General features: G+C 41.3%; 1 protein-coding gene across 3 annotated transcripts; it reads left to right on the top strand.

Moving 5' to 3' along the window:
* The first annotated feature begins 28,861 nt into the window (after positions 1–28,861).
* Positions 28,862–45,454, top strand: LOC122555579 (uncharacterized). 3 transcript variants are annotated; one of them, XM_087988880.1, is made up of 2 exons: positions 28,862–28,904; positions 43,825–45,454. In XM_087988880.1, exons 1-2 carry the CDS (start codon positions 28,877–28,879, stop codon positions 44,430–44,432), a joined length of 636 nt encoding a protein of 211 aa, XP_087845006.1. In that variant the 5' UTR covers positions 28,862–28,876; the 3' UTR covers positions 44,433–45,454. The 3 variants fall into 3 exon arrangements, with proteins under 3 accessions (XP_087845006.1, XP_043557541.2, XP_087845008.1); XM_043701606.2 differs by lacking the exon at positions 28,862–28,904 and adding an exon at positions 32,666–32,799; XM_087988882.1 differs by lacking the exon at positions 28,862–28,904 and adding an exon at positions 34,103–34,196.
* Positions 45,455–72,089: the final 26,635 nt, after the last annotated feature.

Here is a 72,089-nt window from a genome sequence, read left to right as displayed (position 1 = left end):
CTCCGTTCAGCTTTCTTTTCTCCAAGAACAGCAGGGCCAACTTCCTGAATCTATCCTGGTCACTGTAGTTTATCATTCTTGAAATCATTCTTGTAAATCACTTCTCCACTCTCTCAAATGCATTCACATATTTCCCATAATGTGGCACTCACAACTGCAAACAAAACTCCAGCTGAAGTCGATTAAGTGTTTGGTACAAGTTCAACTTCACCTCCTTGTTCTTCTACTCAATGTTTCATAGAATTAATACTTTATTAACTGTTATCCCTACCTATAATATCACCTCAATTAGACTAGATGAGATTGAGGTTCACAAGGAGGCGGTGTTAGCAATTCTGGAGAGTGTGAAAATAGATAAGCCCCGGGCTGGATGGGATTTATCCTAGGAGACTCTGGGAAGCTAGGGAGGAGATTGCAGAATCTTTGGCTTTGATCTTTATGTCGTCATTGTCTCTAGAAATACTACCAGAAGACTGGAGGATAGCAAATGTTGTCCCCTTGTTCAAGAAGGGGAGTAGAGACAACCCTGGTAATTATAGACCAGTGATCTTTATTTTGGTTGTGGGTAAAGTGTTGGAAAGGATTATAATAGATAGGATTTATAATCATCTAGAAAGGAATAATTTGATTAGGGATAGTCAACACGGTATAATGAAGGGTAGGTCGTGCCTCACAAACCTTAAGCCCAGCGTTAAAGTCATTAGCACCATCTTAGGTACAAGGTACCTAGGTATAAAATCTTCAGAATAAACTAGAAAAGTAAAGAAATAAAAAGTTCAACATTCTACCAACTCAAAGTTCTTTTGGAGTTCCACACTGTCCTCTTCACAATTTACAATTCTTTCAAGCTTATCGCTGTGTTTATCCTCCTTTCCACTTGCAATAAACAGCAACTTTTCATTCCCCTTTCTAGTCACCTGCTGTACATGAATACTAGCTTTCTATGATCCATTCATCTGGACAGCCAAATCCTTCTGTACCACAAAGTTCTGCAATGTCTTCCCATCTAATTAATATGCTGCATTTCTATTCTTCCTGTCAAATAGACAAGTTCACAATTTCCAAAATTATTCTCCATCTGGCAACCATTTACCTACTCACCTAACTTTCCTATATCATTTTGTTCTCTTCACAACTTGCTATCCCTCTTTTAGAATTAGAATTAGGTTTATTGTCACATGAGTGCAGTGAAACGTTTACAAAGTTACAGCTTACAGCACCACCTTAGTTACAAAGGTACCTGGTTACAGGATTGTAGCAAGAAATTAGAAAAATAAAAAAATAAAAAGTTCAACATTACAGTCCTTTCTGCCATCTTAGGTACAAGGTACCTAGATACAAAATCTTCAGAATAAATTCGGAAAGTAAAGAAATAAACAGTTCAACATTCGAGTTCTTCAAGCAGACTACGTCAGGCCTCACCTCCAGACTGTACCGGGCCTTGCCTCTGGTCCATGCTGAACTCAGCATTGTACTGCACAAAGGATGCAGCACTGCCCCGGGCACCAGCTTCATCACAGCTGCCAACCCATCGACTTCCTGAGTTCATGTCTGCAATTCGGGCACAACCCTCCAATGGCCCTCTGACACCCCTCCAACTTTCCCATGATGTCAAAAGATGAAAGAAAAGAGAAAGAATAAGATGGAAAAGAAGAGAGAGAAAGAGAGAGAGAGAAAAGGACACGGCCAGCCTGAAGCACACAGGCTCAGGAGTCCTAATACTCCTTACCATGTCGGTTCTGCCATCTTGTTTCAAAATAAATCCTCTGTGTCACCAGGAAATATAGCAACCAAGCATTTGGCCCCTTCACCCAAATCATTGATCTAGATTGTAAATAGTTGAGACCCCAGCACTGGTCTCTCTGGCACTCACTTGTTACAATCTTCCAACCGAAAAATGATCTATTTCCTGTTATTAATCCTTTATCTGAGCTAAAATGTTATCCTCTACAGCATGACATCTTATTTTTTGGAAGGCAGAGTTCATATGATCTCTTCATTTGATTAATCAAATTCATTTTTGCAGCAGTTTCCATGGCCATTTACTGCCACTAGCTCACATACATCATATTTTTCTCGTGAGCAATTTCCAATTTTACTAATCAACCTGTTTAGGGATGTTATTACATACCTCTGGAGCAGTGGGGGGGACTTGAACCAAATCTCTTGGTCCAGATAGGGATACTACCACTGAACCACAACAGCCCTTTGAACAATTTCCTATTGTGTGATTTTTATTCACAATAGCTCGCTTGCTAATTGTATTACTTAGTTCCAGAATCCTCCCAGGTGACTTCATTTTCTCTACAAGAATCTGTTAGTTTGATCCTTATTTCTGTGCAGAGCAGAACATTATCTGAATTAGAAAACCAAAGAATCTTTCCTCAGACAGTTGTTCCCCACTCCTCATACAGATCCATCATTAAAGTTGTTCACCTTTTCAGCTGCTCTATTCACAAAATAACATTGGGTCTTTTAAATAGCTGCAGCATTTTAAATACTGTCACAGAACTCAGTTTCGTTTCTTGACAGCACAATAATCAATCCTTGAGGGGTTTTACCAAAAGTACAGAATGCAGCATAATTAATTAGGCAGTTCTAATTAAATGGATTAGCGATCATTTATTCATTGGAAATTTATGAAATGTTACAGGGATATTATGGATCAAGAGTGATAGATATTGGATCTCATAATGATGGGTGATGAACATCAAAACTGAAGAAAATGAAGAAACAATTACAAATATTATGGCATAAATACTTCCTTTGAGAGAAATACCCTTAATACTGACAGTTTTAGATAATGAAATAACCTTTCCTCGTTCCTGTTTTTAGCATCCTATACTTTGAGGGACTTGTTGTCAGTCTGTTTGTACTGTACTTTACACTGTATCTTCCATCCAGATAAACAGAAGATATATATTAAAAAAAATTATCATATGACTGTACAATGGACAATATATGTTCTCAAAGCATCCCAAAATCTTATAGCATTTGAATTATTTCAATTCAGTCACATGGGGGCACTGTGCACAAATTACAATGAATCTAATTATTCTTTGAAATAGACAGAAATAGTGGGCAGAATCTTGTAGGAGCCTGAACAACGTGGGCTTTCGTGTGTTTGAGTTAGAATTATGTGACAAGCCTTTCTTAATGCAAGGATCGATTCACTGAAGCTTTTATGCATTTGCCAAGCAGTGAGGCAAGTTTCTCACTAGGCAGCGGCGAGCTGCCAGTTGAGGGGGATTATAGCTAAGTTTAATGGCTCATTAAACTACAACTTGTCTCATTAATATGCAGCTTCCTGTTTGACCAAATGCACCGAGCAAGCTCGAAGCTAACAATTCTCAATGTGGAAACCAGCGTGGATACCTGGCGAATTACATCCACTACTCATTGTAAAGGAACTTATATTGGAAGCTGCCATCTCAGGGCACTGGCCCCACGCATGCCATACCAACAGGCACTGATATCCATAAGAAATAGGAGTAGGCCCTTCGAGCCAGCTCCACCATTCAAGTTGATCATGGCTGATCCGATGTTCCTCACATCCACTCTCCTGCCCTTTCCCCATAACCCTTGATCACCTTCTTGTTCAAGAATCCATCTATCTCAGCCTTAAGTATACATAAAGAATCTGACCCTGCAGCTTTCTGTGATGCCGAGTTCCAAAGACTCACAACCTCTGAGAGAAGAAATTCCTCCTCATCTCAGTTTTAAATTGGTGCCCCTTTATTCTGAGACTATGCCCTCTGGTCCTAGACTCTCACATGGGGGCAAACATCCTCTCAGCATTTACCCTGTCAAGCCCTTTAAGAAATGCATACTTTTCATCTTTAAGAAATGAGATCACCTCTCAATCTTCTAACCTCTAAGTCCCAACGTGTTGAGCTTTTGCTTTACATAGCAAAACTCCATTGCAAGATAGCAGCAAGGTGGGCAGTGTTCAGGCTCCTGAGCCTGTCCATTTTGGATCGGTCACCTCCTTCCTTCTTCCTTACCTTATTTGTCTTCTTACTTTCACTTGTTCTTCCTTTCTTCAGCTTCTTCCTGTCAGACAAGACAACATCCCATGGGAGGGCGGATGGAGTGGGATTCTTGGTGAGATGGCAGGTGGCAGTGGCCTGGCCAGGCAGCACTCTCCTGACTGCAGTGGGCCCAGAGCAGGTGCTCCTGGCATTGGCAAGGAGGTATTGGCAGCTTAGTATGCCCGGGACATGGACTCCTGGCATCATCAAGGCAACAGCAGAGTCAAGGACTCCTGGTTATGGTCATGGCTAGCTGAGGAACGGGGACTCCTGGTTATGGTCACAGCAGGCCCAGGGCCAGGACTCCTGGTTATGGTGACGGCTGGCCCATAGCCAGGGACTCCTGGCTATAGTCATGGCAGGTTCAGGACGGGGGCTCATGGTTATGGTCATGGCAGGCTTGTAGCCGGGGACTGCTGGCTATGGTCAGGGCAGGCTCATAGAACATAGAACAATACAGTGCAGAACAGGCCCTTCAGCCCTCGATGTTGCATTGACCTGTGAACTAATCTAAGCTCATCAGCCTAGACTATCCCATCATCATCAATATGCTTATCCAAGGACTGTTTAAATGTCCCTAATGTGACTGAGTTGCCTATATTGGCAGGCAAGACATTCCACGCCCTCACCACTCTCTGAGTAAAGAACCTGCCTCTGACATCTGTTTTAAATCAATCACCCCTCAATGCCCACTCATACGAGCAGATGTCATCATCCTAGGAAAAAGACTCTGAAAGTCCATTCTATTTAATCCTCCAATCATCTTGTATGTCTCTATTGAATCCCCTAGGTAAAAACAATGACTGCAGATGCTGGAAACCAGATTTTGGATTAGTGGTGCTGGAAGGGCACAGCAGTTCAGGCAGCATCTGAGGAGCAGCAAAATCGACATTTCGGGCAAAAGCCCTTCATCAGGAATATCCTGATGAAGGGCTTTTGCCTGAAACGTTGATTTTACTGCTCCCCAGATGCTGCCTGAACTGCTGTGCTCTTCCAGCACCACTAATCCAAAATCTATTAAATCCCTTCTTAGTCATCTTCTCTCAAATGAGAACAGATCCAAGTCCCTCAGCCTTTCCTCATAAGATCTTCGCTCCAAACCAGGCAACATCCTGGTAAAGAGCTGAAAAATGTGTTGCTGGAAAAGCGCAGCAGGTCAGGCAGCATCCAAGGAGCAGGAGAATCGATGTTTCTGGCATAAGCCCTTCTTCAGGAATGAGGAAGGTGTGCTAAGCGGGCTAAGATAAAAGATAGGGAGGAGGAACTTGGGGGAGGGGCGTTGGAAATGCAATAGGTGGAAGGAGGTTAAGGTGAGGGTGATAGGCTGGAGAGGGGGTGGGGGAGGAGAGGTCGGGAAGAAGATTGCAGGTCAAGAAGGTGGTGCTGAATCCAAGGGTTGGGACTGAGATAAGGTGGGGGTAGGGGAAAAGAGGAAGCTGGAGAAATCTGCATTCATCCCTTGTGGTTGGAGGGTTCCTAGGCGGAAGATGAGACGCTCTTCCTCCAGGCGTCGTGTTGCCATGGTCTGGCGATGGAGGAGGCCAAGGACCTGCATGTCCTTGGTGGAGTGGGAGGGGGAGTTAAAGTGTTCAGCCACAGGGCGCCGATACAGTCATCAATGTAGCAGAGGAAAAGGTGGGGTTGGTGCCAGTGTAGCTGCGGAAATCTCTGCATACTTTCCAGTGCTTCCACATCCTTCCTGTAATGGGGTGACCAGAATTGTGCACAATATTCCAAGTGCGGCTGCAATAACGTTTTGTACAGTTGTAGCATGACAACCGGAACTCAATCCCTCTACCAATAAAACCTAACACACCGTATGTCTTCTTAACAGCGCTATCAACCTGGGTGGCAACTTTCAGGGATCTATGCACATGGACACCAAGATCCCTCCGCATATCCACACTACCAAGAATCTTTCCTTTGACCCAGTGCTCTGCCTTCCGGGTTATTCTTTCCAAAGTGAATCACCTCACATTTATCTGCATTGAATTCCATTTGCCACTTTTCAGCCTAATTTTACACATTATCTAAGTCTCCCTGCAACCTGCAACATTATTCCACACTGTCCACCGACTTTAGTGTCATCTGCAAACTTACTAACCCATTCACCTATGCCTGCGTCCAAAAATGACAAACAGCAACAATCTCAACACCACTCCTAACTGGACTCCAGGCTGAATATTTTCCAACAAGCACCACTTGTTGCCTTCTCACTGAAAGCCAGTTTCTAATCCAAACTGCTAAATCACCTTCAATCCCATGCCTCCGCATTTTCTCCAAAAGCCTATCATGTGGAACCTTATCAAAGGCTTTATTGAAGTCCATGTATACCATGTCAACTGCCCTACCCTTATCCACATTCTTGGTCACCTTCTCAAAAATCTCAATGAGGTTTGTGTGACACGACCTGCCCTTGATGAATCCATGTTGACTATTTCCAATCAAATTGATGCTTGCTAGATGATTATAAATCCCTTATAATCCTTTCCAAAACTTTTCCTACAACAGACATAAGACTCACTGGTCTATTATTACCTGGGTCATCTCTACTGCCCTTCATGAACAATGGTACAACATTTGCAATCCTCCAGTCTTAGAGTCATAGAGATGTACAGCATGGAAACAGACCCTTTGGTCCAACCCGTCCATGCCGACCAGATATCCAAACCCAATCTAGTCCCACCACGCAGCACCCGGCCCATATCCCTCCAAACCCTTCCCATTCATATACCTATCCAAATGCCTCTTAAATGTTACAATTGTACCTGCCTCCACCACTTCCTCTGGCAGTTCATTCCATACATGTACCATCCTCTGTGTGAAAAAGCTGTCCCTTAGGTCTCTTTTATATGTTTCCCCTCTCACCCTAAACCTATGCCCTCTAGTTCTGGACTCCCCGACCCCAGGGAAAGGACTATATCTATTTATCCTATCCATGTCCCTCATAATTTTATAAACCTCTATAAGGTCTCCCCTCAGCCTCCAACACTCCATGGAAAACAGCCCCAGCCTGTTCAGCCTCTCCTTATAGTTCAAATCGTCCAACCCTGGCAACATCCTTGTAAATCTTTTCTGAACCCTCTAGTACTAAACCTGTCAACAATGATGATTCAAAGATCAAGGCCAAAAGCTGGGCCATCTCCTCCCGAGCATCCCAGAGAATTCTTGGAAAAATCCCATCAAGCTCAGGGGACTTATCTACTTTTACACCTTCTCAAATTGATAACATCTCCTCCTTACTAACCTCAGTCCTTTCAAGTCTAATTGCCCATATTTCATTCTTCTCTTCTGCAATATTCTACTTTTCCTGAGTGAAAACAGATGAGAAATATTCGTTTAGTACCTCTCCGATCTCCACAGGGTCCAAACTTCCCATTTCTGCCTTTGACAGGCCCTATTCCTACCCAAGTCATTTTTTATTCCTCACACGCCTATAGAAAGGGTTCTCCTTTATTCTACCTGCGAAAGACTGTTCATATCCCCTCCTTGCTCTTCTTAACTCTCTCTTTAAATGTTTCCTAGATAATCTGTAACTCTCCGCTGCCTCATCTGAAACATCTCATCTCAATGTCACAATGTTACGCTGAACAAGAGATACAATTTCTTTCGTAAACCACAGTTCCCTTACCTTATCACTTCCTCCCTGCCTGACAGGGACATACCTATCAAAGACACGCAATACCTGTTCCTAAAACCAGCTCCACATTTCGATTGCCGACATCCCCAGTATTTTGCTGCCCCATTCTATGTCTACTAAGTCTTGCCTAATCACATCATAATTGCCCTTCCCTCATCTATAACTCTTGCCCTGTGGCATGTACCTATCCCTTTCCATCACTAAACTAAACGTAATCGAACTCAGGACCAGGGACACCTGGTTATGATCACGACAGGCTTGGAGCCGGAGACTCTTGGTTATGGTCATGGCTGGCTCAGGGCTGGGGACTCCTGGTTATGGTCACAGCAGGCCAGGGCTGGGGACTCCTGGTTATGGTCATGGCTAACCCAGGGCTGGGGGTTCCTGGTTATGCGACGAGTGTGGGCTCATTATGTGACCTGTTGTTGGCAAGGTGGGCCGAGCGGTGAAGATATGGCATCAGAAGAGTGACAGCTCCTACATTGGCATGTCTGGCACAGGGGCAGAGGGTTAGCGGCACAGGTGTCATTAGTCAGTCAACTCAGAATTCATGGCGGAAGTAATGGAATGAAGATGGACATTCTTTCAGTTATATATTTTTATTTTTAAACTATTCAAAATGGTGCCGGATTGTGGCAACAGTTGAAGCTTTTCACTGTGCTTTACTGTATTATTCACTAGTACCAGAATCATCCTAGTGAGCCTTCTCTGAATTGTTGCCAATGACATAAATATATTTCTTAAATGAAGGGTCTACGTCTGCTCACACCACTTTGCAGTCTCACCAGCACCTTGTCGAGTTGCAGTAAGATTTCCCTTCTCTGTTACTCCAACCCCCTTGAAATAAGGGCCAGCATTCCAGGTGCTTCCTGATTATCTACTGTACCTGTGTACTAGCTTTCTCTGTTTCATGTACAATTCCCCCCAGTGTCTTTGAGTTGCAGTTTTTCTACAAGTATGCTCTTTTCCCCCCTTCCAAAATGAATAATTTTGTATTTTCCCACTTTACATTCCATTTACCAACTTTTTTGCTCCTTTTTTAAACTAACAATATTTCTCTATAAACTGTTTGCATTTACCTCACAACTTGTCTTTCCACCAATCCTTGTGTTACCTGCAAATTCGGATATAGTACATTCACTTCCTTCCTCCAAGTCATTAGCATATATTGTAAATAGTTGGAGTCTCAATGCTGATCCCTGTGGAACCTCACTGGTTACAGGTAAACAACCTGAAAAAGAACCCCTTGTCCCCACTCACTATATCCTGCCCATGAATCAATGCTCTATCCATGCCAATATACCACCTCCAACACCATGGTCTCTTATTATATGACATAGCCTTTTGTGAGGTAGCTTGTCAAATGCCTCTGAACAAATACTACACATCTACCGGTTCCCTCTATGCATTCCAGCTGAGATATGTGCCAGCTTTTAAGCATCCTCATGATATATTTCTGACCCATTCTGACCAATCTGCTTCATTCTGGATGGCATTGGCAGCTGTCACTTGTAATGATGCAGCAAGGACAATGTGTGTTCAGGCACACACACCCAGCTCATAGACTGGACCTAGCTTTATCTCAGGGCTGTTCGCTGGCTGTCATTGCACTCATTCACTATCAGCATTGCTGCATGCCCACGATCCTCCTGCTTTGACTCACCTTTTTGTGTTTTGTCCACTCAGCCAAGCTCACATTACTTCTGTTTTGACTTGCTGTTTTGAACAGACTAAGAGGAAGAAAGCATATTGTGGTTGGCAGCAGGCCTCAGTCAAGTTAAGGGAGGTAGACTTGGTCAGAATGTAAGGGCAGCCTATGACAGCAATCCAGGGCTTGGTTATGGCCAGTCAGCAGTTTGGAATGGTAAGAGTCAGGATGTGCTCTAGATAGAGGGTGGGGAGCTGAATGTCAGGAATCCAGCTTGATTCTTTCTGTTGTCAGATGTCTTCAACTGACTTGGTCTGCTGTTCCTTCATTGTCACTGGGTCAAAATTCTGGCACACCATCCTCAACAGCATTGTGGGAGTCCTACAGCAAGTACATTGTAGCAGTTCAAGAAAGCAACTGAATGCAACCTTCTCAAGGGAAACTAGGAATGGGCAATTAATGCAGGCTGAGTAGGAGATGCCCACATCTACTGAATGAATGAAAAAAAATGGTTTGACAAGGCTGTTTGTTTCCTTTGGGCGTTCTATGAGACACTCAACAGCTTCCAACTGTTTTAATAGGATGTGTGAATTTTGTTTATATGGTGGATAGCAGGTAAGGGTGTGATAAAGTGAGAGAGCTGAATGCAAGGTGGTGTTTAAAGTAGTTATCAAGTTTACAATATATAAGTAGATGAGCCAACAGTTGTACCAAGCTGATATTTGTAAGAACAGTATCTTTTACATTGCTCACTCTGGCCTCTCTTTCTATCTTGGAGCTAGTCAGAAGTCACATGACACAAGGATATAGTCCAATATGTTTATCTGAAATCACAAGCTTTCAGAGCATAACCTTTTCGCCAAGTAGTCAAAGGGCTACGCTCCAAAAGCTTGTGATTTTAAATAAACCTGTTGAATCATAACCTGGTGTCATGTAACTTCTAATTTTGTCTACCCAAATCCAACACATCATGTCTCGGAGCTGAAAGACCTGTCCACAGATCTCTCAGGATGTGAATGCCACGAAGGTCTCATGTCTTGGCAGTGTCAAACAAAAAGGCAGGATAGTTGATAATGAAATTATACTCTTTTCTCAATTCCCACAACATGAAAATCTGGCCCTCCAAGCGAAAAGCAAGACAGTAATGCTATACATTTATAGACATGAGCATCACTGGCAAGGCTTCTGGTGGAGTATGGTGTCCAATTCTGCACCCCACACTTTAGGAAGTGAAATCAAAACCTTGGAAATGAGGTGGAGCAGATTTGCTAGAATGATACCAGGAGTGAAGGACTTATGAAAAAAAAATAAAGAACTTGGGATTGTTCACTACAGAGCAGAGAAAATCAAATGGAGTTTGATGGAACCCTTAGACAGAATGTGTTTCTACTAAAAGGGGAATTGATAATTTGATGACAAAGATTCATGTAATTGACAAAAATAAACAGGATCAGTTGGGAGATTTTTCTAATGCAGCAAGTTGTTATGATCTGCATGCATTTCCTAAAAGGATGGTAGAAGTGGATTGGCAGCAAATGTTGGATAAATCTGAAACATTGACCAAGGGATAGCGTCATTATCCAAAAGCCAGCACAAGGCACAAAGCAGATGAGCCATTATCTTCTCTATTGGATGGTTCAAATCAGACAAACAGAAATATGCTTGCCATTGAAGTAACTTAAGCAGCACAGAAGAAATTAAGCTAATGAAGTGGGAACGAATACTGAAGACAAATTAAAGTGCAATGGAGATAGAATCAACATAGAAGCCACATGATCTGATTTCAAGCAGAACAAACAGATAGCAGCTGACTTGTATAACTAAATGAGGAACTACTGACAAAGCAAATAAAAAACATTCCATTTAAGGGTAAATTGAAAGGAACTAGAAATACTTTGAATAGATTCAAAGTGTTGAGTCTTTTGCCTATAAGATGGTTTGCAGGCACCATAACTGTCACACTAAAATTATTCAGCTCCAAAACAGTTCAGCAAAGTTGATCAAACAGTCGACAAGTTGGTGTCTGTACACGTGAATTTTATTTTAATTTTTTGGAGAACACAAAATGTTCTCCAGATATCTGAAAGGTAATAAACAGAGCAACACTGGGGGTAGGAGTTAAATTAAATAACCCCCTCAAAATAGGAGCAGGATTGCAATGTGAATTGAACTCTCACTGACTGAGAACGAGATACTGCTCCCCGAGCTTGTGCTGAGGCTCACTGGCATACTGCAGAAGGCCTGCCACAGAAATGTTGGCGTGGGAACACGGTGGTGGGTTGAAGTGGCAGGCAACTGGATGTTCGAGGTCAGTTTTGCAGACAGGACATAGGTGTTCTGTCTGCATTTCATTCCCCCCATTGTGAGCAGTGAATACAGTAGACCAGACTGAGTGAAGTGCAGGTAAATTGCGGCTTCACGTAGAAGTTGTATCTGGGGCTTTGGATGGTGAGGAGGTAAATGGGCAAAGTATACCTTCACAATTGCATGGGAAGGTGCTGTAGGGGTTGGGGAAATGTTGGGAGTGAAGGAAGAGTGGACCAGTGAGTGACCGGAGTGAGTGGTCCCTGCAGAGGTTTGACAAGGGAGGGCAGGGGTGGGGAATATGTATCTGGTGGTGGCATCCCACTGGAGATGGCAGAAATGGAGGCTAATGATCCTCTGGATATGGATGCTGGGGGGATGGTAGGTAAGGACAAAGGGGACCCTATTGCTGTTGTGGGAGGGTGGGGGGGGGGGGGGGTTGGTGGGGGGTGGTGGTGGCAAGGGCAGAAGTGCAGGTGATGGGTCAGACCTGGCTGAGAGGCTTGTCAACAATGATGCTGTGGAATCCTTGGATAAATTAGAAGGAGATGTTGGGAGTCAATGAGGAGTATACCAAAGTTTTTTTTCCAGCTACTAACATTTCTGATGAAGTATCACTGGATTCAAAACATTACCTCCAGTTTTATTCCCACTGATGCTGCCAGATCTACCGTGTTTGTCCAGCAATTTCTGTTTTTGTTTCAGATTCACAGCATCTGTAGCTTCCTGTTTTATTTGTGTTTAACTCACTGCTATACCTTTTCTTGGTATTCCCACCATGAAGAGGTTCTGCTCATCTCTCCAAGGATTTCTGTTCTAACTTTTCTTCTTGATCACTATTGTTACTTTTGTGTTTTGAATCCCCTCAGGATCAGAGGTATCTCTGTGATGTGCAATATTCCTTACAGAGTTGTTCTTGCTGCATCCTGGGATCCACACTCAGTGCCATGGGCTGTATTATGCACACTCTCAACTTCTTTCTCTATCAGCACTGCCTCACACTGGCTCACAGCTGCCTTGCACTTTCAATTCTACTTCATTCTCCAGCTTGTTCAATGTTGTAACATGAAAATGTACCTCTTCCTTTAGGAATGCAAGCTGGAATGACTCAGAGATATCCACACCCCTCTGGAACATTGCTGCACCCCCCTTCCCTCTGACTCTATCCTTTCTCCTGACCCCACCACCTATGAGGTATTCACCATCCATTCTGACCTTCCACTCTCTGATACTGAATCTTCTTGTATTCAGCAAAAGTCTTAGTTTTATTGCTCTGCACTCCCACCTCAATGGACTTTGGGCATAGCATGACAGTGAACTTTTCTTCCATCACCTTCCCCTCTGTGCCCAGTTGTTTGGACAAGTTTTGCTTCTGAATTTGGTGTTTATTTTTTAATATTGACAATGCAGAAACTCTTCCTTCGTCCTGCCTACATCAGTGGTACCTTCATGGACTGTGATACTTGGATCCTCCCTCTCTCCATAGCAAGCTCCCCTCCAGCCCTGATTGGATGTCTCAAACCCTGGCACCATGCAGGCATCATTGCCATCAGGCAGACTATGGTGCCAATACTTCTAACTGTAGGGTCTCAAATTAACACTGCATTCCCTCTTACTACCCCTCTTGAATGGTTTCTCGGCACCATGGTGCCATGGTCAATTAGTTAATCCACCCTGCAACCTTCCGAATCTTACCCAAACAAGCTGAAAGAACTCCAAAGCTGCCAGACAAATCCAAAGGCTGAGACTGCTGAACCTCTGCTGCCTGAATCCCTTTTCCTGCCTCACTGACACCATCCTGCCCTGACACTGACTAAATCAAAAATTCTTACCTTAAGAGGTGTGACTGCCTCCTTGTACAAAGAGTTCAGGGGCCCATCCCCCTCCCTGATAAATCACATTGTGTGCAGTTCAGACTCCAGTAATGAACTTTGATGTGAAGATACTCAGATTTCAGCACATACCTCAGATGTGTTTGGATCACACAAGCATCCAGCAGCTCCAACATGCTGCACCTGTAACACCACACTTGACTTGCCATTCTTTAAAGTGTTTGATGTAATTATTTAATTATGATATTGAATTATATAGTTAATCTTGTTTATTATGTATTTGATTAACCTTAATACCTGCTGCTGATGGTTTGCTTTGGTTTTAATGGGGTTTGCATGAAATTAATCAATTGAAAAACATGAATGATTTACTGGTGATGGTTAATAGAATGAAAATAAATACAACATGCTGAAAAATATCATTCAATAAGAGCACTTTTGGATATAAAGAAAACAGAAGCAAAACAGCTGTTATACAATTTTGAACTTCAGCAATAGAATAAAACTTCATCACTTAGTATGAGTGCCTAACACCACATAAAGTCCTGATGACGGGCTTATGCCCGAAACGTCGACTCCCCTGCTCCTCAGTTGCTGCCTGACCTGCTGTGCGTTTCCAGCACCACACCTTTTGACCACATAAAGTCCGCCAGCAAAGATTGAAGGGAAGGAGCATTGTGAATGCTGGCGGTTTGATTGATTTGGATATTGGGTTGAAAAAAAATGTGACCATGGCTGATCATAGGAGAGAGTCTGCACCAATATTTATGAACGCTGCACTGAATGTCTTAGTGGAAGATTTGGAAATCTTACTCTCGGCATGCCAACCAACCTTCAGACATACACTTCATGGGCAGTATCGAGAGATCGAGATGGAGATAAATGTCGAGTGTCTAGAGCCAAGAACCTGATGTTTAATGATCTCAAACAAAATGTCAGTGAGTGCATTTTCAAATGTCATGTTCCACAAACTTCACTACTAGCCTCATCACTTTTCAAATTATGACAAATGTATTACTTGCCCAAAACAATCTCCATCAATCAGGAATATTGGTTTTATCTCAACTTCACTTACTTAGTTCTGTAGCAAGGCTTTGGTTTGCATTTTAAGCCTGCACCCATTGCCAACTATTTAAAAATCACAGCTTAATTTTCCAAACATAAGAACACCACCACCTTATGGTTCCCCTCCCAGATATTCATCATCCTGATTTGGAAGTGTGACAATACCGTCCCTTTCACAAGGGTATTTTGTCCTTGACTTTTTTTCAAAAGGGGTCGTAAAGTCAGAGGTGCCGATATGTTTAGAAATGGCTACTTTAAACAATGGCCGTGGTGTGGCCAGTTCTCCCAGTTCAGTTTTTTTTTCTAGTTTGGTTTGTTTCAGCAGGCAGTCAGAAACTGTTCATAGCAGAGAAGCTGTTCCTGTGAATTAAAGTTCCATGCTTCAACAGATGTTTCTTGCCTGACTCTTCTCTCTGCAATCTCTCCTGCCTGTAAGAACCTGAGTTTGAATTTACCATATGCCAAGGGATGTGTTTATAGGATGTTGTGGATATTGGCATTGCTCTTTCATTAAGTTGTGATTTCAAGTTGGTTGGGTTTCCATAAAGTTAAAGTTTTCTACATCCTGTTTTCTTTTGTTTGTGTTTCAACCGTAGAATATAAATAAATGTTGTTTTGCTTAAAGCCGAGTGGTTTGACCAGCTGCATCACTCCTGGAATATCCACTTCACATCTGCCTTTAAAATAAGGAAAAGTTAGGGTCTGCACTACCTTCCTAAGGCGTTTTTGGGGGAGGTGGGGTGGGGGGGGGTCGGTGCTCTGGCCTGATCTATAACAGATGTATCATTTCCTTAATTGCTGGTGAATAAATACCTTGAACTCCCTCCATAAAATGCGGTGAGCATATATACACCTCGCAAATTACAGTGGTTCAAGAAGAGAGCTCAACATTACCTTCTCAAGTGCAATTAATGATGGCTTAAAAATGCTGGCCTAGTGACCAATGGACACATGCCAGGAACAAACAAATAAATGACCAGGAGCAGGAGGAGGCCATTCAGCAGAGGAGTTAAATGAGGACATGGTGTGGCAAGGGAAAAGAAAATTGGTAGATGTATACACCCAAATACGTAGTGCATTAGGAAACTTCCCAAAAAGCCTACATTCAATGTCAAGAAGCATGAAAGAGTCACAGGCATCAATTTATATAGAGTGCTGGATTTCATGCAAGGTCTGAAGCCTATGGTTTCCAGTGTATAAAATGAGCAGCTCCATCCGCTCACTGGTGGGATCTATTATGATGCAGCATTTGAAGGGTAATGCCTCCATTGCATCATAAACTGCATCAAAACTGCAACTAACCAACGTCTGAGCACTAAAGTGAAACCCCAGACTACCCTTTCAGCTTGTTGCCATAAAAGCTCAAACTGCTGCCTTCAGGCCTCTGGATACCAGCTTTCAGCATGATGGAACATTCCACCCCTCTGTCCAAGTGGATTACTAGATTAACTGAAGTGCTATCCCATTGAAGTGGCACGGCTCCATGGAGCTATACCCTCTCAGATGTTGTCACTCTCAGGGTTACCTGCTGTCACTCTGCCCTGTTGCTTGTCAGAGCCAGCTCATATGGTTGCAGACCAAGCTAAAATGCTGTCACCCATGACTATGTGCAGAACTGCTTGGGATCATCTTCCAAAGCCTTCTGTAGTCCCCTCCACTGAAGGTTAGCAACTTTCTAGCAGCCATTCCGTAGGACTGGAGAGGAACCTATCAGGAACATTAGGCATTGATATGTGGAGAGGTACTGAGGAATCGGTTGACTGTTGCATACAGTGGAAGATGAATTATATATTTGGTTAAGAATGTGTATTTGGCTTTGGTTTTTATCTTGCATTGTGAGAATGTGAACATTAACCCAAATATTCCAATGGTCAGATACTTACTTGAGCAGTGCAGGCTGGGATTGTGCATCAAGGCCATCTGAATTCGTCTATGGGAATTGTCTGGGAAATTGAAGATCCTGATGGATCTCAGATCCTCTTACATCTGAGACCGTCCAAAAAAACCCCCTTAACAACAGAAAACTAGGATGATTCTGTTTCCATTAAGTTGATAGTTATCCAGGAAATGTTACGCAACTAGAAATTATTAAGCTGGGCAATTATTAAGCTGGCCTCCCGACTTGCCACACCTCCCCACGAACTATACCTCCCTGACCTCTTACACTCCCTAAACCATCCGCCTACAGACACTTGACAATGACGCCCCATTAAATTACCTCCAAACCCAACACAGAGGTCACTACCCAGAGGTCCTGCATTCCCTCAACCTCCCACCACCACCCCGCCCGGAACTCCTTGGACCCTATAACAACTCTCTGTTTCCTTCCAACCTCCCTCTCCCACTCTCCTGCTGCTGGTCTGAATCCTTGGGAGCTGACCTCTGCCACCCCCCTCCAGGACTTGACACCGTTCCTATAGCCAAACCCAACATCTCTCCCACCATCACCATCACCCCTACACATCCACTCCTCGCCAGTTGCACAATCCTATCCATCATTTACCTGCCATTCCAACAATCTGGCACCCTGCCCATCTGGCACCTGGGTACCTTCTCCTTCTGGCAGCCCACTCATTGTCCAACTTCTCACTGACAGGTAGTGCCAAGGGCTGTTCCCTCATGATGCCAAGATTGAGTAGCATGCCATATATCATGAGATCTACTCATAAGTACTCCAAGCCATTCCAGTACAGTCCAAGTGGAGGATACCAATGGTCTGTTTTGAAAAATCACTAATAGCAGAAAATATCCCATTGCGTGCATCAAAGATGGGTGAGTCCAGCCTAAAAGTGAAAACGTTTGAAACATTTGCATCTATCTTCAGTCAAATGTGTTGAGTGGATGATCTATCTCAGCCTCCTCCAGTGATTCCTAGCATCACAGATACCAGTCTTCATCCAATTCGATTCCCTCCACATGATATCAAGAAACCGCACTGGATAATGTAGAGTCTGTGGGCCCTATCAACATTCTGGCTACAGTACAGAAGACCACATGCACGTTCCCCCTCCTAGCTGCTCACCATCCTAACTTAGAAACATATCGCTGTTCCTTCACTGTTGCTGGGTCAAAATCCTGGAATTCCCTCCCTAAGCGCATTGTGCATCTACCGACAGCTGACAGATTGCAGCTCACCACTACCTTCTTAAGGGGAAGTAGGGACAAGCAATAAATGCTAGCCAGCCAGCAATGCCCATGATCCCACTAATGAAAGAAAAATAATCAAATATTTTTGAAAGTTTTATTTCTCATCTGCATTGCTTTTTACTTTATGTTTCATGTTTCAAAAGTAAGATTTTTTAATTAACTCTTCTGTTGAAATCATTAAATAGCGAGAAGAAGTTGAAAGATGAAGGCTGCCAGATGGTAGCCAGATGAGGAAATGTAGATATCATCAGATTATTGAATTCCTTTTGTGGTTGAAAATTCAGTTGAGACATCAGTGTTTTCCGGTAGTTCCCCACTGCTAGAATGAGTTCATGTTTAAACATTCTGAAGCTGTCAGAGGTAGTAGAAGTAAATTTAGAATGGTTTTCTCTGACACTCCAACTCATCTAATGGTAAGTGGTTTGTTCAGTTAGACTTTGCTGTGGCTGTAGAACTATAGTGATCAAGTTCTGTACAAATAGCGAGAAAAATTACTTGTAAATTGACGGAAACAAAAAGACCCCAAAGAATTATATATTCTGCCAGACTTGTCCTTTATAATTTTGGAAACTATCCTTGTCATATCAATCTTGAAATTTTCAGAGATTATGAATCAAGCTAATATAAAACATTTGGGATTAAAATCATTGTTTTTTCTTGGTGATGGCATTTTTACCTCTATAATTCATTGGTGTGTTGAAAGCAGGGTCATTTTGTTTTCTCAACAATGAGCAGCTTATGGTTGACTGAGCTTGCTGTGGATATAAGAGTCCATTTGCAGAATGCTGCAGCTAGCACCGGACTTGGTTCAGCAGTAGTATATACCAAAATAAAATTGTGCTCCTGGATGTTCGAGCACATAATTTAATTGTGAACTCGTTGAATTGAACAAGCATTTCCCTATGCCTTTTCTCATTGCATCCCTTTTTAAAAAATTTTCCAAGTGTATATTCACCTTTGCTCTTCTCACTCTGGCCTTGTATGTATTCTTCCTCTTTCTACTCTGTCTTTCGTTTCCAATGGACTGAACCATCCTTTCTAAGGGTTTGCTCCATCACCCCACATTCAAGACATGCCAGAGATGTTTCTCTTCAGCATCTCCTTTTCTTACCACATCAAACATTCCCCAGTATGCCTCCGTCATTACATCTGGTCATAAATTGATCATTGGCTTCAACTCCACTTCCCCAGGCACTCCCCATTTCCCTTAATTCCCTGACAGACCATACAGTTGTCTATCTCAGCATTAAATATATGAAGTGATGACATATTCATAACTCCTCTGGGGTACAGAATTCCAAAGATTCACCCTCAAGTGAGAGAAGAAATTTCTCCTTAGTTCAGTCCTAAATGACTGAGCCTTTACACTGAAATTGTTGTCATGTGTTCTGTACCCCCCTATCAGAGGAAATAACCTTGCATTATCCACCCTGACAAGCTCCTTTATAGGTTGGAGTTTTATTCAGCTGATAGGTGACTTGTTCACTGATTGAAGAAATTATAGAAGACACCGTGGGACTAATGGAGAGCCATGATGGACAGTGCCTTCCCTGCAGTTGGGTTCCCTGTTACTGAAAATGCTCCTCTCTCAGAACTGTTCGCCATCAGAGGTCGACAAGCTGTCAGTGTCAGAAGGAAGCATTCAATTGCACTCATCAGTCACCCAGGATCATTGAGGGAGTGAAGACCAAAAGTGAGTGAAGGCAGGAGGGATGTTGAGGGGTAGGAGTTGGCCTGACACCAGGGTAGAGGCAAGGACAGCTTTCAGTAGCCACTCTCATGGCCAATGTCCAGTCTCTTGTTGGAAAAGACAGTTGTCGTTCATTTAATCCTGGAGCCATCATTAAATTGCAGTGGTGTTTTAAAAAATGTATTCATGGAACATGGACACTCCTGGCCAGACCAGTATTTATTGTCCACCCCTAATTTGCCCAAAGGTCAGTTGACCATATTGCTATGCAAAGACAATATATTTTCTTCCCTAGAGGGCATTAGTGAACTAGACGTGTTTTTACAACAATTGACAATTGTTTCATGGTCATCATTAGACTATTATTTTCAGTTTTTATTTTTTACTGAGTTAAAATTCCACCACCTACCATGGTGTGATTTGAATCTGTGTCCCCAGAATACTACCTGGATTCCTGGATTAATAGGTATAATGATAATACCACTGGGCCAACGCCTTCTACTGACCCACTGTCAAGTAAACCATTAATGAACCTAACAGAAATTGCCTCACCAATATCTTGGAATTCTATTCTGGATTAGTGGTGCTGGAAGAGCACAGCAGTTCAGGCAGAATCCAAGGAGCTTCGAAATCAATGTTTCGGGCCCGAAATGTCGATTTCGAAGCTCCTTGGATGTTGCCTGAACTGCTGTGCTCTTCCAGCACCACCAATCCAGAATCTGGTTTCCAGCATCTGCAGTCATTGTTTTTACCTCTTGGAATTCTATGTCAACCTTTTTCACCCGCTAGCTTAATTGAGTAGGGACATTGAACATAGAACATAGAACATAGAACATAGAAGAATACAGCGCAGTACAGGCCCTTCGGCCCTCGATGTTGCGCCGATCCAAGCCCACCTAACCTACACTAGCCCACTATCCTCCATATGCCTATCCAATGCCCATTTAAATGCCCATAATGAGGGAGAGTCCACCACTGCTACTGGCAGGGCATTTCATGAACTCACGACTCGCTGAGTAAAGAACCTACCCCTAACATCTGTCCTATACCTAACCCCCCCCTTAATTTAAAGCTATGCCCCCTTGTAATAGCTGACTCCAAACGTGGAAAAAGATTCTCACTGGCGACCCTATCTAAACCCCTAATCATCTTATACACCTCTACCAAGTCACCCCTAAACCTTCTTTTCTCCAATGAAAACAACCCCAAGTGCCTCAGCCTTTCCTCATACGATCTTTCTACCATACCAGGCAACATCCTGGTAAACCTCCTCTGCACCCGTTCCAGTGCCTCCACATCCTTCCTATAGTATGGCGACCAAAACTGCACACAATACTCCAGATGCGGCCGCACCAGAGTCTTATACAACTGCAACATGACCTCAGTACTCCGGATCTCAATTCCTCTACCAATAAAAGCCAGTACGCCATATGCCTTCTTCACCGCACTATTTACCTGGGTGGCAACTTTCAAAGGTTTGTGTACATGGACACCAAGATCCCTCTGCTCATCCACACTACCAAGTATCCGACTGTTAGCCCAGTACCCCATCTTTTTATTACTCTTACCAAAGTGAATCACCTCACACTTAGCTACATTGAACTCCATTTGCCACCTTTCTGCCCAGTTCTGCAGCTTATCTATATCCCGCTGTAACCTGCCACATCCTTCCTCACTGTCTACAACTCCTCCGACTTTCGTATCATCCGCAAACTTGCTCACCCAACCTTCTAACCCCTCCTCCAGGTCATTTATAAAAATGACAAACAGCAATGGTCCCAAAACAGATCCTTGCGGAACACCGCTAGTGACGGCACTCCAAGATGAACCTTTGCCATCAACTACTACCCTCTGTCTTCTTCCAGCCAGCCAACTCCTAATCCAAACCTCCAACTCACCCTCAATGCCATACCTCCGTATTTTTTGCAGTAGTCTACCATGGGGAACCTTATCAAACACCTTACTAAAATCCATATACACCACATCTACTGCTTTCCCCTCGTCCACCTCCTTAGTCACCTTCTCAAAGAATTCAATAAGGTTTGTGAGGCACGACCTGCCCTTCACAAAACCATGCTGACTATCCTTGATCACATTATTCCTATCCAGATGTTCATAAATCCTATCCCTTACAATTCTCTCTAAGATTTTGCCCACAACAGAAGTGAGACTCACTGGCCTATAGTTACTAGGGTTATCCCTACTCCCCTTCTTGAACAAGGGAACCACATTTGCTAGCCTCCAATCTTCTGGCACTACTCCTGTAGACAACGAGGACATAAAAATCAAGGCCAATGGCTCTGCAATCTCCTCCCTTGCTTCCCAGAGAATCCTAGGATAAATGCCATCAGGCCCAGGGGACTTATCTATTTTCACCCTTTCCAGAATTTCCAACACCTCTTCTCTACATACCTCAAAGCCATCCATTCTACTTAATTGTGACTCAGTACTCACATTGACAACAATGTCCTGTTCCTGATTGAATACTGACGAAAAGTATTCATTCAGTGTCTCCCCAATCTCTTCAGCCTCCACACGCAACTTCCCACTACTATCCTTGACTGGACCTATTCCTACCCTAGTCATTCTTTTATTCCTGACATACCTATAGAAAGCTTTAGGGTTTTCCCTAATCCTACCAACTAAGGACCTTTCATGTCCCCTCCTTGCTGCTCTTAGCTCTCTCTTCAGGTCCTTCCTGGCTACCTTATAACTCTTAATTGCCCCAATTGAACCTTCACGCCTCATCTTTACATAGGCCGCTCTCTTCCATTTAACAAGGGATTCCAATTCCTTATTAAACCACGGCTCCCTCACACGACCCTTTCCTCCCTGCCTGACGGGTACATACTTATCAAGGACACTCAATAGTTGCTCCTTGAACAAGCTCCACATATCAATTACACCCTTGCCTTGAAGCTTACTTTTCCAGGCCACACATCCTAAGTCATGCCTCACAGCATCATAATTTCCCTGCCCCCATCTATAACTCTTGCCCTGTAGTGCACACTTATCCCTCTCCATCACTAGAGTAAAAGTCACTGAATTGTGGTCACTGTCCCCAAAGTGCTCACCTACCTCTAATTCTAACACCTGGCCTGGTTCATTACCCAGAATCAAATCCAGTATGGCCTCACCTCTTGTTGGCCTATCTACATATTGTGTCAGGAAACCCTCCTGCACACATTGGACAAACACTGACCCATCTAACGAACTTGAGCTATAGCTTTCCCAATCAATATCAGGAAAGTTAAAGTCCCCCAGAACAACCACCCTATTACTTTCACTCTTCTCTTGAATCATCCTCGCAATCCTTTCTTCTACGTTTCTAGGACTATTAGAAGGCCTGTAAAAAACTCCTAACAGGGTGAGCTCACCTTTCCTATTCCTAACCTCAGCCCAAACTACCTCAGATGGCGAGTCTTCATCCATCGTCCTTTCCACAGCTGTAATACTATCTTTGACAAGCAATGCCACACCTCCCCCTCTTTTACCCCTACCTCTGTCCCTACTAAAACATTTAAACCCTGGAACCTGCAACAGCCAATCCTGTCCCTGTTCTACCCATGTCTCCGTAATAGCCACAACATCGAAGTCCCAGGTACCAACCCACGCTGCAAGTTCACCTACCTTATTTCGTATACTTCTTGCATTGAAGTATACACACTTAAAACCACTTTCCTGTTTACAGGCACCCTCCTTTGAAATTGATGCCATGTTCCTAACCTCCCTACACTCCAGGTCCTGTACCCTAAAGCTACAGTAGAGATCTATTGAAGTAGAGATCTCTCCCACAGTAAGGTCAGCCTGTGCACCATGTTTCCCACTAGAATAGTCTGTATTAAATTCAGTCCATCATCTTGAACATTGCATTGAGATCCTCTAGGAGAAAGTGAGATCCTCTCCTAAACCCCAGAGACTGGTGACCCAACTTATTCACCTTCTCACCAAAGGAGAACTCTCTGATCCTAGAGAGCAATCCAGTGATCCTTCATTGTACTTTATCCATAATTTACAAGAATCGCATTTCTTTAAAAATAATCAACGTTTCTATTCTTGCAACTAAAGTGAGTAACCTCAGACTTCCTTACATTATACTCAATTGTGTCAACTTGTCACCTAATCACTTAAACCTGTCTATATTTCTTTGCAACCTCTATGTGTACTCTTCATAGTTGGCATTCCCATTTAGCCTTGTATCAAGAGCAAATCTGGATACAACGGTCTCTTTCTCTTCATCTACGTTTTTATGTAGCTAATGCCCGAGCACTGATCACTATGGCATTTCATTATTTACTGCCTGCCAACTTGAAAATGCATCATTTCTATCCACTCATTTATTTTCTATAAACCAATCCCCAAGGCATTCTAATATATTACCCTCCCAACTCCTTGAGTTGTGGATTAACATTTTATGTGGCAACTTATCAAATGTTTTTTAGCCATCCAGTATACTACAACTACTGTAGATTCCCCGATAGCTATCTTATGATTTACATCCTCAAAAATTCAGTAAATGTGACAAATAGGAGCTTCCTTTCAGGGACTTGTTCTGATCATGCTATGTTTTTCTAAGTGCCTTGTTAAGATTTCCTTGCTAGTAGATTTCAAGGCTTTTCCAGTGATTGATGTCAAACCAGTTGGATAGTACTTCCCTATTTTCTTTCTCCCTCCTCTCTTGAAGAGCAATGTTACATTTGTTAACTTTCAATCCCCTGGAATTGTTTCAGAGTACAGTGAATTTTGGAAAATCATTGCCATATTCATTATGTTTGGAACTATCTCTTTTGGAAACATATGATGGAGGGCCTCTGATCCTGGGGATTTGTGGGATTTGTTAGTTCCTGGAGTTGTTTCAGTATATTTTCTCTTTAACTTTAATTACCTTAATTTTCTTTCTCTGGTTACCCTTGTTTGCAAGTTACCCTTTTTTTCTGAAGACAGAAACAACATATTTGTGCAATGTTCAACTTGCTCAAAGTCAATGAGCAAAAATTATACCGAATCCCAATGCAAAATAAATACTTAACTGAAACAAGGTTATTGTTTCTGAGAAATTTTAATAAACACATAATAAATTTCCAACTGGAGTGGGATTCTAATTATAAATAGTGGTTTCAATGATGAAAAAATTAATGAAACATAATGGTTATCATAGATAGAGAAAACTTTGCAACATTTTCTCTTAATGATGATATGAGTTGGGTATAGATCTGGTGAGGTCTGGGTAGCAATGATGATCTAGTTTGCTGACCAGTTACCTGCCTTCTCTTTCCTGATTTACAAGCTACCCAAGTTTACAATCGATTATTTAGGAATGAGAATTGAAATTTTGCTAAATTGTGAGAACACCCTTAGCATAAGTTTCACTTCTGAACTGAGGTTTTACTTGGAAATTTAAGTACACAAAAAGATCTTTAAAGGAAAGAACCTATGTTTTTACTTATGTTTCTATAAAGCCTTGATTCATTCTCACACTCTCGTCATTATTTTCAAATCCCTCCATGCCCTCATGTTTTTATTTCCTCCTCTGGCCTTACACCTCTCTGAGATGTCTTACAGTTCTGGCCTTCTGCACATTTTTTAAATTTGCTTGATCACAGTTGGTGACTGTCTAAGTTCAAATCTCTGGACTGTTTCCCTAAGTTTCTCCATCGCTCTCCTCAATGAAGAGACTTGCTAAAATATCCTCCATCCTAACATTTCCTTAATCATTCCTAAATGAAGACGTATTCTACCTTGCACTCATCAGGACAATTCACAAGAATACCAATCTAAGAGGCAACCAAAAGTATACTGTATGAGAGAAGAACACAGATTGGTTGGAAAATGGATTCTGGTTGGTAGAGATGGTGCCATGGAGAATGCCCCATTTAATAATAGTTGACACTTAATTGCCATCTTTGTTCAATAGGATCTGTTCCAGCTCACTGACACCTTCCAAGGGTGATTAGGGATGGGCAATAAATATTGGCCCCACCAGCAAATGCAAATATTCCTAAATGAATTTTTAAACATCAGCACAGGGTCTCAAGATAATACACTAAGAAATGAATCAGCACAGTCACCTATTTTGTCACGCAGTGTGTTTACATTTGTGTTTAGTCTGTAAAGAACAAGACTCTATGTTTTAATATTAATAGCTTCAGTTATATGCTACACTGCAAGCCCAAATAACAAATTGGTTGTCAATATAAGTCTTAGCACACTCAGGATAACAAAAGTTAACCAATTGCACAATCACATCCAATGTTGGACACTGCATTGTAACTTCTGCGAGTAAAGGCCGATAGTGTATACTTAATACCTTGGCTTTTTCAAACAGCCAATGGAATATGCTGATTGATATGATCAACCAGTCTTTGAGACATGCAGCTTACATTCTTGGTATCTGATCAAAGGTTTGAGCAAAGGGTTTTAAAAAATTCTCTTGGAGGATGTGGATGTCACTGGCTGGCCAGTACTTATTTCTCATACCTAGTTGCCATTGAGAAGGTGGTGATTAGCTGACTTCTTGAAAAGCTACCGTCTACTTGCTGTAGCAGCCCCACAATGCAGTTGGGAGTTCCAGTGGAAGCGAAGGAATGGCGATATATTTCCAAGTCAGGATGGTAAGTGGCTTGGGGGGGAACATGCAGGTGATGGTGTTCCCATGGACCTGCTTTCTTTGTTCTTCTAGATGGAAGTGGTTGTTAGTTTGGAAGGTGTTGTCTGAGGATCTTCATAGAATTTCTGCAGTGCATCTTGTAGATAGTACACATTGCTGTTACTGAGCGTCAGTGGTGGAGGGAGTGGATGCTTGTGGATGTGGTGCCGAGCAAGTGGGCTGTTTTGCTCTGGATTGTGTCAAACATCTTAAGTGTTTTTGGAGCTGCACTCGTCCACTTAGCTGTGAAGGTAGCTGTTTAATGCTGCTGCTCTTCAGTAGGAACTGAGGTGGTTATACTATCAAGCAAAAAAATGTCTGTCTATCATATTAGTTAGTAACATGATGCATGAATTTCATTGCTGGTGTGATGCCAGATATGTAGTTCTGTCTTACCAATTGAATGTTTGTTTAATTTCATAATATCAAATCTTGTTTGATAATTTTCATGTGAAATGCCTTGATAAGTTTTAGTTGTTTAAAAGTACGATATAAGTGTGAGCTATTGTTGGTGTTGTTGCAATGGAAAAGGTGAGTTTTCTTTGTTTTGCCAGTGGCAGTGGCACAGTCCAATGTGTACTGTAGGAAGTGGTGTGTGATCAAGATCTGCCATTACAAGAAGTTATAAATGGTATTTGTGAGGAGAAAATTGTGGCACAGCAAATACCTGCAAAAAAATCTTAATTTTATACAATTTGGCTTTGACAGCAGGGCTTCTCCAGTTCCTTGACTGTAACTTCGATGCAAGATTTCCAGAAATCTCAGAAGAAATACAGGGGTAAAGGGCTTATTTCTGATGCTTACAAAATCTTCTGTTAAACTTACAGCAGGAGATTACCAGAAACTTATGAAATTCATTGTATTCCCACAATACTAAGATCATTTGGCTATATCTTTTGGACGAAAGAACTGAACATAAAGAATGAAGATGAGAGTGCTTATACTTGACATCAAGATGGCACAAAGGAGCCCTAGGGATAGAAATCAAGAAGAAAACTTTCCATTGGTTGAAGTCAGACTGAGTATAAATGTCTGTGGTTGTTAAACGTCAATTATCTCTGCTCCACGACATCTCTACAGGAATTCCTCAGAGTAGTGTTGTAGGTCCAACTCTCTCCAACTGTGTCATTAATAACCTTCTCTCCTATCAAAAAAATGGGAATGTGTACTGATGGTTGCATAATATTCAGTTCCATTTACAGCTCTCCAGATAATGAAGCAGTCAATGTCCATATGCAGCAAGACCTGGACAACATTCAGGCTTGACTGGATATGTAACAAATAACAGTCACATCACATACAAGATGCAATGCAGCAATTTTCCAAAGCTCTTTTGACAGCGCCTTCCAAACCCATGGCCTCTACCATCAAGCCAAAAATATGTCTATCACATAAGTTAGTAATATAATTTATGAAGTATAAAGACAACAGACATGTTGAGTAGAATAGGTAGATTAATTAGTAAAGTTAGATCACATGGGATTCAGGGTGAGCTTGCTAATCGGATACAAAACTGGTTTGATGGTGGGAGACAGAGAATGATGTTGGAGGGTTGGTTTTCAGAGAGGAGGCCTGTGATCAGCAGTGTTCCACAAGGAATGGTACTGGGTCTAGTTTGTTTGTCGTTTTTATAAAAGATGTGGATGAGTATTTAAGCAGCGTAGTTAGCAAGTTTGTGGATGACAACAAAATTGGTGATATAGTGCAAAAGGTTATCTAAGATTACAAAGAGATTTTGATCAATTGGATCAATAGGCTTAGGAATGGCAAATGGAGTTTAATTTGGATAAATGCAAGATATTACATTTTGCTAAAATAAACAAAGGCAGAACTTATGCAATTAATGGAAGGGCCCTAGGTAATAGAACAGAAAGACCTAGGGGTTCAGGTACATACGTCTTTGAAGTTTGTGTCACAGGTAGACAGGGTGGTAAACAAGGCATTTAGCATGCGTGACTTCATTGCTTAATTCTTTAAGTATAGGAGTTAGAATGTCATGTTGAGATTGTACATGATGTTGATGAGATCTCTTCTGGAGTACTGTGTGCAGTTCCGGTCATGCTGTAATAGCAGTATATTATTAAAATTGAGACTGTTTGGAAAGGTTTATCAGGATGTTGCCAGGGATGGAGTGTTTGAGTTATAAAACTAGGTTGGATATGCCGAGACACTTTTCACCAGAGCGTAGGGTTTTGAAGGATGACCTGATAGAAGCTATGAAAATCATGAGAGGTTTTGGTAAGGTGAATACAAAAGGTTTTTTTCCTAAGGTTATCCAGGGTTACTGAGATTAATTGCTGCACTCTGACAACTTCCTCAGAACAACTGAGCTCATATCAGGAAAGGAGGTTGGGATTTCTCTGTCAGTATTAGTCAGCATTTCAGGCTGGAAGGTTATAACTGAGCCAGTGGATGGTTGGGTGCAGAGAGTGGGTGATGTGAAGAAGGAAGCACAAGAACCTGGGTTTCAGAGACATCTCCACGATTAGACAAAACAAATAATCTCTGGAGTGATGGAAGCAAACCAGGTTACATTGGAGGTTCAGTGTGTCTGCTGAACTAATTGGTTTTCAGACACTCGCATTTCCAGTTTGAGTGACTAAATTTGCTGGTTTATTCAAGCATACCATGCAAGCTTCTAATTCCCAAAGCAAGCTGGAACAGCACACAGCGATGCTACTGTTGCAATATTCAAATTGGGCAATTTAAGGGCCATGGGAAGCCAGCCGACCTGTCCCGCCCGTACTGGCTCTTTGAAAAAAAAAGTGTCTTACTCTTTCGGTAAAGCTCTCGAAGTTTTTTATTCTTTTCTAATAATTATTGTTTGGTTATCCATAATCTTACCCAGCGATAAGTAAGCTGCAACTTTCTTCATGTTGGAGGAGCATACAAGATTGAGAGGTGATCTTATAGGAGTTTATAGAATGGTGAGGGGCATTGGCACAGTTAATGGTAGATTTCATTTCCCTGGGGTGGGGGATTTCAAGTCGAGGGGGCACATTTTTAAGGTGAGGGGCAAATTCTTTACATAGTGGCTTGTTCACGTGTGGAATCAACTTCCTGAGGAAATGATAGATGTGAGTACAATAACAATGTTTAAAAGATATTTCAATAAGTACATCAATAGGAAAGGTTTGGAGGTATATGGGCCAAGAGCAGGCAGGTGGGACCAGTTTAGTTTGCAAACATAATTGGCATGCACTAGCTGGACGGAAGGGTCTGTTTCCATAATATATGACTGCATGACTCTCAGACAAATTTGAAGGAAGGGCACTGTTTAACTGGGCAGGTGGATGACATGTGGAAATCCACTAACTTCTCACTTCTGCCACAAATTGAGGCTCTTAAGTGTGAAACTTTTAAAAGTCATTTCCTGCCACTATTGATTGAATTCTAACTGGGAGATTTACTAAGAGGGAAGCCCAAAGCAAGAAACGTTACTGTCTCACTGATGGGGTATTCCCCCTTCTTGCCAGGTACTCAGTGTTTGATGAAGAACTAGGCACTCAGAAGGGCTTATGCCTACTGAGAAGCAAATTCAACCATGAAACAAGTATAATGGGGAAAAGGCAGGAGGTCAGTTTGAGGATTATCAGACCACCCATAATCACATTAAACAACAAAATCAAACTCAATGGGCTGAATGGCTATTTCTGCGCTTATGTCTTTTATGGTCTTATCTGGAGGGACAATGGCAGCAGAAATATGGGAACACCACGACCCACAGGCCCCCTCCAAGCCATTCACTATCCTGACTTGGTAATATATCACCATTCGCTCGGTGTTTTTTGGGCTAAAACTGGGTACCATTCTGGTCGCCTCACTATATAAAGGACGTGATTGCTCTAGAGGGAATACAGAGGAGATTCACCAGGATGTTGCCTGGGATGGAGCAGTTTAGCTATGAAGAGAAGCTGGATAATCTCCAGTTGTCTTTCCTAGAGCAGAGAAGGCTGTGAGATTAGTAGGATTATGAGGAGCATTGACAAAGTGGATAGGAAGCCCCTATTCCTCTTAGTTGAACGGTCAAAGCAAGAAGGAATAATTTTAAGGTGAAAAGCTAGAGGATTAGAGGGGATTTGAGGAAACATATTTTCACGCAAGGGTATTGGGAATCTAGAATGCACTGTCTGGGAGGGTAGTTGAAGTGGGAAGCCACATAACGTTTAGAAAGTACTTGGATGAGAACTTGAAATGTCATAACAATCGCAGCTATGAGCAGAGTGCTGGAGAGTGGAATTAGTGAAGAATTACAGTATACTTTCATCAGTCTAGACTCAATGAGCACAAGGTCCTCTTTTGTACTCTTAAGCTTCTAAATAATGATTCTAAACTACCCCCCCCCAATCCAGTGGCACTGTGGATTGACTTACAGCAAACAAATTGTGACTGTTCAGGAAGGCAGCTCACCTCCATCTTTGCAAAGGCACTAGGGAAGGACAATAAATATTGGCCCAGCCAGTACCATCCAATGAATGAATTTAAAACTAAAACAATATGTACTGCCAAACCCATGGCCCTTTTCTCTGACACCTGTCCTGTGACCTCCATCTTGCCCCCACTCACCTAGGTCTCGGTCCTTCACTGATTCCTGGTCACTATATGATGCACTATTGCCAGCCAGTCGTTACTGCCAGAGGTGCAGCCTGCAATGGACAACTGTCAGTTTCTGATTAGCTGATAAGGATTGGGATTTTAGCCCCTTCATTCCAGGGAAGGCCCACTACTGCCCACTTAAGGCATTAGGCCTTCCTCAAGTAAAAAGCTTTCTCGTTGCCCCCACCCCCCCAACCAGCCTATGAGCCAGCCCCTTGTTGCCTGAATGAATTTTCACCCCTTGGAATACCACCAGCTGCAGCTTCTCCCTACGGCACCCAGCATCCTGCCTAGGCATCAGTTGGCTATGTCTTCATTGCCACTTGGTTAAAAACGTGGCAATCTCAGACAAAGATGTGCTTTCATCTATATCAGATAGAATGCAGCAGTTCAAGAAAGAGATTTAGCAGAACCATCATGGGGTCTTAGGGATGAAAAATAGAATCAGGCCTTGCCATCCTATGAAAAGAAAACATTTAAGAAGTAACTGCCTGGATTTGGCTAAATTGGTCATCATCTCAAATGTTTTGAAGGTTAAAAGTTTATAGGACCTTTAAAAGGCATAAGGGATCTTTAAGCTATGTAAACAGAGCTAAGGAATGCAAAAGAAAAGATGTAATGGGGTTTGGATTTCACAGAACGGGTCAGACCACTCATTCCAGCCCTCCTGCAAGAAAGTCATTCCTGGACAGACTGACTTTGAAAAAGCCTGCCTGGCAGTGATGACCAGCTGAAGTGGACTGATTAGCCCAACAGTTAGACTTTGTCCTTCAGCAGACAGGATTCCTCACTCTTGGAAGTTGTTAGCTAATCTGATTTGCTGCCAGTTCTAGCAGTCCCTGGTTTGATATTCATTCACAGGATAAGAGTGTTGCTGGCTAGGCCACATGCCCATTCCTAATTGCCCAGAGGTCAGTTAAGGATCCCCCACATTGCTGTGGATTTGGAGTCATATGCAGGCTAGACCAGGTAAACTTGGCAGTTTCCTTCCCGGGAGGATACTAATGAACCAGATGGGGTTTTCCTGGCAATCAACAATTGGATTCACTCTTAGTTTCAGATTTTTATTAAATTCAAATTCCACCATCGACCATCACAGAATATAACAGAGGCCCCCAGGGTAGTGGGCACTGATTCACATCAGTGAACCTGGCGTCTCTGGATTAACAGTCCAGCGAGTAACAGTACAACCAGTAGCAGCACTGCTGGGACTGCACCGAGTTCCCAGGAAGAAGATCACGGTGACAAGAGGCGGATGGGGGTGTGAGTACAAAAAAACTTAGGGAGAAGGAAAATGGGTATTGGAGTTGGGATTTGGAGGGAGCAATCAGGGTTGTTTCTGGTTATTTTATAGACAAATAATTAAAGAATAACATGTATATAGAAGGTGGATTGCCGTCTGAGCCATCTTCTTGCTGACTCATTTAGCCATCATAAGACCGGAACTATGGAAACACAAACAAAGAAATTGTATTGCATTAAGGCAAATTCCAGCCCCGGTCTAGTGAACAGTCACACAACTGAGAATAGCTCAAATAATTTCTGCAAATCCACCTTTAGTGTGGAAAAACACTTCAGAGTAACAACAGTACTGGTTGTAATAAAACAAAACCTGTGGCAATCTAAGTGAGTGACTGAAGATAAGCCCAAAGGTATCTTTTGGGCAGCTTTTTGGAGAGATAATTATGTTATTTTTGAAGATGACCAATCCTGGTACCTTGTGGGATTTGTCATCTCTATCTCAATGTGGTACTGAAGAAAAGAATTGTTTGAGGTAGCTCACTACCACAAATCCCTTTTTGTTTTCATTTGTTTTAGGGCCTTTATGGTGATTAGTGATAAAGGGTAGTCTACAGTAACGTATCTCAGAAGGCGCACTGATTTTAGAAAACAGCAAGGTTTAAGTATGATAGCTATAAGTAACACTTTGTTTGGCCATGGCCACTGTAAGATTCCTCCCATTGTCTCCACCCACAGACTGTGGCTGACATCAGCAGAATGGGTGGAGACAATATTACAGGAACCTAAAACACTTCAGAAACCATTGCCGTATGCAATACAAGACAGAACAAGGGAAAATATTTCACAGTGCAAGGCTGAGGTAACTGAAGACTCCGTCACCAGTGATGGAGAGGAGGAAAGACCATCAGTCGTACCCAGAATAGCATGAAGTCTGAAATTGCACTTGGCAAGGTCAAAGGTAGGAAGAAGTGGAGTTATGAGAGTTTTGTAGATTAAATCATTTTGAAATGAATACTCTTGGATGAGGTTTGATATATAAGCAGGACTTAGCTGTAAACAAAATGGATTGTGACAAATTATACTGTTCTGACACATTTTTATAACAAGAGTAAAGACTTAACCTAAAAATGTGGCACTGCTGTGACGAAAAACGTCCCTTTATCCATCTCATACAAAATATGGACTTCTATTGTCACGTGCGTACAATTCTAATGAATAATTTTGTACATTCAGTCTTATGAAATGTAAGATAGTGATAGTTACAGATGGAAGAGCAAAATGCTATCCATCCCAGAAATCTCAAATAAAAGCAAAGTATATTGGCATGATTTAGCAAGGGTGGAAGCATCTTGGTGAAGAGTGAAACAGTTAACTTTAACATCCAGCAAGATGTTTCTCAAGCCAGCAGTTCCAGCATTTTCAGATTTTAATTACAAAAGGAGTTGTCGTAGACTCATAGAGTCATACAGCACGGTCCAATCATTCCATACTGAACATAATCCCAAACTAAGCTAGTTTCATCTGCCTGTTCCTGGCCCATATCTCTCCAAACCTTTCCTATTCATGTACTTACTCAAATATCTTTTAAACATTGTATCTGTACCCACATCCATCACTTCCTCAGGAAGTTCATTCCACACACGAATGAGCCTCTGTGTAAAAAATGTACCTTTCATGTCTTTCTTAAATCTCTCTCCTCTCACCTTAAAAATGTGCCCCCGTGTCCTGAAATCCCCCATCCTGGAGAAATGACACCTACCATTAAGCCTGTCTATGCCTCTCATGATTTTATAAACTTGCATAAGGTCACCTCTCAACCTCCTGTGTGAAATCCCCTATGTTCCTCCTATGTGAAAAGAAGTCCCAGCTTATTCAGCCTTTCTTTGTAATTCAAACCTTTCATATCTACCAACATTCTGCCAAATTTCCTCTGAACCCTCTCCAGCTTAATAATATCCTTCTTATAAATGGGCGACTAGAACTGCACACAGTATTCCAGAAGAGGCCTCACCAACGTCCTGTGCAACCACAACATGAATTCTCAATATTCAAAAGGCTGAGCAATGAAGGCAAGCATGCTAAATGCCTTTTTAACCACTCTGACTACATATGACACAAACTTCAAAGAATTATGTACCTGAATCCCTAGGTTTTCCTGTTCTACCACACTTTCCAATGCCCTACGATTAATTGTATAAGATCCTATTTGCTGTACCAACATGTCCTCTGTGTTGAACTCCAGACTCTTGCTCACAGCATGATCACGTATCTATAGGGTGTGGACTTCGGCCTTGGATTGCAGCTAACAGTTACCATCACTGAATCTGTCGGTCCTGTCATATAATATAGAAACAGGTACAGCTCTGCACCTCACCTTCTTACGGTTTTGATGATAATTCCCTGTAATTATCGCTGGGTAGGATTATGGATAACCAAACAATAATTATTAGAAAAGAATAAAAAAACTTCGAGAGCTTTACCGAAAGAGTAAGATACTGATTTTTTTTCAAAGAGCCAGTACGGGCGGGACAGGTCGGCTGGCTTCCCATGGCCCTTAAATTGCCCAATTTGAATATTGCAACAGTAGCATCGCTGTGTGCTGTTCCAGTTTGCTTTGGGAATTAGAAGCTTGCATGGTATGCTTGAATAAACCAGCAAATTTAGTCACTCAAACTGGAAATGCGAGTGTCTGAAAACCAATTAGTTCAGCAGACACACTGAACCTCCAATGTAACCTGGTTTGCTTCCATCACTCCAGAGATTATTTGTTTTGTCTAATCGTGGAGATGTCTCTGAAACCCAGGTTCTTGCGCTTCCTTCTTCACATCACCCACTCTCTGCACCCAACCATCCACTGGCTCAGTTATAACCTTCCAGCCTGAAATGCTGCCTAATACAGAGAAACCCCAACCTTCTTTCCTGATCTGAGCACAGTTGTTCTGAGGAAGTTGTCAGAGTGCAGCAATTAATCTCAGTAACCCTGGATCAGAGAGTAGGGAAATCAATCAAAAGCTTATCTTTCACAATCTTACAACTCCAGTTGAATGTCATGTGGGAAAGGCCATCGAGTGAGGATTGTGTTGACTTTGGTTGTAAAATCTGTAAATGTCCTGCTCATACTCATTCTCTCAGAATGATATGAGGCTGCAGTTTGTGTGACTGGCATTTGTGGAACTCATACCCCACTTAAGTTCTGTGTTTTTAGGAAAGGAAACGCAAGACAATAAGTAAAAGCAAAGTCTGTTTTGCATGATGACTAACTGCGGAAGTGTCTGGTCTAATTCTTTGAAAAGGATTGTGCAAGATCAAACTTAGATCAATATCAGCAGAATAACTTCAACTGGTCAGCACTCCAAAGAATTTTAATGTTACAATATCAATGACTTTTTACTATTGATGCATCATTTAAAACAGATTTAATAAACCTGCAAGACTGCTGAGAGGTAAAATGCAAAACCTCCAAATCAATGTGTAAATAAAGCATATACTTGCTTCAAGAGGATGCTTCTTGAATTGGTCTTGAAAATTGCTAATTGAAATGTACATGGAGTAGGCCATTTAGCCCAACCTACCTGCTTGCCTGATACATCATATCATATTTGATTCAAATTTGATTCCTAAATATTCTAGAAAAGGAAAGTTGCAGATTTCCACTACCTTTTGTGTGAAAATGTGCTTTCTGATTTCAGTCCTGAATGGCATTTTATTTTGTCACCCTCATCTGTATTTTTAACCAGAAAGAATTGTTTCTATACACCGACTATGTCAATCCCTTTATCATTTTAAACACATTATTAGATCACCCATCAACCTTCAAACTTAAATGGAATAAAAGCCAACATATATAACCTGCCCTCATAATTGAACCCTTTGAGATTTGCTATCACTCTGTTGAATCCATGTCATACCAATTCCAAGACCAATCGAATGCTTCATGATGTGCACTACCTGGGACTGAACCTAGTACTCCAGCTCTAATGTAATCAAAATTCAGGACAACTATTTTCTAACTTCAACCCCTATGTATTCCTTGAGAAAAAAAGGCGACATTCCAAGAGCCTTTCTCAACAACTGTTAATCAAATCTACCACATTGTAAGTGAACAGCAACAGCATTTGTTGTGTGTAATTATTTGCTGAATATGACAATAGAGGATAATCCAGTCTGGAGCTCTACTCACCCAGATTCCTTTCCATGTGATCTAATGTCACAATGACATCACTCGCTTTGCACATGTTCAGAGTAAAGTATAATTCTGCTAAATCTAAATTTTTACTGCAGTTTCTTTCACTATGCTTTTCTTTACCTTTCACATTTAATTATAAACATCTAACTCTTTTTTACTGCACTTGACCAACAAGACTCTTGCATCTGGAACTAATCGATACAGCATCCTTGGTTCTCTTCAAGGACTTGTCGAATCTATATACTGTCTTGTCATTTTCTTGGAGGGCTACTACAGTGCTGGAGTGGAATGGCAGCATCTGACAATGGCTCAGCTTTTGGCTGTCGCACTCACAAATGACCTGAATGTAGCTGCAATGAAGACTATTCAAGGATAAACAGGAGAAGTCTCCAAGGGCCAAAGGACCATGTCCTCTTTCAAAAGAAAGGCAGTAAATTGAAGTTTTCACTCTCGTTTTTGTCTACTTTGCTCTCTCAGGGATGTTTTTAATAGACAAAAAGGAAAATGAATGGGGCTTTGTGGACTGTGCTAGGGATGTGGAAATTAAGACTTCTCTACTGTTTTTAGGATAGGAATTTCTCTTTCTGTCAATAATGGTATCAATTTAACACTTGCTGGGATGCAAGGCTGCTGAGGTGCAGCTAATGACATAACTTTTATTTTCATGGAGTGGAGCTAGGTCCAGTTTTAATGCCTGGCCCTAAGTGCCCTTGAACTGAACAGCTTGCTTGGCCATTTCAGGTGGCAGTTAGGAGTCAATCCCATTGTTGTGAATCTGCAGTCACATGTCCTGAGATGAGGATGGCAGAGTTCTTTCTCCAAGAGGCATAAGTGAACCAGATTGTTTTTCATTTAAGGTTTCATGGTCCTTATTACTGAGAACAGGTTTGAATTCCAGATGTTATTATTTCAATTCTATCAGTTGTCATGGTGGGATTTGAACTATCTCCCCAGAACTTTAGCCTGCATCTGTGAATTACTAGAGTCATGAGATTCTTACAATGCCACCACCTATTAGATAGTTTGCTCATGGGACAGGTGTTAGAATCAGTCTTTACAGAAATTAAAGCTGAAAATCTCAATGAAAGCACAAAAAAACATCATGGCTTTGCAAAGAGCTTTAACTAACATACTGTGGATAAAGGGGGCCCGTAGATGCACTCACTACATTTGGACTTCCGGAAAGTATTTGACAAGATGCTATATCGTAGAATCCCTACAGTGGAAACAGGTCATTTGGCCCAACAGGTCCACACTGACCCTCCGAAGTGTATCCCACCCAGACCCATTCTCCTACATTTCTCCTGACTAATACACCTAACCTACACATCCCTGAACACTATGGACAATTTAGCATGATCAATTCACCTAACCTGCACATCTTTGGCTTGTGGGAGGAAACCAGAGCACCCAGAGGAAACCCACGCAGATACAGAGAGAGAATGTGCAAACTCCACACAGACAGTCGTTAGAGGCTGGTATTAAATGCAGGTCCCTGGTAGTGTGAGCCACGTGCCACCCTCTTATTGAACAAAGTAAAAGCTAATATATAGGGGTAAGATATCAACATGGATAGAAGATAAATTAGCTGACAGAGAACAGAAAGCATGTGTAATTGAGAGTTATTTCTGAGTGGTAGAATGTGATGAATGGAGTCTCAGCTTTTTACAATTTAAATCAATAGCATGGTCGCTACATTTTCAGATTGCACAAAGGTAGATCGGAAAGTATGGTCTGAAGAAAACATAACAAGGATGGAATAAAAACGAAAATTGCTGGAAAATCTCAGCAGGTCTGGCAGTACCTGTGAAGAGAAATCAGGATTAATGATTTGCGTCAAGTGACCCTTCCTCAGATCTGCTTAGCTTTTCAAGTAATTTCTGTTTTTGTTTCTGATTTACAGCATCTGCAGTGCTTTTGGTTTTTATAACAAGGAAGGAGACTAATATAGATAGGTTAAGTGAGTGGGCAAAAAGCTGGCAGTTTGGGACAATATGACGTTGTTCTCCGACAGGAAAATTAAAAGTGCATAATATTATTTAAACAGTGAATAACTGAATTAGATGCGCTCCTGTGAAAGCTTAGTATGTAGCTACGTAACTAAATTAAGAAGACTGATGAATGAGTATCCTTTATTATGAGAGGAATTGAACAAGAAATTAGGGATGGTACATTTCAGTTATATAGAGCATTAGTGAGACCATATCTCAAATACTGTGTGTAGATTTGGTCCCCATATTTAAGGATGAATGTAATTGCTTTGGCAATGTTTCCGAGGAGGTTTACTAGATTGATAATAAACAGGTTGTCTTGTATGGGAATTTTATATGGACAGACTGGACTTGTTTCCATTGGAGTCTAGAAGAGTGTGGGGTGATTTAATTGAAGCGTATAAGATCCTGAATGGTCTTGAGAAGCCACATGCCGAAAGGATGTTTCCTCTTGTAGGTGAATCCAGAACATGGGAACACTGTTTAAAAATTAGAGGCCACCCTTTGAGGAAAGAGATGAGGAGATTTTTTTTTCTCTCTGTCATAAGCTTGTGTGACTTTGGAACTGTCTATTTCAGAAGGCAGTGAATGCAGGGCCATTTAACATTTTTGAGACAGAGATACATAGGTTCTAATTAGGCAGGGAAACAAGGACTATTGCAGTTAGATGGGAATGTGGAATTCAAAACATAAACAGAACAGCCTAGACCTTATTGAATGTTAGAGCAAGTTTTCTAATGTGTATGTATGCCCCATCTCTTAGAACCCATGAGAAAGTATGTCTGCACCATGCTAAACAACAGAATAAACTGCTGGAGTAGAACCAATAGCATACAATTGTAAATAATCCCTTTAACATGAATTTATCTAAAGATCTGTCCAGAACAGGTGATCAGCTTGATCCAACTTAACTTTGAACTATTGACCAAATTACTTCTTCACTGATCAAGATAATTTTGCTGTGAGGCAGTGGGTAATTTTTTCAACAGGAAATTCCAATGTCGTGCCCTGATCTGGAGATCTATTTGAAAGATCAATCCCATTCTGCAGTTGATCTTGGTTATTAACAAGGGAATTTACATCTTTGTTCTATGCTGTCTCTATGTCTCTCACTTTCTAGATTTTATTTTTGAAAGACTCTGTTATTGCTTATTAGCTGTAACAGAAAGTTTTCTTCAGCTCATTATTTATCATGGTCTTGAGGTTTCAGAATATTTCTGCAACAGAGACTTTTTATCCCAGCAAAATAACATCATAAGATATGGAGCAGAATTAGGCTATTCAGCCCATCAGGTCTGCTCTGACATTCGATCATGGCTGATATGTTTCTCAACCATATTCTCCTGCTTTCTCCCTAGAACCTTAGATCCTCTTACTAATCAGAATCTATCTATTGCTGTCTTAAAAACACTCAATGACTTGGTTTCCATAGCCTTCTGCAGCAATGAGTTCCACAGATTCACCATCCTCTGAGACCAGGAGTACGACATTTAGCCCATCCAGTCTGCCCTGCCACTCAATTAAATCATGGCTGATCTAAAAATCCTCAATTCCACTTTCCTATCTTTTCTTCACAACCCTTGATTCCCTTACTGATTAAATATCTGTCTATCTCAGCCTTGAATATATTTAATGACCTAGCCTCAACAGCCTCTTGCAGTAAAGAATTCTGCAGCTTCACTAACCTCTAAGGAGAAATTCATTCTTTTCTCTGTCTTAAATGTGTGACTCCTTGTTCTGAGAATATATCCTCTGGTCCTAGACTCTACTATAAGGGGAAACAACATTTGTGCACCTATTATGTCAAGACCTCTAAGAATCCTCCTTGTTTCAAGAAGGTCACCTCTCGAATTCCAATAAGTGTAGGCTCAAACTATACAACCTCTCTTCATGAGACAGTCCCTCCATACCTGCGATCAGCCTCACGAACCTTCTCTGCACTGCTTCCAAAACTTGTATATCTTTCCTTCAATAAGGGACTCAAAATTGTTTACAATACTCTAGATGTGGTCTGACTAGCATGTCGTATAGTTTTAGAAAAACTTCCATACGTTCATACTCTTTTCCCTTTATAAAAAGACCACCTTTCCATTTGCCTGCTTGCTGAACTTGGATGTGTCGGCTTTTATTCCTACTTTCTCTGGTCCATCAGGTTTATTCTGGATATCAGTAACCCAAGGCACATTGAACAACAGAATGTACCCAATATTCTTTATTAAAGCAATGATCACTGCAAAATATGCAGCAACAATAGTACCCATAAATAAACATTCTTATATGGATTTGTCCAAAGGTCTGTCCAGAACAGGTGATCAGCCTGATCCAGCTATTGATCAAATTACTTCTTCACTGATCTAGATAGTTTTGCTGTGAGGCAGTGGTGTTTTTATTTTAATATACTCTTTCCATACAAAGAAACTATTTATTTTACACTTTGAAAAAACCCAGTCTCCAACAAATGATCAGTTTGACCACTGCCAAACATCACAAGTGTGTTACGTTTTCCACATTGGTTTGACCAATTAGCTCACAAAGATTTGCTTGTGTCTCATTAGAAAGAAGCTTATCTGATGCCTTTAATGGAAACAGCTTCACCTTTGTTGGCATTTGCTGTTAATCATGTTTATATTATCCACTCAACCATATGCTATTTGCACAACATAATTCCACAAATGTGGAGAGGCGGGGGAGAACAATGGCCTGGTGATATTATCACAGGACTGTTAATCCAGAGTCCCAGATAATGTTCTGGGGACCTGGGTTCAAATCTCACCACAGCAGATGATGGAATTTTGAGTTCAATAAATACCTGGATAAAAGAGTCTAATGATGACCATGAAATCATTGCTGATTGTCAGGAAAACTCATCTGGTTCACTAATGTCCTTTAGAGAAGGAAACTGCCATCCTTGCCTGGTCTACATGTGACTCCAGACCCACAGAAATATGGTTGACTCTTAATTGCAATTAGGAATGGACAATAAATGCTGTCTAGCCAGTAATGCTCTATTTCGTGAATGAGGGCTCTTGAGGCCCTTTATTCCATGATTTCTGTAGATTTCTTGATTTAAATAATATTCAGTTCCTTGAGTTACATTGTAAATTAGCATGGATAGAGGATTGGATAACTAATGAAACACAGAGTTGGGGTACAGGGAGCATTTTATGCAATCTTTAACTAATGAAGTGCCACTTCATTAGTTAAAGATTGCATAGAAATGTTCCCTGTACCCCAACTCTGTCTTTCATTAGTTATCCAATCCTCTATCCATGCTAATCTATACTTGGGCACTTATCTTACTAAGTGGCCGAATGCAAGTTCCTCTCCAAGCCACTCGCCACCCTGACTTGCAAACATATCATTCCTTCAGTGGGACCTAAGAATATGTGAGTCTACCCACACCAATGGACTGCAGCAATACAACAATGTAACTCACCACCACCTTCTTAAACACAGCTGGAGATAACCAATTATTGCTGGCCCATGAATGTACAAAGCACAAATTGTTGTAAAAACCCATTTACTTCACAAATGTTATTAGCGAAGCAAACCTGCCATCTTTACCTGGACTAATTTATATTTGACCAGACCCATAGCAATGTGGTGACTTTTAACTGTCCTCCAGAATCACAGATGGACAAGAAATGCTGGTGCCCAGATCCCATAAAATACAATATCTTTTCTGGATGTGAATTTGCTCACTGAGCTGGAGGGTTTGGTTTCAGATGTTTCCTCACCATACTAGTCATCCTCCAGTGAAGGTTGTTCACTGATGATGTTACCTAGTATGGTGACAAAATATCTGAAACCAAACCTTCCAGCTCAGCGAGCAAACCTGCATTCAGAACCTCAACCTGAACTACAAATCTTTTCAAAATTTGCAAATATCTCTTTCATGTTTGACTCTCCTCGGAACAATGTAGTGATGACATTAGCTTTTCAAGTGTGCAAGAAGATATTTGTAAGAGTCATAAAATATCTCTGAAACCGCAAGATGTCTGTACTCTTGCTTACCGCTCAGCATTTTTGGCCACTATGGTGTCTGTTTATATATCTTCTGAGTTATCACACAAACCTGATTAATCAAGTTCAATGAACATAGATCACATGCAGATTAAATAGATTTCACTTTAGATCCCCCTGAGAAGCTGATAGGGAGCAGCTACAGTCCATGCATTGAGCTCTGAAATGATACCGCTAAATTAGGAAGACAGGATTTTGACCTTGCAATGGAAGAAAGGCAATATATGGTATGTAAATCAGATGTGAGCTGAGGGTTGACCACATTATTACTGCAGCTTCACCCAGGCAAATGAAGACTATTCCTTCAAATGTGAACAGAGATCCAGTGAATTGATCTTCTCTCCCTTTTTCCACTAAAATCACCAACATGCAAAGGTGAAACAGTGCAGACCAAATGGAAGGAGTATCAGATATCGGGAGAATATATACTTAGTGATTGGGCAAGTGCACAAAGATGCTGACCTAAAGTTTATTAAAGTTCAGGCCCTGGTTTTCACCTGCACAAGACTGGAATTCTGCAAATTCCAAACCTAATGCTGTTTGCTAACCAAAGTCTAAGGGAATACAGCCAACTCCAGTTTGCAGGAGTGATGGAGGAAAGAGCCCAGCAGCCTACTGTTTCTGTCTTTTCTGGTTACACATGCATTTGAATAAACAAAAGACAACTCACCTTTACGTTGGGAGTTTCTGTACATGCTTCATCCATTTTATACTGAATATCAAATAGTGCTCAATTGTGGGCAACAAGCTGTTAAACTATACAGTTTGTGTCAACTTCAGTTAGCATGACGGATACCTTTAATTTCACAAATGATGCAGTCCTAATAAAGATAAAGTAATAATTATAGGCATGCCTAATAGAGCTACACTTTAATGTGACCCGGTGGCTCAGTGGTTAGTACTGCTGCCTCACAATGTGAGAGACCTGGGTTTGATTCCACACACACACACAATCAAAAGGAGTGCCAGTTAGGTGGATTGGCCAAGAGGAATAGAGTGGGATGTTCTTTGAAGGATTGGTATGGACTTGATGGACTGAATGGCCTGTTTCTACATTGTAGGGATTCTATGATTCTTTTTGAGACTCTGGTTTCACCTAACAAGAATATCACAATGGCTTCTCTACTTAAGGGATCATTAATGGTAGATGGAGCTGATATTTAGTGAAGGATCCCATTGGCTTCAGTCAAATATGCTTTTTGCCAGCTCCACTGAACATAGAACATAACACAAAACAACTGCTGATGCTGGAAATCCAGAACAAAAGCAGAAGTTGCTGGACAAACTCAGCAAGTCTGGTACATCTACAGAGAGAAAGCTATTAGCCAGGAGGTCCAGGTTTAAATTCCATCTGCTTGTAGTAGTGTCACATAATGTCCAAAAAGCATGATTAAAAATAACAGACATCAATATGCAAAATCAGTCGGCTTTTTCTGCTGATTTTTATTGTCTGCCTAGTTAAAGCCAAGCAGGAAGGATTAAGATTGCATTTATATGTGTCACTTATTCTGGTGTTCAAACTCTGAGCTTCAATTTTTGAACTGTGACATACCAGCATATTGTTTGGCTTATGCACCTGCTTATTATCAGAGTAAGTTTAGCGTAGCCATGTGACATAGAACAAATCAAAAAGCTGTATTACCCTCCTGTTCCATTGAACAATTAAACTTGTGATTGGCAGATGTCTGCAGGAGTTAATTATATGACAATTGATAAAAATTACAAAAATGTTGAAGTATCCAATCTGATCTTTACGTCACAATCTTTTTCTTTTCTATTTCAGATATTTATCTCAAGAAATCTGAGATAATACTTGTGATCTTTATTTTCCTCAAGGATTGTACTATGTCGACTTCTACACCAATTACACAGTCTCTTAACAATGGTAATGCAGTTAATGTTCCAGCGATTGTCATCCCTGTGCTGTTGATTCCTGCAATTATTGGACTTATAGTCTGGGGCTATATACATCTTAGATCCAAAGGTTTTTATATCCCAAATGTACTGATGAGATCCAGGAGGAGTGACAGTGGACTGGATGAGAGACAACTCGATAATCAGCAAGAGCACATCTACAATGCTAAGATAACTAATCATTCTGCTGAGCGAGTTTCCAGCTCTAACACCTCTCAAAATTATGAAGTCAATCATGCACTATATCACTCTCAACCTAATTATGAAAATGTTATGATTGATCCCAATAATCAGCCTGAAAATTCAAAATTCACATCAGCTGCAGACCATCAGCAAATTCAGATTTCTCAGACTGTGGAGTATAATGAGGCTATTTATGAAAACAGCCCATCAATAGATATTTCACCCGTGTATTGTAATTACACAGGCCCACCAAATGATGAAAATGATGACACTTACATCATTCCAAGCGAGTAGTCACCTGCATGATGAGGACGCCAGACTATTATCAAACTGGAAAGGAAGATCGTTTTTGTGATTTGAGACAGTGAACATTGGATGGGCAATGTCTCAATTTTATTTATTGAACAGAATATATATTTGAGACACAGTATGAAGAATAAATATCTCAGTGTGATGCAGAAAACTATAGAACAATGAAAAATCCTTTTTGATACTTCAAAGAAATGCGTGCTGGCAATTTGAGCTCAGAACATGACATACAATAGAGAAGAACTTTGAAAAACATTGCATTTTGTATGTCAGATATTTCATCATCCTTCCAAACTGAAATGTCGATAAAACTGGTTTGCAGAGAGTCAAATGTTTTCTCCTCAAAGATTGGCCATCTTAGGTCATACTTAGACAATTCCAGTCAAGAGTCCACAAAGCAATTAAGGTGAAAGAGATCAACAAGAAATCATCCAGGCTTCAGCTAGTCACTCATCTGATCAATTTTTCTGCGGCATTTTCATCCATTAAGGAGAATTTGCATTTATCATAGCGGCTCAGGTTTAACCGCTATAATAATGATGAAGCTGTCAACATTAGTTATCACCACTCTGTGAAACTGATAGGTACAGAGTTAAAAGTGGCAGTCCAGAAACTGATTCCCTACTCCTCCATAAGGTGCGCAGTTGAAGTCTTCATCAACAGAAATCAATTAGAAATCACTAAATTTTCCACCTTAACTTGCTCTTCTCACTGTTTAAACCACTTGATAAAGTGACACATTTTTGAATGAGCTGTAGCTGGGTTCTAAATTATATAATATGTCAAAATTACCATGAATGACTCCTCTGGTTCAGAAAGGCTAATTGAATATTTGTGAAATGTCGAATTTCTCCATTCCATATTAAAAATTCAAAGTTTGTTAAGTATTATTTCAAGTTTGTTGATGCTATTTCAGCTTCTATATTAATTGTGTATATCACACCTTTTTGTTTTAATTTCTGTAAAATTATAGAAAGTGTATGATAAAACATGGCGTTATTTCCTTGTTTGCTGTCTAAGAGAATTCTTCAATGTGATTAATTATTTAGTCAGCTTCATGACATCAGAGTTGCTGGAAGCTGGAGACCACCAATAGCTGGCACCAGCAATGATTTTACTATCAAGAAAGGACAAACTGATCCACTTGATTCACTAGATCAATGAGGGCAGGTTTCTTCACAGTCACATTGGGCACTACAACTTTGTAGCTCACTGCAAAGTCTGAATCATTAATCATTTTTTACTAACTATAAAGTAACTAGATTGCAGCTTTCTTTCTTGGCTTTCTTATAGCAATGTATCACCATTAGTACTAGCTCTGACCTGGACTTTTAGGCCCTGCAGGTGCCAGGATCAAAGGAGGGCTGGCACCAAATGTAACAATTCCAATTTACCTGCTGGTTCATGCATTGCATCCCACTCTCAAGCCTTTTTCCTCAAAGTTACTATGAAGTGTTGACATGGCTATCACCCATGCATGGTGGGTAGATGATTAAGATCATTAAGGCTTCCTAAGAACAATTAAAGGAAGCCACTGGGATTTTTCAGCCTCTAGTCTACCTGCTGGCAAATCTAGGGTCAGAACTCCAGGTAGGCCCAGACATTGTTCTCACTAATTCATATACAGTAATAACCACAGGTTGGCCTGTGACAGAGCCATGCCCTCCACTCCCGTCCATCTTGCTTTTTTCCTCTTCCTCCACAGAAGTGTCTAAGCTGCAAAAGCTATTTTTATATTTACATTGTGGTATTTTGGAGAGAGGGGAGCTCAATGAATTTCACATCTCCCTTCTTGAGATAAACACAGCCTGATTCAAATTGCATTTAAATTCACAAAGAGAATTCAGGGGACCTTTGGGAGTCATGTTTAAAAAGCTCGCCTGTGTCTATTCCTAAAATAGTCATTGTAGTTTACCACAAAATCTATATTAATATAATTACACATTCATGTCAAAGTTGTTCCTGCTTTTAAAGAGGGAACATTTCCAGATAAATGTGATTCATTTACTGTTCCCCCAGAGTTGTATAAAGATGTGCTCTGCTATCCATTACAGACTCATTTGATATTAATTCTTTGGAGCTTTTATGTGTTCATTTCCTAATTCCAAATTGGCGCTCCAGGAAATGCAAAGGCAAAGGAGAATGGGGGAAAAAAAGACAGTGACTACTTGCACTATCAATGTATGTCTTTCTTAGAATGTATGAACATTATTATTGACAGGGGGATGAAAGCATGACTGTTAAAATCAGCCCTCTATTCAGAGGTGCAAAGTACTCATTATCCATATTTTAAATTTTGACTGTTGTTTCTTACCATCATAATGTTACCTAATTTAGCTGAAATAGAGTGAATGCTTTTCAGATGTTGCTATATACATGGTTTCAGAAGAATCAATAGTTGCAATCATTATTACTGTGAATATAAGTTTTCCAGATTTTTTGAAACTGCAGTTCAGACCTAAAAAAGCTACAACTGTGCACTATGCTAATAACTATAGATTACCGTTTGCTTAATGGCATCCTGTTAGGTGGTTCTTTGATTTTTGAATGTACAAAATAAAAATTGTGTCTTTTACCAATTTTGTCCAAATGTCCCTTGGTTTTGACTTTAATTTTTTTAATCTTGATTTACGCAATACAATAGTTGTTAAACAAATATCTAAAAAAAAGATTTTAAATTAATATTATAAACTCATATTAATCAGTTTTGTAGTTCAAAACAGAAAATGCCTTTGACATATGGCACCTGCAAGAATGGAAAAGGTTAGATTTTAATTTGTTAAATTGCCAGTTTTTTGGCAGTCTCGATTTGTGAAACATTACTGCAGATTAATAGGTTGGGGTTGAATTTACGTAAATGTGCCACATTGCATTTTGGTAACACAAATAAGGTCAGGACTTATGCAATTAATGATTAGGTCCTGGGTAGGGTTATAAAACAAATAGTCCTCGGGGTTCATGTACATAATTCATTGAAATTTGCTTCACAGGTAAACAGGGTGCTTAAGAAGGCATTTAGCACCTTACCTTCATTACTCAAACTTTTCACTATAGGATTTGGGACGTCATACTGAGGTTGTACAAGATATTGGTGAGGCCTGTTCTGGAATACTGTGTGCAGTTCTAGTTGCCCAGTTATCAAAATCCTGTTATTAAATTGGAGAGGGTTCAGAAAATAATTACCAGGATGTTGCTGGGAATAGAGGGTTTAAGATATAAAAATAGACTGGAAAGACTGGGATTTTTTTCATTGGAGGGTAGAAGGTTGAGGGTGACCTTATTGAGGTTTATAAAATCAAAAGGGGCATAGATAAGGTGAATGGAGTGGTGGAGTTCAAAAGTAGGGGGCACATTTTTAAGGTGAGAGGAGAAAGATTTAAAAAGGAGATGATTGGCAACATTTTTACACAGAGACTGGTTCAAGTGTGGAATGAAATGCCAGAGAAAGTGGTGGATGCATGTACAGTTACAACATTTAAAAATTTGTTGGGATAAGTTCATGAATAGGAAAGGTTTGGAGGGATGCACAGGCAGGTGGGACTAGTTATGCTTGAGAGCATGGTTGGTGTGGACTGGTTGGATCAATGGGTCTGTTTCCATGCTGTGTGATGCTATACATGATCTGAAGGATACTGCTGCAATTCCTCAACAGGATCTAAGGGCACATTTAGTTTATTGTTGTAGAGGAACAATCACCGGTGAATCTCAACAAGAAGAGACTCTTATCTTAACAAAACACAATTTATTGCTTAATAGCAATGAGTTACACCTTTCAGTACCTAGTTAGACAGTGAGAGGAATTTTATTCTCATGTGAACAGTGAGGGCAAAGATGGGAATGTTGGAAAAGTATGATGAGGATGAAAAAAATCAAAATCTGGACATAATGAAAAATGCTGGCAATTTTTCTTTTGAAGTCTTAAACAGCATATTCAGAATCTCACTACTTAAAAGCAACCACCTTACTTCCACGCATTTGCATCTCATTAACAGTCCAGCATGTTTAATTTATAAACCATTGCCAACTTTCCTTCCTTCTCTAAAAAAAACTGGAGATAGCAAATTCCTAACATGAAAGTCCCAGGATGTACTTGGGCATTGCTGCTCACAGATTGCTTGGCATGGCCACCAGCTAAAGTATGTACAGCGCAACAACTTCATAAGCTCCCATCCTCCCTGACACACATCATGCAAGTTGGCATTGGCAAGTCACCAACCTCACCATATCATCTTGTCTGCTTTCAGGCCAACTCTAACAGTACTTCAGTCATTTACCACTTGAGGTTGGAGCTAAGCAAGCCTGCCAAAATACTCAGCTATCAATTTGATTTCACATTCTGCTGGTACAGCTTTCATATACATCAACATACAGCATCTTGACTCACTCTCAACAATGTAAACTCTAAATAGCAGGTGCCATTAGCACCTGGAGCCTGCCAAGAATAGTTGACTGACTCCAACTATGTAAAAGGAACTATGGTTGGAATGAATGCCATTTCCTAGAACAACTCTGGAGTTGAAGCTCTCCTGCTGATCGGCAGGACCTCTGTTAGCGACATCAAATAATGCCCAGTGTCGCAGCCTGCTCATCCTGTCTGATCCACAGGCACAAATGCCACACACTGAGAAGTCGTCATCTTAATTTATCAGTTTGGACTAAGAATGCAGAGGCAGTGTTGACTGCCTTAGGAAGAATGTTGAAAATGTGGCAGCGCCTCTCCTGCAAGTGCAATGCTTCTTCCTGTTTTGCTTTTGCAATCTGACAGCCCACTGTTCAGCTCGTCACCAATGAAACCAAGTGGTTCAGATGGACAATCCAAGAATCAAGCAAGAACCTCACACTGATTAAACTTAACATCTACTTCTTCTTGCCTATTGAACTATTTCGCAATGCAGACTATGTTATCATCAGTTCTCTTTCTCCATGCCTTGTTTCTCCTTTTGATACTACTTAAGTCACTGCCTCATTTAAAAATCTACCTTAACTCCTTCAGTCCTCCCAAACTACCATTCGATTTCCAATATTCTTTTCTTTCCAAGCTCATCGAAAGCAAAATTTCCATCTATTTCTCCCATTACCAACTGCTTGAATTCCTTTATTCTGGTCTGTTTCTTTGAATAGCATCAGGTCAGGTTTCTTTTTGAAAATTACCAATAATAATCTCTAACTGATAGCAACACATTGGTCCACTTCAAATTGCCTCAATCTTTGATGCAATTGATAAATCCAACCTTCATTCCCCTATTCTTTTTCACTACCATGCAGCTGTGGAGTCGTACAGTGATACAGCACAGAAACAGATCCTTCAGTCCAACGCATCCACACTGACCAAACATTCTAATCTGACCTAGTCCCATTTGCCAGCACTTGGCCCATATCCATCTAAATGCTTCCTATTCATATACCCATCCAGATGCCTTTTAAATATTATAATTGTACCAAACTCTACCACTTCCTCTGTCATTCCACACCCTTTGTGTGAAAAAGTTACCCCTCAGGTAAATCTTTATAAATCTTTCCCTTCTCACCTTAAACCTATGCCCTCTAGTTTTAGCCTCGCTTACCCTGGGAAAAAGACCTTGGCTATTAAGCCTATCCATGTCCTTCATGATTTTATAAAAATCTATAAGGTCACCCCCCTGCCTCTGACGCTCCAGGGGAAGAAAAGTCCCAGTCTATTCACCTCTCCCCAAAATTCAAACCTTCCAACCTTGGCAACATCTTTGTAAATTTTTTTTGTGCCCTTTCAAGTTTAACAACAGCCTCCCATTGAAGGGCACCAGGAATTGTACGCAGTATTCTAGAAATGGCCTCACCAATATCTGGATGGGTATATGAATAGGGAGGGTTCAGAGGGATATGGGCCGAATGTTGACAAATTAGTTTAAATTAGGTTGGGATGTTTGGTCAGCATGGTCAAGTCGGAACGCAGGGTCTGCTTCTGTGCTGTAAAGACACAACATGACATCACAACTCTTATACTCAATGTTCTGACCAATAAAAATGATGATATCTTTTCAGTGCCTTCACCTCATCGATTTATATGGGCACCTTTGATGGTTCCTAAACTTTTTGCTTTGTCATCTGCTGTCCCTGATACCAATACTATTTACTTGTGAGAGGCAAGTCCCAGAGGTGACTGATGCAGAGGGGTGTGGTGGTGGGGTGAGTCCCGGACCAGAGGCTGGAATGGGGAGGCGTATCCCAGACAGGAGGCCGGTGCAGAGAAGTGAGTGCTAGTCTGGAGGCCATCGCAGGGAGGTGAGTCCGAGACCGGAGGCCGGCACGGGGGTGGGTGGCAAGTCCCAGACTGCATGGGGAGGTGAGTCCCGGACTGGAGCCCTGAGCCGGGTGGTGAGTCCCGGACTGGAAGACATCGCAGGGAGGTGAGTCCCAGGCTTGAGACCCGCTTGGGGAGGTGCAAGAGTAAGCAATGTATGACCTTGCACTAATTCATGCAGGATAATGAAATTCTTCCAGACTAATAATGGCAAGGTGTATTTCCAGCCTTCATTCATGATCGACACACAAACTGAAACCTCAATTTCTTTCTGGGAAAACTAAGCAGCTCTGAACAAGGTCACTGGACTCAAAATGTTAACTGCTTTCTCTCCACAATCCACCAGACCTGCTGCTTTTTCCCAGCAATTCCTAGTTTTTGCTTCTGATTTCCAGCATCTGTAGTTGTTTGCTGTTTTTATTTCTTGTTAGACTCAAAGCTATTACCTCCCTCTTTCAATATAATTCCCAGCAGAACTGAAAATCTATCCCATTACATTTCCAAGGATGCCTGTCCCACTCTCTTACTGCCGTCCCCTCCCACCTTTGAGAAATTTTGTTACTTTTGTCTTCTTCTACTCAATTCCACTCCTCTCATATCGACATGGTTACCTGTCTTTCCTTGGCCTCATGTGTCCTAGCACACTAATTCAGAAGCTTCAGTCTCACTTCGAAATCCTTGACTCTCTCCCAACACTTCCCAGCTCTCACTCACTGCTTTCCTGATTCTGCTGCAATGTATGCACTCCACCTTTCAGTCATAACTCTCCCCCAGATCGAAGTTACCCTCAAAGCCCACCTTTTCTACCAAATCCAGACATCTTCCTTAGTTCTTCCATTAATTCCTACTTCGGGTCCAAATTTCCTTTTTGTGAAGTTTTATTAAGCCACACGTTCTTGGGTTAAAGCACAAGTTTTAACTCTGCTGGCCATTCATTCCTTATCTAATAGACATTCAGCCATTGTAAGATGGGCCACATGGGTTATGGGGAGAGGGGGCAGCAGAATGTTGGGCAGAGCTTGTGGAGGGCAATTCTCTGCTGTTCATTTGATGGTCAATTGCCTCGTACTATTTTCAAACAGGCCTGTAAAATGGAAAGCAGCCCATTATCAATTTCTGGTAGGGGCTTCTCAGATATGTCAATTGGACGGTGGGGGGGGGGGGTGTGTGGTGTAAAATTATGTCCCAATACATGTGTGAATCATAATGTAACACATGTATTGGGCCAAGCAGTGGAATGTGGTGAAAGGGTTAAAATTGTGTTCCAATACATGTGTGAATCTAACCGAAAATTGAAGGTGTCGCTTAGTCCCGTGTGAATCTTATTACACACCTTCCCGTGTGAATCTTCTTATCTGTATGTGACCAGAATGGAATGTGTTTTTCAGCCTTGCTCTGCTGTTCACATGAATGTTTAGATCTCGAAAAGAGTATATCAGCTGGAAAAGTCTCCAGTTCGGTAGAGTCTGCTCCGGGGTTGCGTTTAACCGCCGAGCGTGGGTTGTTGGCAACCGCTCTACGAGAACTGACGGCTCCCAGTTCCGGTAACACGTAGAGTGAGTATAAACCAGACCCGTTGTAAGTACGAGACCTGGTTGTGGCGACGCTGCGGGGAATAAAACACTTATATTCTAGCAGACTCGCCTCTTGGCTGTTTGTTCTGTGTCAGACTACTTTCCTGCGAGCCTGGTCCTTGACCTTGAGAATTTTTTAAAACAGGGGGGGAAGGGGGGGAGGTCTTACACCATTTGAACTTTCAGGATCAACTATCAGCTTGCAACCTATTTATTATTGAGAGGCTGTAGCAGGGTGCCTGTGTGGTGCTTTTAGTTCATTGGTGTAATTTGATTGAGAACTCACACCATAAACAGAGTTTGCCCTCCCAGCAGTCACCCAATAGGTAGATAGCACAGCTGCTTGCCCAGTTCCATGTCTATTTTGGGTATAAGTTGCAAGTTTTTAATTGTGTTACATTTATGGTGGTGGCAACAGACTCAGAAGCAAGGTGGAAGGAAGGTAATAAGTAAATGTGTATACAGTTTGTGAGACAGTCAAAAATGGGAATGATGGCAGAGAGGAGAAATTGTCATCTCTGGAAGCACACAGTACAGATTATGTTGACCTGAAAGCAAAAGATTAACTCATCTACTTGCCTTGGTTACAAAGTCAGAAAATAAATCCAGATTACTCTAGAAATATATTGTTTTATTGTGAACAGATAAATTAAAGTTTTGTACACATGTACCAGCCAGAGATATTACTATCTTTGTTCTTATCAGATGTTAATGATCCCACTTTGAATTCCAGAGTTTTCTAGTACCTCTTCATCTCTTTTCCTTTTTTTTTTCACTTTTAATCAACAATTTTAAAAAGGTTAACTTCAGTCCCGTTCCCGGATAGACTGAATTTGCTGTTGACAAACGTAGTCTACTTGAGATGTGTGGAGACCAAAAATTATCTGATACTGAAAATGTTACCAGCTGCATTACAATGCAGTAATTCCACAGAGTTTCACATCATTTCACAGGGTCCATTTTGAATACAACAAAACATTTTGCAGCATTTACAGTTTCTCTCAATTGATGCATGATTATAAACTACAAAAAGGAATGTGGAGAAAATTGCGAACAGATTACCATTTTAACATGAATTATCTAAATGCAAATTTGAGTGCCATTTTGGAATCTATAATGGATACTTTTGTGGTTTTGAGATCACACGACTCCTGTGTAATATTAATGGTGCAAAATTTCAATTTGTCCAAGCATTCTCAGGTTTGCAAATGACATAGCAAACTATATGTGACTTGTTTTCTGAGCATTGTAAAAAATTGAATAAAGTTTATCTGTCCCTTGTTTGGTACTCGGTTAAAATTCTGAGTTCCCTTTATAACAGCACTGCAGATGTGACCGCAGGGCAAGGACTACAGCAGTTCAGGAAGGCAGCTAATGCCATCTTCTCAAAGGCACTTTGGAATGGCAATAAGTGCCTATCACCTAGCCAGTGAATGAATAAATAAATAAAACAACTTCTTAACACTAGCAACAGGACACATGGTGGCTTAGTGGTTAGCACTGCTGCCTCAGAGCACCAGTTTCACTCTTGGTCAACCATCTGTGTGGAGTTTGCACATTCTCCCTTTGTCTGTGTGTGTTTCCTCCCACATTCCAAAGATATGCAGGTTAGGTGGATTGGCCATGCTAAATTATCCATAATGTTCAGGGATGTGTAGCTTAGGTACATTAGCCATGAGAAGGGTAAGGTGGGGGATTGGTCTGAATGGGATGCTCTTCGGAGGGTTGGTGTGGACTTGTTGGGCCGAATGGCCTGTTTCCACACTGTAGGGATTCTACGGAAATAGAAATATCATCAACAGTAGTGCTGACTGATTTTAGCCATATGGATCATAACATGGCAATCAATAATCTCCTTCACTCACTTGTGAATTTGTCGTGAGATTTATTTCTCAACAGTCGACAATAAATGTTCAATTTGCTTTAGGTGCTTACGTCAGGATAATGATACACACTGGGACCCCGCAATTAGAAGGCGTCATGTTTTAAATCATCATAAACTGTATTTGTATTGATATTGCCATGAATATTTATTCCTATAAATATGTGGAATACCTGACTCTCTTTGAGTGTCATAATCGAAAGCAAGTATCTCACGTACAAGGGACAATCACTTTGTTGAGTAAGTGGGCAAAAGTGAACCCCATGAGAATAAATCCCAAAAAATTGTGTTTCAAGTGGAAATCCCCAATCCCACTCTGATCAATTTAGACAACACTCAGACAAAACAAGCATCATTAAGCTGTTAGAGACCTAGAAATCTCCAGAAATTTGGTGCAGCTTTTTTGTGGGATCATTCCAAAATTATCGCAATCACTACATAGCACACCCTCCCTGATGTCCATTTTGTCTGATGTGAGCTGGATTCTCCCATTTGCTGTAGTTGGAGGTGCTTACTATTGTTGGGGTAATGCAGGATCCGGATGTCATTCCATAATTAAAAGGCAATTTCACACCAAGTTCAACTCTAGTAGGACAGAGCTGGTCACATAGTTGAAGCCATGAGGAAATTGTCCCAGTTTATGGACGAGGTCCAAGACATCATAGTAGATGGGGTGGTGCAGAGGCAGAATGTCCTCTTCCCCTGTACTGGTAGAGGAAGCTATGATGCTAGAAAGCCATGACCTTACTAGTGTTGCTACATGGTTCAATGGACTCTTTACAGTCTGGAGTAGCACCCTGCAACACTGAAACAAGGTCAATTACCTTTTCTAAACTGCAAGGGTCAGTGCCACTGTCTGTTCTCTGCTACCTCACACTCTCTTTATCTCTGCTACTGCATCCAGTTGGACCATGACTGGTGCTCGACCACTCTCAGTGTCACATATAACAATGTCTCTCACTCGCTGTCATCCCCCCATTCCACCCCCTACCCACCTTAGATACCCTGCATGCCCTCTGCACTGCTTGCTCACTCACTTGGGAGATCTCACCAATTTTCCTCCACCTTGGGGGTGGCATGGTGGCTCAGTGGCTAGCACCACTGCCTCACAGCGCCAATGATCCAGGTTCGATTTCAGCCTCGGGTTACTGTCTGTGTGGAGTTTGCACATTCTCCCTGTGTCTGCGTGGGTTTCCTCTGGGTTCTCACATTTCCTCCCACAGTCTAAAGATGTACAGGCCAGGTGAATTGGCCATGCTAAATTGACCATAATGTTAGGTGCATTAATCAGAGGGAAATGGGTTGGGTGGGTTACTCTTCAGAGGGTTGGTGTGGTCTGGTTGGGCCAAAGGGCCTGTTTCCACACTGTAGGGAATCTAATCAAAAAACCTGCGCCAGCAATAACAGCTGTGCTATCCACCTTTATCTCATTCAATTCATTTTGTTCCCTCATCATAGCCCAAAATAGGGTTGAAAATGCCAAGGTGGGGAGTGGGGTGCCTAAAGTATGGCTTCCCACCCTCAAGGAGGGGATCTTGGGCCAGCCCTGTGGCAATGCTGAAAGTGTTGTGTTCCAGTGAACAAGTAGCAGGAATTATCCATTGTTGCGCAACTTTCTCACTACACCCATGTATTATTGTTGTCGAAATCTCTACCCTCTGGTCAGAATGCAGTCTCTCACACACATAAATGGGATGTCCATGGTCTTCATGGTGAAAAGGGCAGCACCAAAACCTTCTCCTTTAATCCTGAGGAAGACAAGATAGATATCTCAGAGGAAGCATTGGAATGGCTGCTCTCTGCAACCCCTACTCAGCATCAATTCTTTAAATACTAGTCCCTTATGTACCATCAAGCCTTTTAATGCATATTTCCAATCTGCCATAGGAAAATCCCTCATCATGCCTCCATAACTGTTCTTATTTAGATTTAAGATGCTAGTTTCAAATTGAGCTATATCTTTCTTCAAATTTAAGGGAAATTTCTATCATATAATAGCCACTATCCCTTATTAATTAGTCTTTTCTTATTGGATAACTGGATTTGGAATAATTTGTGCTTTGGTTGGTTCCTTAGCATATTGCTAAAGAAATCTTATCTCGATAAAGGAATTCTCGAGGTATTCTTCTTCATCAGCATATGTGCGCATTAGATTTACCTAGTCCAAGTGTAGATTAAAATCACAATTGCATTCCCTTAGTTATACATACATCTAATTTTGATTTATACTGTGCCACATCAATACTGTTGTTTGGTGGTCCAGAAACAACTCTTAACTAAGTTTGCTGCCCCTTCCAGTTTCTTAGTTCCACCCAGATTCTCCATTCCTTCCTTCCAATCAGAGTTTAATACACTGATGCCACCCCTTATCATCAACACAACCAACCTCTGAGCTAGTAAATTAAAAGAAAATTGCAAGTGTTTTTTTTAGATGTATGCAATGTAAGAGAGAGGCAAGACTGGACATTGGACTGCTAGAAAGTGAAGCTAGAGAAGTAGTATTGGGGAACAAAAAAAATGGCAGAGGAACTGAATACGTACTTTGCAGCAGTTTCCACAATGAAAGACATCTGTAGCCTACAAGAAGTTTAAACGATTCAGGAGCAGAGGTGTGTGTAGTGGTCATCACTAAGGAGAAAGTGCTAGAGAGGCTGAAATGTCTGAAGGTGGATAAATCACTTGGATTAGATGAACCATACCCCAGAGTTCTGAAGGAGATAGCTGAGGAGATTGTAGAGGCATTGATAGTGATCTTCAAGAATCACTGCAGACAGGGAGGGTCCCCAGGACTGAAAAATGGCTAATGTAACACTCTTGTTTAAGAAGGGAGGGAGGCAGAAGCCAGGAAAGTATCGGTTAGTTTGCCTGACTTTGATCATTGGTATGATTTTAGTGTCCATTATTAGGGATGAGATTGCAGAGACCTTAGAACTGCATGGTAAAATAGGGCAGAGTCAGAATGGCTTTGTCAAGGGAGGTCATGCCTCACAAATGTGATAAAATTCTTTTAGAAGGTAATGAGCAAGTTAGACAAAGAAGAGCCTGTGGGTGTGATCTATTTTGATTTCCAAATGGCCTTTAACTAAGAGCAGCAAAGGAAGCTGCTAAATAAAATAAGAAGCCATGGTGTTAGAGACAAGGTACTGGCATGATAGATGATTGTCTGACTGACAGAAGGCAGAGAATGGAAAAAAAATGGGTCATTTTCAAGATAGCAGCCAGTGACTAGTGAAGTTCTGCAGGTGTCAGTGCTGGCACCACAATATTAACAATATGGGCAAAGATGCTGAGACCATTGTTGCTAATTTTGCAGATAACACAAAGATAGGTTTTGGGACAGTTGGTGTTGAGGAAGTGGGAAGGCTACCGAATGCTTGGACATTTTAGGACATTGGGCAAAGAAGTGGTATTTCAAATACAATGGGAAAGTGTGAGATTACATACTTTGATAGGAAGAATAGAGGCATAGACTATTTTCTAAATGGGAAAAGGCTTCAGAAATCTGAAGTACAAAGGGACTTGGGTGTTTGGGATTTTCTCAAAGTTAACAGAGAGGTTCAGTTGTCCATTAGGAAGGTAAGAGGGCTGGAATATAAAAGCGGAGATGTACTACCTAGGATGGATAAGGGTCCAGTAAGTCCGCATTTGGAATATTGCAAGCAGCCTTCGGCCCAGAATCTAAAGAAAAATGTGTTGTCCAGAGGAGGTTTACAAGAATGAACACAGAGACAAAGAGCTTGTTATATGAGGAGCAGTTGAGGATTCTGTGTCTGTACTCAATGGAGTTCAGAAGAATTAGCAAGGGTCTCATTGAAACTTACAGAAAATGAGAGGCCTGATTAAGGTAGATGTAAAAAGAGACATTTCCACTCGTAGGAGAGACTAGGACCTGAGTGCAGGCTCAGAATGAATGGAGAACACTTTTAAACTGAGATGGGAAATAATTTCTTCAGCCAGAGGATGGCTAATCTGTGGAACTCATTGCCAAAGAGGGCTTTGAGGCCAAGTCATCATGTAGTTAAGGCAGAGATAAGTAGGTTCTTGAGTGGTAAGAGGATCCAGGGGAGAAGGTAGGAAATTAGGGTTGAGAAACATATCAGCCAAAATTGAATGGCAGAGCAAACTCAAAGGGTTGAATGGTCAAATTCTGCTCCTATGTCTTATGATCTTATGATCTTTGGCTGTCCCTCCTGAACATCAATATTCCTTAATGTTCAGAGCTTTACCTGGGTCACTCTGCAACCACTTCCTGTAATATAAATTAAATCATAATCGATCACTTCTACCTGCACCAAAAATTCATCCTTCATATTGTGAATGCTACATACATTCGAATAGAGTATTTTTAACACATGTAAAGAACTTAGCATTTTGTTGTTCTGTATTTTTGACGGTGGCCTGAAATAGGAAAGGAGTGCTGTCAAAGCCAAGGATTTCTGAAGATTTGCTATTTCTTTTAGAGAATGTTACTTGATGGCTGTTGGGAGCTCTCTTTACATAACTGTTGGTTCAAGCAGTGGGGAAAGATTGTTTACAGGTGACATACAACCGGGGCTGTGCACAAATGGGGATTTGGCTAGTAACAAGTAGCTGATTGGTCTGTGACATTGTGACCGGTTAATTGTGACTATGGCTTCCTACCTGTCGGCAGCTATTTGGTAAGCTTCTAGGTAGTTGAACAGCTTCGGGATGTTACTGTTTGGGTCAGATGCCATCAGGCCTCAGGAAGGGAAGGAGCTATTTTCACTCTGCAGTTAAAAAGCATCGCAAAGAAACCAGTTTATTACCACTACTCACTGTATCCATGACTTTTAATTGATATGCCAGAGACCTTTATATAAGTGAAACAGTTACGCTTAGCCTTCTACAAACAACTGAAGGTGCAGAACGAAAGAAAATCTAGAAGCATTCTTCTGATAAGTGATCACTGCAGCAAAGCCTGTGGACAGTGATCACTGAACCGTCTTCCCAGTTTTTCCCTCTTCCCATAACACACATTGTCTGTCTGTTTCTACAGGGGGAGTTTTTTTTTTAAAGTGGTGAAAGGTTTAACTAGTAGAAATACATGTTGATGGTTTATAATTGTTTATATGTAGTTAGAATCTATTTGTTTGAAATGACTAATAATTCCCATTAAGTACAGAAGCTTGGTCCATGCTTTCTGTCAATGTGGGTCCGAACTACAGGCAAAATGGGGAATTCTGAGTACTTTCTAAAATCTGTAACTTTTGTGACAACTCCAGGTGTAGTGAGGCTTGATTTCTAGTGCACTCCCCAATGAGGCATAACGTACCGATCTGACATTTATTGGATATATTTCTGCTGTTTTTTTTTACTTTTGTTTGCAGCTTTTCTACTTCCCATAACCAGCTTTGTTATTATCCCAGAGGAAAGACTATACTGGAGCTCGATTTTGAAGTATATAAGACAAGTTGGATCCATATGTTTTATTTGCCAGTTTTACATGGTTTTTCTTCAGTTAAGTTCCTGATAAATTAACTTAAACCCTCCAATAGCATTAGTAAATTTCTCCATGAGGAAATTCGTTACAATTCTGCTAAGCTGTAACCTGTCCTCCTGGTACATGTCCAGTTGCCCAGGACCAGTCCTGATCCTCCAGAAATCTAAACTCTGCACTATTTTTCCAACTACTTGTTCATTTACCCAAACTTCCTCTTTCTATACTCCTTAGCATATTGTACTGGGAGCAATCCTGAGATTACTGCATTAGAGGTCCTGCTTTTCAGCCTCTTGCCTAGTTTTCTCAATTCTACTTTCAGGACTTCATCTCTCTTCCTGCCTATGTCATTGGTAACAATGAGGACCATGACCTCTCGATCTTCACCCTTCCCAAAAGAATGTCCTGCAGTCACTCTGTGGAAACGGGGAACTGCACACCATTTTCAAGATGTTATTTGGCCACAGAAACACCTTATCTATCAAATTACCTAAAATACTGTCCTCCCACTCCTCTCCTTTCTGCCTGGGCAACTAAGCCACTTGCAGTGCTATGAGCTTGATTCATACAACATTCATCTAATGAACCATTGCCTTTCCCAGTATCTAAAGTGCAAAACCAGTTACCAAGTGAGATGGACTCAGGAACACTAGAACTATCTGCATGGTCTTTCCGGGTCATCCATTCCCTCTCCATCTGCCTGTTCCTAAAATGCAATGTGATCACTTTGTTAAATATGGTATCCACATAATTGACAGCTTTGCAGATGCACCATAGCAACTCCAGCCACTGTTCGATTTCCAAAAGCTGGAGCTCAGATTTCCCAGTTAGATCATCCATACAGTGATGCTGCCTCTCAGGTTTGGTAAGAAAATTTTTCTTGCTAATCTGATGGTATTGTCTTAGTTATTTCTCATGGCACTTTTTTTTAACTTAAAACTCCAATCGTATTATAAGACCATAAGACATAGGCGCAGAAATTAGGCAATTTGGCCCATTGAATCTACTCCACCATCCAATCCTGGTTGATAAGTGTCTCAACCACACTTTCCTGTTTTCTCCACATATCTTTGATCCCTTTGGTAATCAAGAACTTCTCAATCTCAATCTCTATTTTAATTATAATCAATGATCTGGCCTTCTGTGGCAGTGAATTCCATAGATTCACCACTCTCTGGCTGAAGAAGTTTCTCCTTATCTACAGATAAATGATCTTCCCTTTATCCTTGGGTTCCTTGTCTCTCCTGCCAATGGAAACATCTTCCCAATGGCCATTGTTCAATATTCTGTAAGTTTCAATCAGGTCCCCCCTTATCCTTCTAAACTTCATCGCGTATAGTCCCAGAGTCCATATATAATAATGAAAGATCCAGCAGAAAGCATGAGAACTCATACAAGTTTCTCAGAAGAACCTGCAATGCTCATTGCCTGCAGGGTAGTAGAACATATCAATTTACGTGCCTGACCTGCAATGTCAACAAGTCACACTGAAAAAGTAGTGCATAACATGTTGCCACCCTATACTCAATCATAGTAAAGAGATATCTTGTAAGCATTTAATAATTGAGTTGCCTTGAGATAAAGCAGCATATGAGCTGAATATAGACTAACCAAATGGGCTTTGGCACCTCCACCTCCATTCAAATCTTCAGATTCAAAATAAGTGACCATAGGACATCATGATGAACTGAAACTGTTGCGTTCACGCTTTGTAGTTACATTTAGCACGGTCAGGCTTCACCACTATTTGGGAACAGATGCTCATCAGTTGATAGGTGCTAAACCTGTGTTAGACCACAGCAATGAGAATTAATGGTTCATCATGGCTATTGCTCATGCTTCAGTGTTTAGTACTCAGAGAACTGGGGTTAAGATTTCCACAAAGTTTATCTGGACTTCATAGTTTCAGTGCAAGGCAATTCACAAACCTCAGGCTGCTAGACCTGTAGTTGCATCACTTCCTGAGCTGAATGTTCCCATGATGGTTGGAACCACATTACAAGGGCCTAGCCTTGACCACCTTGTAGTTGTTTCTGTAATAGCTATAAGATCAGACATATTTATTTATAACTATATCATTAATCTATATTATAATGAATGCTACATGCATTCAGATGCAGAACCTTTAAACTGAATCTTTCTCAATCCTTGGAATCTCTGGTCATATTTTCTGAAACATTGTAAAGTTTTTATATCTATCCTTCCTTGACACAGGAGAAAATGAGGACTGCAGATGCAGGAGATTAGAGCTGACAATGTGTTGCTGGAAAAGCGCAGCAGGTCAGGCAGCACCCAAGGAGCAGGAGAATCGATGTTTCGGGCATAAGCCCTTCTTCAGGAAGCCCTTCTTCCTTGACACACTCTGGTTCTCATTACCTAAAACAACTACCTGCTCTATTACCTTGCTGTTTCCCTCAGAATCAACTGAAGGCCTGACCAACAGTATTTCTTCCAATTGCCCTAGGACAGTGCCAGTACCCTATGGATTGAAACCCATTTCTATCATACTTGTCTTCAAAACTTGCATTCATTTCTCTAATCTTAATTACCCTGCACTCAGGTCATAACCAGCGATGATTATATTTGAGGTTCTTTTTAACTTAGCCTTCAACTGTTTGAATCCCAATTTTTTTCAAATTCCATCTCTGTCTTTGGTCCTTCCTGTGGACAATTACAACTGATCCTCTCCCTTTACTACAAGTTCATCTCTAACCGAAGCAGGTATCGCTGGCATTATGCAGCCATCACAGCCTTTGGTCTCTCTCAGCTGCAGAGAGATTGTTTAGAACCACAAAATCATACATTTCTTCAGTACAGAAGGCCATTTGACTTATTGTCTCTGTACCAGCTACTTGGCTAGTCCCACTCTCCAGCCCTATCTCTGTAGCCCTCTTTCATCACTTTCAAATATATATCCAGCTCTCTTTTGAAATGTCCTCCACCTTGAATTCACTTCCACCACTTTCCTAGACAACACATTCCAAATCCTAAGAACGTTTGGAGTAAAGAAGTTTCTCCTCAGCTCACTCCTAGCTTGCTTGCCTACAATCTTGAAGTTGTGATCTCTAATTGCTGACATACTAACTAGTGGAAATATAATATCCTCCTTTACCCTGTCAAAAATTTTCAGAGTTTTGAACATTTCAATATGGTCACCTCTTAATCCTCTCTGCTCCAAGGGCAATAAACCCAATCTCTCTAATCTTTCTTTGAATCTAAAATCCTTCACTCCTGTTATCATTCTAATAATCTCCTGTAAAGCCTCTCCAGGGTTTTAACATTTGTTCTTCAATAAGGTGCCCAGAACAGAACACAATACACCAAATGTGATCTGACCAATTACCTGTAGAGGTGTAGCATCATTTCCTTGTTTTTATACATTATGCCTCAATTTATAAACCCACGGATCCTATAATCCTTCTCAACAGCTGTTTCAACTTGTTTGGCCACCTTCAGAGAATCATGTATGTGAACCCTGAGGACCCTCTGCTCCTGTGCTCCCCTCAATCTTGTACCATGGAGCCTGTATCGTCTCTCTGTGTTTCTTCTATCAAAATGCATTACCTCACGTATCTCTGCATTGAATTTCATCTGCTAGGTGTCTGCCCACTTGGCCAACTTGTCAATGTCGCTCTGAAGTCACTCAGCATCATTCTCACAATTCACTATTCTCCCTAGCCTATTACTTTCTGCACATTTGGAGATTTTACCCTCAATACCCATCTCCAAATTGTTTATATAAATCAGAAAAAGCAAGGGTCCTAACACCAATCCCAGAACACCATTTGCAACTCGTCTCCAGTCTGAGAAATGCTGATCTATATCTACCCTCTGTTTCCTATCTTTTAGCTAACTTGTAATCCTTGCTGCCAAGAACCCATCAATCTCAAACATTTATTCTATCATCCATAGTTACACCATCCTGCCCTGACCACAGATCAAATTAGATAACTTTATTCTAAAGGATGTAACTGCCCTCTGAAAATGTTCAGGTAACACTTCCCTTTGCCCTCTGCAAAAACTGACTGCAGGTGTGGTTTCCCTGGATCTAACTGGTGTCAGTTGGCTTTCAAACAGTTCAGCCATAAAACATCCATCCAGTCATCCTTACTCTGGGTTAATTAACTTATTTTAGCATATCTATTGCTACTAAAGCTTGATTACCAATATATCATCCAAATTTTCAAAGATCAATGAGACAAATATTCAAAAGCAAATAACTTTATTGGCCCACAAAGTGCCTAACTTAATTTCAGGTCTTGCTGGGCTCACTCTCTTTTGGTTCCCCTCTGTGCAGGTGCGTCTACTCTCTCCTGTGCCTCTTCTCAAACTTATCGGCTCGACTTCAAGATTTCTGGAACATAATTGGAAGTTGCAAACATTGAATGTACAGAACTTTCGTCAGACCTCATCTGGAATGCTGTGTTCAGTTCCTCATATAAATACCTTAAGAAGGAAGTACTGGTTTTGGGGACAGAGTGGTTTAGATTTGCCAGAGCTTAAAAGCATAAAGTATTATGCCAGGCCCCAGAAAGCTGGGTTTGTTTGCCACTCAGTTTACAATGTTGATATTAATTTAACTGGCATATTTAAATCAAGAAAAAGCATTCAAGAAGTAGATACAGATAAGCTCCTTGAGAAATACAGAATTAATTCATGAAGGCGAGTGGAAGTGTGGAATGCTTTTTGCAAAAGGCTGTGGAAGTTGATTCAGTAAAACTTTCAAAACTGACTTCAACATTTTTATTCGCTAAGACATAAGGATCAAAGATAGGCAAATGGACAACAGGTCAACATGAACCTAACTGCATGGTTTGGGTGGCTGAATTACCTACACCTGACTCTTTATGTCAAATGCATGGTCCCTGGGCATAATCTTGCCCACAAAATGAAGCCTGAGCTGACTTTTACTGTTCACGAATGAAAATTGAATTTGAAAAGGAAGTTTTGATTTACTGTGTTTCCAGCTTAGAAATGAAAATGTGGTTATTTTAAAATGTGTACAACTTAACAGTTATCTGATGCAACACATTGAAGCGTTTTAGGTAATACTGTTCAGCCGAAGCCCAAATTCTATAAATTGTATTTATGGATTCTTCACTTCACTTTCAGCTGCTGTTTATGGTTTTTGGTGGTTGGGATTCACATACTTGCTGATTACTGATTTTCATACCACAAGGACAGGCATTCTGAGTGATCACATAGGTGAAAAGGAAAACTCAAATGGAACTCTCTTGTCACAGAATTGCATAGAGCCCAGAAAGTCTGCATACGTTTTGAGACAGTTGGATTGCATCGCAACTTTACCTTACTTCACCTTCAGTATTCGCAATGCAATGAAATCAAAAGCCACCTGTAATGCTACAGACATATAATGTTGTCATTATAGCGGTATGCTTAGAACCCAGCCTACATGTAAATCTGAGACTTTATAACAGTGTAAATACTTAGAGGTATTAATAATCTTTAAGATATTTGTACCAACAAGAACCAATTCTTCATGGTATATGTTACATGGTGTAATATAAAGAGAAATACTCAGACCACTTCACCTTTGCAGTGATGTTTGAACCAAGAAACCCACGTCTGCTTCTGTTTTCATTGTTTTCCTACGAGCAGCACAACAGTTAACAGCCAAGCTTCAAGTCAAAGCTGTTAATCGAAAGCTCCAGCATAAATTAACAGAAATTCAGAATAAGTGACTGAGTGCAAAAGCTGATTACTTGAGATATCTAGTGAAGAAGCATGACCCAATGTTTGCAATGCGCTGAAGGTATTATATTGGCCTACACACAGCAATATATCCTCCTTTGCCAACAACTGATAGAAGTGAACTAATCATTGAGAAGGCAGCTGTAATGGAAAGGTAGCATAAGTACATTGCGCTCTCATATCTCAGCAGCTACTATTCATCAAATTGAGTAGTTACCTGAGAAAGAAAGATTGTATCTTACCCTTTTCATGAAAAAATAATAAATTCAATCAAAGCTAAAAGTCACCTTAATTCCAGTAACACTTCACAAACAATATCCTGACAGTTACTACTGACCAGAAACTGCTCAGCGCCAGCCATATAAAATACCGGGGCTACATTAATTCCTCACAGTATGGGAATTCTGCAATTACTTATCTCCTAAATGTCCACTATCATTAAGGCATAAGGCAGGAATGTGTTGGAATATTCTCCAATTGCTTGGAAGGGTGCAGCTCCAACAACACTCGGAAGATTGACACCATCCAGGAAAAAGCAGCCTGCTTCATTGGCATTCCATTCACCACCTTTAATATTCCCCTGCTCTGTCAGAACAGCACAGAGACAGCAGTATGTACCATTTACTAAACTTCATCTTCTATCACAAGTTGATAGTGTCTACCATCTGTAGCAGCAACACACAAAGGCTCCTTAAATAATATCTTCTGAACTTATAACGTCCACCACCTAGACAGGGGCAGTAGATACACACCTGTTCAAGAAGGCAGCTTCCACCACCAGTTTCTTAAATGCACTTAGAGATGGGAAAGAAATACTGGTCAAGCCAGTGACATGGAAAGCCCATGAAAAAAATTAAATTAATAAATGAATTAGGGTAGCGCGGTGGCTCAGTGGTTAGCACTGCTGCCTCACAGGTTCAATTCCAGCCTCGGGCGACTGTCTGTGTGGAATTTGCAGATTCTCCCCATGTCTGTGTGGGTTTCCTCTGGGTGCTCCAGTTTCCTCCCACAGTCCAAACTGTGCAGGTCAGGTGAATTGGCCATGCTAAATTGCCCATAGTGTTTGGTGCATTAGTCAGAGGGAAATGGGTCTGGGTGGGTTACTTTTCGGAGGGTCGGTGTAGCTGAAGGGCCTGTTTCCACACTGTAGGTAATCTAATCTAATTAAACAAGACAAATGCTCTGTTGGAGACGATAATCCAGTAAAAATTTTAAACTGCTTGTTAACTAAGTTACAGCCACCTTCAAGTGTATCTGAGATTAGGAAAAGTTTCCACAGTGCCCGACGGATGTAAACATAATTTGCTTCAAAAAATGAAAAAGATCCAAAAATGTATATAGCAACTACTGTGGAATATTAAACCATCTCGGTAAAAACGAGGACTGCAGATGCTGGAAACCCGCGTCTAGATTAGAGTGGTGCTGGAAAAGCACAGCAGGTCAGGCAGCATCCAAGGAGCAGGAAAATCGACGTTTTGGGCAAAAGCCCTTCATCAGGAATAGGAATATTAAATATAGGAATATTAAACCATCTGCTAGTCAGTCTTGCAGACAATATCCTCATGAAATCTTAATCTGGTTTTAGGATTAAATGTGAGCCAGCCATCATAGTGTTTCCAACAAGAAAAGTACATGAAAATTCCAGAAAGCAAATATCCATATCGAGTCATAGAGTCATAGAGATGTACAGCACGGAAACAGACCCTTCAGTCCAACTTGTCCATGCTGACCAGAAATCCCAACTAAATTTTGTCCCATCTGCCAGCACCTGGCCCATATCCCTCCAAACCCTTCCTATTCATATACCCATCCAGATGCCTTTTAAATGTTGCAATTGTACTTGCCTCCACCACTTCCTCTGGCAGCTCATTCCATACACGTACCACCCTCTGCGCGAAAACGTTGACCTTTAGGTCTCTTTTATATCTTTCCCCTCTCACCCTAAACCTATGCCCTCTAGTTCTGGACTCCCCCATCCCAGGAAAAAGACCTTGTCTATTTACCCTATCCATGCCCCTCATAATATAAACCTCTATAAGGTCACCCCTCAGCCTCCAATGCTCCAGGGAAATCAGCCCCAGCCTATTCAACCTCTCCCTATAGCTCAAATTCTCCAACCCTGGCAACATCCTTGTAAATCTTTTCTGAACCCCTTCAATTTCACAACATCCTTCTAATAGGAAGGAGACCAGAATTGCATGCAATATTCCAACAGTGGCCTAACCAATGTCCTGCACAGATGCAATACAACTTTCCAACTCCTGTACTCAATACTCTGATCAGTAAAGAAAAGCATACTAAATGCCTACCTGCGACTTTACTTTCAGGGAGCTATGAACCTGCACTCCAAGGTCTCTTTGTTCAGCAACACTCCTCAGGACCTTACCATTACGTGTATAAGTCCTGCTAAGATTTGCTTTCCCAGAGTGCAGCACTTCGCATTTATCTAAATGAATGTATTTAAACTCCATCTGCCACACCTCAGCCCATTGTCCCATCTGGTCAAGATCCTGTTGTAATCTGAGGTAACCTTCTTGGCTGTCCACTACACCTCCAATTTTGGTGTCACCTGCGAATTACTAACTGTACCTCTTATGCTCACATCCATATCATTTATATAAGTGATGAAATGTAATGGACCCAGCACTGATCCTTGTGGCACTCCACTGGTCACAGGCCTCCAGTCTGAAAAACAACCCTCTACTACCACCCTCTATCTTCTACCTTTGAGCCAGTTCTGTATCCAAATAGCTAGTTCTCCCTGTATTCCATGAGATATAAACTTGCTAAACAGTCTCCCATGGGGAACCCTGTCGAACGCCTTACTGAAGTCCATATAAATCACGTTTACTGCTCTGCCCTCATCAATCCTCTTTGGTACGTCTTCAAAAGACTCAGCCAAGTTTGTGAGACATGATTTCCCACGCACAGAGCCATGTTGACAATCCCTAATCAGTCCTCACTTTTCCAAATACATGTACACCCTGTCTCTCAGGATTCCCTCCAATAACTTGCCCACCACCGACATCAGGCTCACTGGTCTATAGTTCCCTGGCTTGTCCTTACCACCTTCCTTAAACAGTGGCACCACATTAGCCAACCTCCAGTCTTCCGGCACCTCACCTGTGAGTATCAATGATCCAAATATCTCAGTAAGAGGCCCAGCAATCACTTCCCTGAGTATCAATGATCCAAATATCTCAGTAAGAGGCCCAGCAATCACTTCCCTAGCTTCCCACAGAGATCTAGGGTACACCTCATCAGGTCCTGGGGATTAATCCACTTTTATGCTTTTCAAGACATCCAGTGCTTCCTCCTCTGTAATATGGACATTTTCCATGATGTCACCATCTATTTCCCTACATTCTATACCTTCCATGTTCCTTTTCCACAGTAAATGCTGATGCAAAATACTAATTTAGTATCTTGCCCACCTCCTGCGGCTCCACCCAAAGGCCATCTTGCTGATCTTTGAAGGGCCCTATTCTCTCCCTAGTTACCCTTTTATCCTTAATGTATATGTAAAAACCCTTTGGATTCTCCTTAACTCTATTTGCCAAAGCTATCTCATGTCCTCTTTTTGCCCTCCTGATTTCTCTCTTAAGTATACTCCTACTGCCTTTATACTCTTCTAAGGATTCTCTTGATCTATCCTGTCAATATCTGACATATGCTTCCTTCCATGTTTGTTGTCCTTCAACCTAATTAAAACCATTGATTGTTTGAGTCAAGAGTGTCATGCTGGAAAAGCATAGCAGGTCAGGCAGCATCTGAGGAGCAGGCGAATCGACGTTTCATGCATAAACCCTTCATCAAGAATGGCAGTCCTCACTTTCTCCATTGATGATTTGAGTCAACCAGGTTTATAGCACTTGCTCTCCATGTTCCTCAGATATCTCAACATGTTCCTCAGAGTCTTGCACCTACTGCAGGACAGTATGGCTTGATATGTTTGTGTCAGTGGTAAGATGCTCTTGCAGTCAGCAATGGCATAAGCAATTACTCAATACCATTCCCAAACTCTCTCAACTCTGCGTAGATACAGCGCCAAAAGGGTTCACTAGTGATAAGTCCTTCAGCATCATCAATAGTTTCCACTCAGAGAATACCTTCAATCTCACCAGACTACCAAATGCCACCAATGTCACAGAGGCAGTAATGAGAAAGCTGTTCCATACAGATGACTTTTTCCAATGAAAAAGACATCCAGATTTTGGCAAACGAATTCTTATGCACTGGTTAAAAGATAAATCTCCAAATTAATCTCTCCAAGACAGAGGTTACATTGCATTCAGCATTGGGCAGATGCTATGAGTCACCAGTCATAACTATTGATGGCACCAGTCTTAAGATTATGGAAAATTTCTCAAACTTTGACTGAATACTCTATAAGGCACATTTATTGATGATGATATTACTGCATATATCTAGAAATTCGCAAGGTCAACTCCACTGTCATCATCCTTACCACTCTTTTGTATGGTGCAAAATCTTGTGTCAGGTCTAGGTGGTATATAGGTGGCAATAGTACTGAAGATTTGTGCTCCAGAACTTACTGCAGCCCTAGCCCAAGCTATTCCAGTATTGTTACAGCACTGGCTTCTACCCAACAATGTGAAAAATTGGTTTGTTCTGTACACAAAAAGCAAAACAAATCCAACCTAGCCATTTGTCATCCCATTCGTCTAGTCTCAATCATCAGTAAAGTGAGGGAAGGTGTCATCAACAGTGCTATCGAGCAGCACCTGCTCAGCAATAACCTGCTCAGTGACACCCAGTTTGGGTTCCACCAGGGCCACTCAGCTCCTGACAGCCTTGGTTCAAATATGGACAGATGAGCTGAATTCCAGAGGTGAGGTAAAAGTGATTACCCTTGACATCAAGGCCACATTCAACTGCGTGTGGCTTCAAGGAGCCCGAACAAAACTGGAAATAATTGGTATCAGGGGGCAAACTCTCCACTGGCTGGACTCATACCTGGCACATTGGAAGATGGTTGCAACTGTTGGAAGTCAGTGATCTCAGCTTCAGAACTTCATTACTGGAGTTCCTCAGCATACTATCTGAGGCCCAAACATCTTGAACTGCTTCATCAATGATCTTCCCTCCATCTTATGGTTTGAAGTGGGGATGTTCATTGATTATTGCACAATGTTCAGCACTATTCATGACTCTTCAGATACTGAAGCAGTCCATGTTCAAGTGCAACAAAACCTGGGCAATATCCAGCTTTGGCTGACAATTGACAAGTAAATGTTGCGCCACAGAAATGCCAGGCTACGATCATCTCCAATAACAAACAATCTAACTACTGCCCATTGACATTTGATAGTGTTAACATCATTGGACCTCCCACTATAAACATCCTAGGGTTTACTATTGACCAGAAACTCAACAGGACTTGCTCTATAAATACAATGGTTACAAGAGCCACTTTAAAAGTGAGATAGCTAGAGTTCAAGAGGGTGATGGGCAAGGTTGGCAGGAATGGGAATGACAAGAGATATTAAGACTTTGACCGGAAAAAAAGGGGCGTGACTCAGGTACAGGCAGTTGGGATCAAGGGAATCTCTGGATGGGGGATGCAGGAATTTACTGAAGAAGGAAATCATGAGGGTGAAAGGAAGGCACGAGATAGCCTTGGCTGAGAAGATTAGGGTGAATCTAAAGAGGTTCTTTGTGTATAGTAAAGGAAAAAGAATAACTAGAGAGAGAATAGGACCCCCTCAAGGACCAAAGTAGGCCTGCAGGAGATGGACGAGGTCCTCAATGAATATTTCTCCTCTGTGTTTACTGTGGAGAAAGACATGAAGACCTGGGAGCTTGGGAAAGGTAGTGATGATACCTTGGGGACAATCCATATCACAAGTAGAGGAGGTACTGGATGTATTAAAGTGTATGAAGGTGGATAAATCACCTGGTCCTAACCAGATATATGCAAATACACTGCAAGAGGCTTAAGAAGAAATTGCGGGGACCCTGGCTGATATTTTTGCATCATCGCTAGCCACGGGTGATTTCCCGGAAGACTGGAGGGTGGCGAATGTTGTACCTTTATTCAAGAAGGGCTGCAAAGAAAAAACCTGGGAATTATAGATCAGTAAGCTTAACATCAGCGATAGATAAGTTACTTGAGAAGATTCTGAGGGATAAGCTAGATATGCATTTGGAAAGAAAGGGTTTGATTAGGAGTAGTCAGCATGTTTTTGTGTGTGGGATATCATGCCTCACAAATTTGTTACAGTTCTTTGATGAAGTGACCAGAAAGGTTCATAAGGGCAGTGCAGTAGATGTAGTATGTATGGATTTCAGTAAGGCCTTTTATAAGGTTCCACATGGTAGGCTGCTCTGGAAGGTTAGCTTGCATAGAATCCAGGGAGAGCTCGTAAATTGGATATATAATTAGCTTGATGGTAGGAAACAGAGGGTAATAGTGGAAGGATGCTTGTTGGACTGGAGGCCTATGTCTAGTGGAGTGCCTCAGGGGTCGGTGCTGGGCCATTTCCGGTTTGTTGTCTATATCAATGATTTAGATAAGAATGTACAAGGCATGATTAGTAAGTTTGCAGATGACACTAAAGTAGGCAGTATCATAGACAGTGATCAACGTTCAAGGTTTGTGTAAACATTTATAGCTCAGGTGCCAGTTAGAGTTGTTGGGGATATGTTCTAAAACAAACAGCCCTCCCACAAATTCGACCCAAACTTTGAATCAGATACATGGATGACACTTTTG

Source organism: Chiloscyllium plagiosum, unplaced genomic scaffold (genome assembly GCF_037043375.1).
Source record: "Chiloscyllium plagiosum isolate Xiang-an unplaced genomic scaffold, Cpla_swu_hap1 HiC_scaffold_1, whole genome shotgun sequence".
NCBI classification, from domain to species: Eukaryota; Metazoa; Chordata; class Chondrichthyes; order Orectolobiformes; family Hemiscylliidae; genus Chiloscyllium; species Chiloscyllium plagiosum.
Note: the sequence above shows the minus strand (reverse complement) of the source record. Positions and strands in the feature narration are given on the sequence as shown.

What these genes read in the sequence shown, in the direction of transcription:
- LOC122555579 (XM_043701606.2), top strand. Translation starts at nt 32,766, where the DNA reads ATGAAGTCTGAAATTGCACTTGGCAAGGTCAAAG. An exon ending in TGCACTTGGCAAGGTCAAAG is followed by an intron (nt 32,800 to 43,824) that starts GTAGGAAGAAGT and finishes TTTCTATTTCAG; the next exon opens with ATATTTATCTCAAGAAATCT.